Source organism: Urocitellus parryii, chromosome 3 (assembly GCF_045843805.1).
Source record: "Urocitellus parryii isolate mUroPar1 chromosome 3, mUroPar1.hap1, whole genome shotgun sequence".
NCBI classification, from domain to species: Eukaryota; Metazoa; Chordata; class Mammalia; order Rodentia; family Sciuridae; genus Urocitellus; species Urocitellus parryii.
The window spans coordinates 40,593,296-40,665,384 of NC_135533.1; positions in this window are offsets into that span (position 1 = coordinate 40,593,296).

Genomic DNA, 72,089 nt, shown 5'->3' on the forward strand with positions numbered 1-72,089 from the left:
TTTGATTTCATCTAACCCTTGAGATGCTTTTATGTATAATAAAACCTAAAGAAAATGTAAGTTTAAATAGGTCCATGAATATTTTTTCCATCATTTTTAGAGATAGGAATTTATTTTAAGGGGGGGGGAAATGAAGGGCCTTATGTTAGTCATTACATTTTTCTATTTGTATTGTTTAAAAAATGTATGTGATCACAAAAAAGGCCTTAAATTTAAAAAAATTCAATTTTATTATTCCAATGGCATTTTGAATATGTTTATATATTTGAATATATATATATATGTACACATAGTTATTTGAGTATGTATATTTACATTCTGTGTATACAAACTTATTTTATTATCAGTGGTTCATATGAAAGGCCTTTGCTAAGTGAATCCATTGCAATCATTTCACAGTTTTTTCTACTCTAAGAAGATTATGACCCATAAAATATAAAGAAGAGATCATAGCAGTCAACATCAGTCAAATCACCATATCCTTCCTTGGTCAAAAGGATAGACTAGTAGGCTTGTGTTTCAGGGGAACAAGTCCTACACCAAAAAGAAAAGAAAAAAAAATAAATTAAAAGCAGCGTACTAGAAAGAATCTGGCTATAATAAAGGAAGATGGTTGCCAGAATTCCTTGACATTATGAAAGATAATTTTTATAATCTTTCATGGCTTGTTTTTCCTCCCTGGGGAATAACCTTATTAATTCTTTGAAGCAGACCAGCCCAGTTCTGGTATTCAGAATGCAAAAGCATTTATAGCACTTTATTTTTGACCTCAGTCCTCATTTAAGAGGAGATCTAAGTTTTCTTTATTTAGTGACAGTTATGGCAAAGGCCACTTCTGTGTTTTAGGTGACTTCTTTCTCTGGGGTTATCACTCTGGCTGGGACAGACTCAACTAGGTACTGCTTAGGGGAACAAACAAAGAAGTTGGGTGACAATTGATTTTTGCCATGTGCACTGGCAATGCAGGAAAGTGACCTTTTAATTCACTAATTATGTATTTCCTGTACTGCCTGCACCAAGTATTATGTTAGATCATGGAGAAGTTAAAAAAGTGCCATCTGCCCCAAGGAACACCACCAAGGCTGTGGAGGTAGAAGCAAGCAATTTCATTCACAAGGAAAATTTTAACAAAGATACACATGGCATTTGGTGGGAAAAATAAAAGGAAACCTTCAACTTATTCCATCTTGGTATAATAATGAAGAACAAAAATTAAAGATGAAGAAATAATTTGTGCCATTCAGGTCTCTTTCCAGGAAGGGGTTCTTGGCTCATTTTGTAGAGGTTTTTGAATTGAAATTTGAATGTAACTGCTAAGGACACAACATTCCAAAGCATTCCTGAATTACATCAGTGACTCCTTTGGGCTAAAGCTTTCTTTATTACCACAGACTGGGAAAAATAGTGATAAACAATACCTTTGATATAAACATTTACATCCAGATTTCTAAAAGACTTTTAAAATGTTATTTTAGGAAAACAACCTTGAAAAGGACAAAGAATTGGTAAAGATATTTCGTCAAAAGATATATATATATATATATGGCAAAGAAGCAGATGGAAAAACGTGCCCATTCGATTCAAATGTATGATATGTCAAGATCATTGTACTGTCATGTGTAACTAATAAAAAAAGTGCCCATAAAATGTAAAGAGATATCATAACAATGTCAAATAAGCCCGCAATGGTGTACCATTATATGCCTACTAAAATGTCAAAAAGGAAAAAATCTGGCCACACCAAGTGTTGGTGAGGATGTAGAGGAGCTCAATCTCTCTCTCGTTTCAAGGGAGGGGACCAGGGGGGCACAAAATGTGGAGTGACTTAACCCTTTGGAAAATAACTTGGTATCTTCTTTAAAAGTTAGCCATACATTGGGGCTGGGGATGTGGCTCAAGCGGTAGCGCGCTCGCCTGGCATGCGTGCAGCCCAGGTTTGATCCTCAGCACCACATACAAACAAAGATGTTGTGTCCACTGAAAACTAAAAAAATAAATATTAAAAAAATTCTCTCTTTCTCTCTCTTTAGAAAAAAAAAAGTTAGCCATACATTTAGTGCACAATCTAGCTATTACATGCTTAATCAATTACCCAATGGAAATGAAAGCACTTGTTGTACAAAGATTTATGCACAAATGCTCATTGTAGCTTTATTTAGCAACTCCACAGTGGGAAAAACCCAAATGTTCATCTGTAGTTGAGTGAGTTAGCAAACTGTGCTATGTCCATGCAATGGAATCCTACACATGGAAGAAAGTAATAAACTACTGATATGAGCTACAACATTAGTGAATCTCAAAATCATTATATGTGGTGAAAGAGGCCAGCCCAAAGATCCTACATAATATATGATTCCATGTATATAAAGTTCCAGGACATACAAACTAACATATAGGTTCAGAAAACTGATATCCATGCAAAGCATTGTATTTATGCCATCTAAGAGATGTGTTTGTAAAATATTTTTGCTACATTTTGACACCTGGGACAGGGTAGAGTCTGAAGGGAGAATGGGGAGAGGAGAATTGTAAGGGATATGAGGAAAATTTGGGGGAGATGAATATCTTCATTGTCTTGATTTTGATGATAGTTTTACCTATCTATATTTGTGTCCAAACTTATCAAATTGTGCCCCTTAGAAACATGCAGTGTATTGTACGTCAATTGAAATTCACTGAATCCATTTTTTTTATCTTACAAAATACAGTGTAATATTTTCCTTACATTGATTGATAGTGTATGAAAATCACAAATATATAAAAATAATTTTGCAGGAAAAAATGAATATGTTCTTCTTCTTTGCCCATCTGTTTTTAGTCCAATTTGTCAATAGCATCATATCATTGGTGAAAATTGTCAGATTTAGTGAAATGCATGAGGGCAAATCATAGATTAATATATTTCTTAAGGAGAGCCTCTATGGTCTTTGGCTGCCTGGGAAATCCATTTTTATGGAAGCTTTCACTGCATGCAATACATCAGAGATTAGAAGCCTTAGCTACCTTTTATTTAAAACATGTTTGCTTAAATTACAACAAGTTATTTTACGGCTAGACATATGAATGCCACGTGCTAAGTAAATTGTACATTATGTAGAAAGAATGTTTAAAAATACCCTGAAGTTGTAGAAATATGAGATGCACATAGAGAATGATAATTTAAGCAGTTTCAGTCATCTCACTGATGTTAAACTGAGCTTTCTGTAGTTCTCGCAGCAGAGGAGACATATGTCTTGAATGTATTTTAAATATACGCCAAAGCTAACCCTTTTAAGGGCATCATTGAATTGATAATTTCAAACAGTTTGTCAAACTTAGATATGTTCCAGAGAGGGAAGGGAAATCTTGAATGCATCATTTAGTATATTTTATAATGTCATTTTTTGAGGATTCATGTTTACTTTGACTGCCTGTCCCACTGTACCAAAACTATGAATAAATAAAGAAGAACACTTGGTTTCTGTGTCCTTTCACTAAATAGCATAGAACGAGTGTTAAAGCTAATATAGTTGGATGCAAGTCATATCCTCCGGTCACCACTTTGTTAATTTGATAATTTCTAAATACTGATCTTAATGAAGTTAACGTGCCTGTTATCTATAACCATAATACATTCCTGATTTAAAACAGTTCCACTGTAAATCAAGGAAAAATGATATGGTCACACATATTAACATGTAAGGTGGTGAACAAATTTTGTTGAATTACATGATGCTGTCAGCTCTTTGCAGAAAACTCTAATTTTTTTTTTATAAATGGTCTTGATTTCCCAGCTCTTTACTTGAACAAGAAGATTTAATTTATCTGTTATTTTATGAAGCATTTTTATGTGTAGAAAAAGTGCTACTTGTTTGCACATGCTGGTTATGTGGCATTCTTACATGATTTCATGCTTTGCTGATGGAAAATTAGACCCTTGTGTATTATAAAAGAATAGAAGATAGCTATAGAATCAGGATGCAATTGCCTCAGGACATTCTGTTGACAGCTAGAAATATATACAGACAAAGCAATGTCACTGGATGCTAATGTGAACTATCCCCACTGATGAGTACTGTAAATCCCTCTAAAAGGAAAAGCCAAAACCCTCTTATTGGACTGGGGCTTTTACCTTTAAATTTTGAGTATGGAGGTAATTTCTACATTTTTGTACAATGAAACCATAATGAATATTTTATAATTACATTATGCCCATGAATTCATAAATAGAGTCCCAGGGACTGATATATCCAGATAAAGCTACATATAGAAACGAGACCATTCATTTCTGTTATTTATGTATTAGACTAATAATGTGGTGTCTCTCATGAATACCGAAGATGAATCACACATTTATTGAATTCGTTTGTACCACACAAATCCCAACATAATAATTTCCTTGTCTGTTAGAAATTTTCACTTTTCTGCAGTGTGAAATTGAATGAGAGGTATACTGTAATTTAACTAACAATAATATGTACCAGTAATCATATCCCTAATATGACCTTATAAGAAACTCTAGCAAGGGTTGTCAAACAGTCTTGAAAGATGCAATGTGCCTGTTGGTCTTTTTAACCCTCTAAGTCATCTTTAATAACCATCACAAATCCTCCACAGAGCAGGTCTCAGTGCAGAGGTGAGGCTCTGAGGCCAGCAGGCCAAATTCTGAAAGAATTACCTTGCTTCATTCCAATGTGAAACTCTTTACCTTACATTTCAGAAAACATCTTTTTGCTTATCAATAGATACTAGGGATAAATTGAGGTTGACTGCTTTTGTCCTACTTCGAGTCCTGTGACACTTAATAACTTGTGGCTGAACTATCTAAGTAAGGCGAAATGCACAGTAGTCAAGTGCAGAGGTCTTCTTTGGTGATGTGAGCATTCTTGGTGGGTTTGGCACCTGGAGCTATTTTCCATTACAATGCAGCTGTAAGATGAGTGGAAACATTTTCTTTAACCAAACAACCATGCAGGCAGGCTGTGTGTAGTGTTCCTTGAAAAGAGTCTGGAAAAAAAAAAAAAAAAAAAACAAGGCCCTTCCTTGTTTCTTTTAATTGTCACACTCTGAAATGAACTGTAAGTGAAACCTGGTAAGTAGAAATGTCAGGACTATTTGGTTTTCCTGCAGCAACTGCTTCTTGGTAGTCAGTATCAAAATGCAGTATTCTGCCCAGTTTAAGAATCGACTGAAAAGAATAGAGAACAGTCCTTGAAAATCACGGCAATTATTCACAGCAAAGAAAGACGCTGGCCTAGAAATCCTGATGCCAGTGAATAGTTTTGGAATTTTTGTTTGGGGTGTGGGTAAAACAGGTGAGCCAGGAGTAGCCCTTCATAAGAAAAGTCCTTTGTTGCTGTCCTGGGCTGACCCCCACTTTATAAGCCTGCCATTGACACCCGCAGGAGCACAAACTGAGCAAAACGAACAATGAACCACAAAACCTCCTGGGATAGAAGATCAGAGACCCCAGGGAGCATTATTCCCCATTTTAAATCAAATGATATACTAAAATAGAATAAGGCCTAAATGTACAAAGCAAGCTCAGTGTGACATACCAGTGTATGGAGAAGTAAATAAGGTTTACATGAATTTGCTTCTATTTCAAATAAATAGCCTTTTCCAGGTCAATTCGACAAACACTCTACAGTGCTAAAATGGGGGAACAATTGTACTATCAAGTAAATGACTTAATACACAAGGAAGCTGGAAGAAATCAGGCTCATTAGCAGTCAGGTAGAATGATTCTACCTGTACAAATTTCTCAAGACAGAAGTAATGTATTTGCTAACAAAAATGAAGGCAAAATGAAAGAAGATTATCCCCAAGGTTCAGCAATATTATTGTTTCTAACTGGAGGGGCAGGTAAGCAAGCCCAGCAGAAGACTGAACTCAAGACTTCTTCAAGCTGAGCCTCTTTTCCATGATGACTGTCAATACCATCCAGGTCTCCTCACCTCACAGAAGTATCATCACAATTATTATTCCCAAATGTTATCCTGCTTTTACTTGAGCTCCCCAACCCTCACCCTAATTTGTTGTATTATTCCCACTGAATTTTCTTAAAATAGCATGTTATTATGTCAACCTTGTTAAAAGCATTCCCATTACCTTCAGGCTAAAATAAAATCACCTACTCTAGAGGTTCAAAACCCTCCACAATCAAGCACAATGTTCCCATTAAAAACTCTTTTCTCTCTTATTCTGCTTTGCTCACTGGAGCTCAAACCATTATTATTGCTTTCAAGCTTTTGATTAAGCCATACTGTCTTCAATTTGCCTTCTGTCTTCCTTGCCTTAAACAAACTATACTCCATTTATTCAACAAAATATATTTAGTACCTGCGGAGTGTTAGGCTGTGCTAGGCAATGAGTGTAGAGCAACATGGTCTCTCCCCTCTAAGAGTTGGTCTCTCCTAGTGACTAACTTAGGAGGACAGTAGATGTACAACTACAAATTTAATAAGAGATATGATAAATACTGTGAAGGAAATAAAGGAGTGGTGTTATGGTGAGTGGTTGGGTTGCAGAGATTGGGTAATCAAGGAGGATCTCATTGAGGAAGTGTCATTTGAATTGAAGACCGATTGCAAGAAGAGCCAACCACTCAAGGACCTCAGTTTTTCAAGGAGTAACAAATACAAATGCCCTTGGACAGGAAACAATCTGGCATTTTCATGGAAAGAAGAGATGGCAATGAAACCAAGGAGGAATGAGTTGAAGTATGGAGAACTCTTGATTTTCTCTATCAAGCATCAGAAACTTACCCTGAACTCTAAATATTCTGGCATGTGACTAACTCATATTTTGTTATCTTTTTAACTATCAACTAGATTTTGGGTTTATTAAATGTAAAAAATAAAGTTATATCATGAACAACAGTGCAGTCTCACAGGATCTTCAATTGTGTTATGCACAGAATAGGTTTATAAAAATAGTAAGCAGGTTAACTCTTCCCAAATTGACATACAGGTTTAAATGTAATGCATATCAAAATTCAAGCAAGTTTTTTTTTAGTAGATATAAAATGATTATTATAAAGTTTATGTGGAAGAGCAAAGAAACTAGAATAGCTAAAATAAAAAGACAGCAAGAGGAATTAATTTCAAGATTTATATATCTATGTAATCAAAATGCTATGACATTGGCATAAGAATGGATATGTGTGTCAGTTGAACAAAACAGAGAACCCAGGAGAGCCCCACACAAGTCTGGCCAATACACTTTTTTGACAGTGGTAAAAAAGAAATGAAATGTATGAATGTGGTTACGTTGCAGATTATTTACTTATTTTCACCCTAGTATGTCTAATTGTTCTAGCACCATTCCTTGAAAATAAGTAAATAATCTGCAACGTAACCCTAACATCTTATGTAAAAATTAGAACTTCAAAGTGGATGCATAGAACCACACAACTTTTAGGAGAAAATAGAAAATAGTCTTAGGATCTATGGCTAAGCAAAACTTTAACAGCCCATAAAATGAAAGTTTGATATGTTGGACTTTATCAAAACCTAAAGAAATTTTTTTTAAAAAGATTTTTAATTTGTTTTTATACATAAAAACAAAATACAGAGTAGAATGCATTTTGACATTATACTTACATGGAGTATAACTCCCTATCCTTGTGGTTGTACATGATGTGGTGTTACACTGATTGTGTATTCATATATAAACATAGGAAAATTATGTCTGACTCATTCTACTATCTTTCCTATTCCCTAACTCCCTCCTTTCCCTTCATTCCCTTTGTCTAATCCAATGAACTTCTAGTCTTCCCTCACATTACTGTGTGTTAGGATCTGCATATCAGAGAGAACATTTGACCTTTACTTTTGGGGGATTGGCTTATTTCACGTATCATGATAGTCTTTAGTTCCACCCATTTACTGGCAAATGCAATGATTTCATTCTTCTTTATTCTAAGTAATATTGCCTTATCATGTGTATGTATTTATGTATGTATATAATGTTTTCTTTATCCATTTATCTGTTGAAGGGCACCTAGGTTGTTTCCATAGCTTAGCAATTGTGAGTTGAGCTGCTGTAAACATTGATGTGGCCACATCATTAAATATGCTGATTTTAAGTCCTTTAGTATATAGAGAAGAGTGGGAAAACTGGGTCAAATGGTGGTTCCATTCTAGGTTTTCTGAGGAATCTCCATACTGCTTTCCAGAGTGGTTGCACCAATTTGCAGCCCCACCAGCAATGTATGAGTGTACCTTTTCCCTCACATCCTCACCAACATTTATTGTTACTTGTATTATTTTTATTTTTTTCTGGTACAGGGGATTGAACTAAGGAGCACTTGACCACTGAGCCAAATCCCCAGCCTTATTTTATTTTATTTTTTTTTATAGATTTTTAGAGAGAGTGCCTGAGTTACTTGGCACTTCACTGTTGCTAAGACTGGTTTTGAACTTGTGATCCTCCTATCTCAGCCTCCCAAGCTGCTGGGTTTACAGGCATGGGCCACCATGCCCATTTACTTGTATTCTTTGATAATTGCCATTGTCACTGGGGTGAGATGAAGTTTCGGTGTAGTTTTAATTTGCATTTCTCTAATTGCTAGAGATGCTGAACATTTTTTCATCTATTTGTTAAATACTTGTCATTCTTCCGTGAAGTATCTATTCAGTTCCTTCATCCTTTTATTGATTAGGTTATTTGTGTTTTGTTGTTAAGTTTTTTGAGTTCTTTATATGTCCTAGAGATTAATATTCTACCTGAGGTGCAGGTGGCATAGATTTTCTCCCATCTGAAGTCTTCTTTCTTCACATTCTTGGTTGTTTCCTTTGATGTGAAGAAATTCTTTAAAAGGCATATGATAAAAACCATCAAATGCATGAATGCTACAGTTTCAGGAGTAAGGGTATAAAATAAGGATGAAGTACATTAAACATGTCTTAATTGATGTACTCACAATGTCTGTTTTATCTGTTTATACTGAGGGAGTAATAACAGGCTTGCAATTTGTCCTCAGTGTCAGCTAATTACTATTTGTCTTTGACTTAGAAGATGGAGGAGTGGTAGCTTCTGTGATTCTGTACAGCAAGTGCAGACTACAATAGTTCTCTTGTACACCCTTGTCATTCTGATTTCTTCTAGCATTACTGTGCATAGTAATTCAAAGCCACAATTCAAATGGTGAACTCTTTAGTGAGAAGGCCTATCTTTCTCTGAGCATGGAAATGAATTTTTACTTAACTAGACTGGCCAGATAATATTGAATTTGGTCTTGGGTCTAGAAATTATTTGATATGGCATTGTTAACCATCTATGTAGTGCTTGTAGTATCTTAGTAAATGTGACTACTTCAAAATTGTTGGCCACCATTTTCTCATTCTATGGTCAATTCTTTTCAACTTATACAGGATCTTATGAGATTATCAAAAATTATTGAATAAAAAAGTTTAAAATTTATCATATTCAATAAGTTTTTGCAGGGTAAGTATTAGGCATAAGTATGTTTGCAAGACTATTCAACACTTACATTAAATCTATGGGATACCAAAATGAGAAATACCCTAACAAATAGAAAATGAGACAGGTGCTATAACTAGCAAAACTACGTTAAGTGAAATACTAGTGAGTATTATTTAAGTTAAAAGAACTCCCATTAGTATTCTAGAGAGAGGAGGCTCCAAATAATAGAAAAAAATGACAGGAAAAATATGTGGATAAATAAATATTAATGATATAAAACAAAATAATAATGTTTTAATTGCATGAAGAATTAAAACTCAAAACAAACATCTATAAGCCAGGAGTGGGTCAAGAGAAATTTTCTAACACTTTATTTGTTTGGGAAGAGATGGAAAAACTGATTCATTTTAGCTCTTGATTATTAAAGAATACGTATAACAACCTCCTGGGTAAATAGGGAATGATAAAAGTATATGTAGCTAGCAAACTAATAGAAGGTATAATTAAAACAATTAAAATATATCAAATTGTCAGTTAAAAAGAAAAAAAGAGGAAGAGAGAGAATAAAGAGAAAATTAAAATAATACAAATATAGATTCATATAAAATATGAGTAATAACATTAAATATAATATGGCTAATTGGTTAAATGAAAAGACCAACAGATTAAGTTAAAATTGAAAACAAAACAAATACAAATACAGATGAGTTATAAGAGATGCCCTTAAAATGACACATAAATGTTGAAATTTAAATTATGGAAAACATGTCATGTAAGCAAAATTAGAAGGAAGTTCATGTCTCTTTTATCAGACAGACTTTTAAGACTGTCATGAGATTAATATAGCAACAATGAGAAAAGTTTAATAAACCATGAAAATTAACAATTCTGAATTCATGTACATGAATAACATACTTTAGTTTTTCATATAAACCAATATTTGAGAGGACTAGAAAAAAAAATTGACAAACTCATAGTCATAAAGCAAGATTTTCACATACAAACCCAGTAACAGAATATGTGGATCCAAAGAAAACAAACAAAATCAAAAGGAGTATGGATAAGGAAGATTAAATAACATGATTTAACAATAAAACAAAATAAAAATGACACCTAAATGACGCTTACAGAATATTGTAACAACTGCTGAATATACATTTTTTAATGCCCATGAAACACTTTTTGAAATTAATTATATGCTAGGCCATAAAGCAGAGTTCAACATACTTCAAAGTATTAATATTATAAATAAATTTGGGGACTACAGTGGAACTAAACTAGAAATTGATAATAAGATAAGATAAATATAAACACCAATCATTAAAAAATGTGTCTAAACACCCAAAGGTTCAATGAAGAAATTAAATAGAAATTAGACAAGTTAATGAAAATGAAAATGTTCCCTACAAAAATTTGTAGTTCACATGAAACTATTCTAACAAAAAACTGTAGCCTTAAATACATACAAGAAAAAAATGAAAAGACTAAAAATTAAATATCCAAGAATGTACTTCAAGAAATTAGAAATTAATTTAATTAAATCTAAAAAAACATAATTAATTAATAGGGACAAAAATTCAATAGTTTCAACTAAATCATTGACTATTATTTACATATATAGGCAGAATTTATTTTATTAATGAGGTGAAGAACAAAATTATTGTATTATTATACATTGAAGAAGAATTTGATAAAAATGTAATATTTATTTAATGGATAAAAAATCACCATAAAGCAAAGTAGGAACAGAGAAAGAAATATATATTATTCCAACCTTTCATTGAGATTCATATTATGGCTCCCTCTTTTGATTATCTTGGTAAATGCTCTAAATATATTAAAAAAGTAAAATAATGTTCTGATGTTGGGTATAGTAGCAGATACATGTCAACTAAGTCTATTTTACTGATAGTGTTTAAATCATGTATATACTTACTGATTTTTTAAATCTACTTGCTCTGACAATTACTGAGTGGGACTGTTGAAATCTCTTCTCAGTTGTTTTGCTTCATATATTTCATAACCATGTTACCGGAGACATACAAATAAAGAATTTCTATTTTCTTGATACATAGATCTCATTATCATTGTAAAATATCCCTAGGAATTTTAAAATTATTTTCTGATGTTAATATAAACTACTTCCACTTTATTAGCAGTATCTGATGGCTTTCCCTGTTACCTTCTTCGCTTTTACCTGTTTTATATTTCTAGTGAGTTTCTTGTAAAAATCACACAATAAGATTCTTAATATATATATTTAATCCTATAATCTCTGTCTTTCAGACAAGGCATTTGAGCCATTTGCATTTAATATAATCAGATACCTAGTTTCAATCTCCTTTTTTTCTAATTTGTCCTATTTTTTCCATGTCCCCCTATTTTCTGGATTAAGTGGAAATTTTTAAATCACTGTTAATTTTTCTAAAAAATAACCCTCATTATCTGACCTTAACGTTTGTGATATATTTTCATTGTATTTATAATTCTAGGTCAATAGCTTTATTCTTTGGAATTTTGAAGATGTTCTTCTCTTGTATTATGTGTTGTAGGCTTTTATAAAGAAGTCTACTGCAATTTATCTGTATGTAATGTGTCTCTTTCTGCCTAATTTAAAGTTTTTCTCTCCTGTTTTTATAACACTTTGATTTTAATAATGCTTGATGTTATTTTCTTTGTCCTTATTCTGCTTTAGCATCATAAACTTTCCGGACCTCTGTGTTTAATACTTGAATCAAATCTGAAAAATTTCATCTATTACTCAATCAAACATTTATTCTGCTCCCATGCCCTCACCCCAACATTCCTGGGAGTCACAACACATGTTGGTTAGACTACTTAGTTTTATCTCATGGATCACTAAATCTTTGTACATTTATTTAGCTTATATTCTCTTTCTCTGTTTTTAATTTCTTATTATGTCTTTAGGACCATTTGTCATTATTTCTGCAGTGTCCATTCTGTTCTTAATAGCATCCAATAAAATTTTAATTTAAGATGTTGTATTTTTCATTCCTAGAATATCCATTTGCTTCTTTCTTATATTCTGCATTTCCTTTTCTCATTGTTTTCATGTTTGCCTTAATACTGGGCTACATTTTTCACAGATATTTGGATGTCCTCTTCTAATCCCATCATATAAGTCATCTCTGCATCTGTTTCTAGTGATTGATTTCACTCCTTATTTGGGCAATATTTTCTTCTTTACATGTAGTGTAATTCTTAACTGGGGACTCTACGTTTTGAATTTTATTATGGACAGTGAAGTGACTGACTTCATTATACTGCTTTAAAGTGTAAGGTCTTTGTGCAGAGTGGGCATTTTGCAGACTAATTTAATTGTTTCCAAATTTGTTCTTGAGACTTCTGAGGACAGATGAACAGTGATCCTTTCTCTAATGCCCTGCATCTCTAACACCCTGAAATTTCTCTTTCGTTTGTTGGAATTCAAATGATTCCCTTGCATAATCTTGGGGGATTGTTTGCTTATAGCTTCCCAGTAATTTTTCTTTCCTCAGATTTTATACTTTGCTCGGCCTTGGTAAATTTCACCCAATGCATGTATAAATTTATGGTCAGACAAAGACCCAAGGGGAGCTACTTGCAGGGGATCCATTTTCAGATTCCTGGAAGTCTTTCTCTGCATCTCTCTATCTTTCATGGTATTCTGTTCCATTGCTCTCCATTAGAGTTGCCTTACCCTATCTGAGAGCCAGTCTTTGTCTTCTCTTTTCAGAGAGACAACAAAAGTTTGATTGGTTTTCCCTCCCCTGCCATGGGATTTGAAAATTGCCCACAGCTAGAAAACCGGAATGATCACAGAGCTCATTTCTTTTATGTACTTTCCCAGTAATCTCAGTCCTCCAACACTTCCTTGTCTGAAACGGTTGTTTGATCTATTTTTCCAGTGTTCTAAATTTGAAAATTATTTCTATTATGAGAAGATGGCAGAATTCTGTTACTTTCTCAGGGCTATGAGGGCTGTGAGCAGAAATCCGAACAACATTTTAAAGTTTATTTTTATATGATCAAATTTCCATGCAAATGGATCAAACCAATTTATTTTACCCTTAGAATGATTACTTTCTTTACTAGAATAGTTGTCTGAATTTTCATTCATGGACTTTTATCTTAATAGCACACTTTTTACATAAAAACACGTACATATATGATATATATGTGTCTTCTTGTTACTTGGGTCTCATGAATAAGTGCTGAGTATATGCTAGTGGGAATTGGCATCAAAGCTTATATGGTTGTGTCTGTAAAAATTTTAAGTGTGGTTTTCTATGATCTCAGGAAAAAATGGTAGAATAATATATTCTGTTTTGGAATCCTGAAGCATTTTATTGATGTGGATCAACACAGAATGAGGCAAGCATTATTACAGATTTACAAACTATGATATTTGCTTTGGTAGTCGAAATGTATAGTGCATTTTATGTTCTATGTTTAAGATACATAAAATATATTCAAATCATTAATAATGTTATAAGATATGCAAAAATAAACTTTAATATAAAGCTATAAAAATGAACAAGACACTAGAAAATAGAAAAAGAAATGTAAGAAAAAATATTATCTATCCTTAACACTGGTAATTCTTAATTCTTTAGTTATGCTAATGATAACTACTGCCAAAATTTAGAGCATTGTCTCATGCATTTTTCTTATATAGTTGCAATCAAACTTTAAGAATAGTTTTATATTTTACTTTTTCACTTAAATGTTGTAGTTTCAAATTTTCATAACTGTCTTTTAGAATAACAATATATTTTATGTAAATATATTTTGTTAGGTCATTAACCATTTATGCTATTTACAAAGGTTTCTAATATAAATACTATTATTTTATTTTTTGTAATAAAAATGATAGTATTTATATTTCTAGTATAAATACTATAATTTTATTTATATTTATATACTTATTTATATTTCTAGTACAAATACTCTCATTTTTATTTATATTTATATATTTATGTATATTTCTAATATAAATACTATTATTTTTATTATCTTTGTAAATAAAAACTTCATTGATTCTTAGCTGTGGTTTTATAACATTTCTATAGGAAGAATAATTAGATGTTTGAAAAGCATAAACTTTTAAAAATACATTTGTTACCAATGCCATTTTTTTCTTAATGTGATGCAACAACATATATTTCTAAGATAGTTTATTAGATTACTTGTTTCTTTGCATTTGAATTAGCCTGCACTCTTACCATTTAAAAAAATACTCAAGCTAAAATTGCATTCTTCACCCAAGTTTGGTATATTTCAACTCATATTCATATTATGAATCCCTGAGAATTAGAGATTATTCTGACTCATGATCAATAATCCTGAAACATGTTGGGATCTTCCAGTCTTCAGTGCATTCGATGCAGGTCCCTCGGAACCTGCTTTGTTCAGAGGTCTCTGAATGTGCATTCTGTCTCAAGTCTTTAGTGTGGATGAGGGGACACAATAACTTATTATCACAAATTAGTCCTCTGTGTTTCCAGATTTAGAGTTGTTTCAATTAGACAAGCAAGCAGTTCCTAGTGGGCTGCCTATTCATTTGAGTCTGAGAAATCTAGTGGTCAATTTGCCAGCACCAAAGATTCTTGTAAGTTTAATTACTTACAAGTTTAATTACTATAGAAACTATATTTTATGTTATGGAGATGAATGGAATCATTCAAAGAACTTCACTTTCCTTAAAAGTTATCTACTGACTCAAACATCAAGCGGAGAGTACATGGAGATAGCTCACAGACAAGAATAAAAGGTGTTTTAGTTAGTTTTTTTCACAGCTGTGGCCAAAAGACCTGACAAGAACAACACAGAAGAGGAAAAGTTTGCTTGGGGGCTCAGTGTCAGAAGTCTCAGTCTGTCGATGTCTGGCTCCATTGCTCTAGGGCTGAGAGGAGGCAGGACATCATGGCAGAAGGGTGTATGGAAAAAGGGTATGAAGCTGGAAAGCAGCTCAGGCATGACAATCAGGAAGGAGAGGGAGAGGGAGAGAGAGAGAGAGAGAGAGAGAGAGAGAGAGAGAGAGAGAGAGAGAGAGAGCGCACTTCATTAACCAAGAACAAAATATATACCCTAAAGGCAGCCAGCCCCATTAACCCACATCCTCCAGTCATACCATACCTGCATATAGTTGCCACCTAGTTAATCCCTATCAGGGAGTTAATGCATTGATTAGGTTAAAGTTCTCTTAACCCAATCATTTCATCTCTAAACATCCTTCTAAACTTCCATCACACATGAATTTTGGGAAACACCTAATATTTAAAACATAACATTTGACTCTTGGCCCCCCAAAACTATTACCCACCTCACAATGCAAGATACATTTAAGTTATTTTCAAGGGTCCCAATAGTCTCAATAGTTTCAGGACTGCCCCCAAATCAATGTCTAAAGTCTCCTCTGAGACTCAAGAAAAATTCCCAGCATGAACAGCTACAAAAAAAAAAAAAAATTACAAGTATGCAATATGTAAACATACATTCCAAAAGGAAGAAATAGGGGTATAGAAAGAAGGGGAATGGGACCAAAGCAAGACCAAAATCCAGCTAAGTGAACAAGTCCTACAGCTCCAAGTCCAGAGCACGTAGTATGGTGATGTTCTCTCCAAAGGCCTTGTGAAGCTTCACACTTATGGCCTTGCTGTTTGTAGTCCACATGGCCTTTCTCTGGACTTTTCTCTGCTTGATTCCTGCAGCTTTCTTTGGCACACATCCTAAGCAACTGGAAATTCTTACTGTTGGGGGTCTCCAAAGCAGCTTTGTCTTCCTTCTCATACCTTCATGCACTACCCTCTCAGGGGAAGCCTGCAGGGACTTTGACTCTTCTATACTGTGCCTGGCCTCCCTGGCCTGCCTCTGAAATCTTGGTGGAAGCTTCCATGACCCCTAACTCCAGCATCCTAAATTTCTGCCAAACCAGCACTATATTGTTGATGCCAAGGTCTGCCACCATCTTGAGCAGTTTCTGGTCCCTTACCCCTAGGGACCATGTCAACAATATCCTAGAATTGTCTGGGCAGCTGAATATGTGAAACAACTTCCCAAGTCCCTGTTTGCAAGCATAGCGCTCCATTGCTTGCTGCTCAAAGGAACTTTTAGTTTGATCCCCTTGAGTCTGAGATGGGTGTGGTCTTGCCAATTCCTGAGATGCCATCTATCCATCTTTACTATTAGTTCTAGTTATTTAGTGGTTCTTTAGTGACTGTGATGTCTTTCATATCACATCTCCTTAGCCCCAGTTTTACTTGCAGTTTTCTGTCCAGACCGCATATTTTTCAAATTCTTCTTGTTTGCTTTCTACTTCTGATTATTACAATAAACTTGTCTCAAAGGCTCCAGCAATACCTATGCCAACCCCTGAAGGTTGTGCTACCTTGAAATTCCTCTGCCAGATTAGTCTGTCATCTTTAAACTGAGCCTCACACAGAGTCTCAGGACATGGGTAAAATTTAGACAACTTCTTAACACGAATGCAACACTCATGGCCTTTAGTTCAGTTTCCAATGGAGTTCTCAGTTTCCTCTGAAACTTCATAAATACAGATTTTACTGTCTAAAATTCTATCAGTATTCTGGTCTTTTGAGCTCCCACCTGAATCACCCATTAAGTTCTGCTTACAACAATCTAACATTTTTCCAGCTTGCATCTCTAAATTTTTCAAAAATTTCCTCACAAATTCCAAAAAGCTCCAAAATCTTCTAAGCTTCATGGTTAGGATAGTCAAAGCAGTAACTCTACTTCTCAGAATCAATTTCTGTTTTAGTCACCTTTTTTTTTTTTTTTTCTGCTATGACCAAAAGACCTGTCAAAAACAACAAAAAAGAGGAAGCATTTATTTTGGGGCTGGTGGTTTCAGAGGTCTCAGTCTGTAGGTAGCTGGCTTCATGTTCAGAGCATCATGGCAGAAAGGAGCAAAGCAGCTCAGGACATGACAATCAGAAAGAAGAGGAGGGAGGGGAAGAGAGAGAGAAAGAGGTGAGGAGAGGGAGAGAAAGAGAGCTAGCTAGCTCGGGGGTGGGGGTATTTATGCACTCCACTCACCAAGAACAAAATATTTGCCTCAAAGGCAGCTCCCAATGACCCATATCCCCTAGCCCTACCCTATCTGCCTACAGTTACCAACTAGTTAATCGGTGTCAGGGAACTAAAGCACTGCTTAGTTTAAGGCTCATAGAACCAAATCATTTCATCTCTAACCTTCCTTGCATTGTCTCATATATGAATGTCATGGGTATACCTCTTAATCTAGGCTCTAACAAAAGTTTGACTTCCTCTGATTTCTACTTGAAGAGAATTTCTAACTTTTAATTTTAGAGAAATATCCACTGAAAAGCAAATTATTTCCCACAAAGTGACTTTGAGCTGTTAATGTCCCCCTAAAGAAGGAGAGTAATTCTTTTCCATTCTTATTATGAAGTAGATTACAGAGGGGAAAAGGGTATATTGTCAGGGAGGGGAGAGTATTTGTGTCTGTTTTTGTGATGCATGTCTTCTAATTTTTTCTTTCCTCATGAAATGGTGCAAGATCTTCAATTCAGAGTTATAATAATAGGGAAGTTCATGAAGTTGGAAAGGGGGTCTCTGGAAACAGGGGAAAAAGCAACTTTTGAATTGGTATGGGAAGCCAGGATCCCAGAAACAACAGCAGCAGCAAAACTAATGTGAAATGAAGAACCTACCAAAGGAGAAGGTGGGTAGAGGGTCCATATCCAGGACCACTTAACTAGAGACACAAATGGAGATTTTATCTTGTAGTTATCTGTTATGATATTTTATTATGAACACATGATAATTATGAGCTCTCCTCTCCAACATAAAAATTAGTTTCATTTGATTTTAAGTGCCCTTTATTCATGAATAGCATCTGTTCTGGCTATGTATTTCTACCTCTTCAGATCTAGTATTTGAGGGAGGGACATTGAAGAAGCATTCAATTTTTATTCCATGTGATTAAGGGTCTTTATTTATTTTCTATTAATGAAGGGATATTTTATGCAAGAGGGTATGGGATGCTCAGGGGAGAACAAACAACCTTTTGTGAAATTTGATCCATGCCTTGAAATCAGGCCAAAGGAAGCACTGCACATTGTCTACACCAAGATGCTCAAAATGTATAGGACATTAGAACAGTAAAGAGATCACAGTGATAACTAATGATCTTCATCATTTACACAGAAGCAAAAATGACCAATAAGGATCTCCTTTCTCCAAAAAGGTCAGATAATATTTGTCCCTGTGTTAGTCAACTTTTTCTTACTACAATACCAATACCTGACAAGAACAATTTAGGGGAAGAAAACTTTCTTTTGGCTCAAGGTTTCAGAGGTTCAGTCCATAGTGTTGTACTCTATTGGTCTGGGCCAAAGGTAAGGCAGAACATCATGGAGGAGAGGCACAGTAGAAAAGAACTGTTCCACTAATGGTGATCAGGAAGCAGCTATTATGACTGAAAAAGTGTCATAAGGAAGATGAATGTTTCCACCGCATGCTCCAGTGATCTACCTCCTCCTGCCCACAGTTACTATCTAGTTAGTCTATTCAAACTAGGATGGACTGATTAGGTCACAGCTCAAGTAATCTAATCATTTCACATCTGAGTGTTCTTGCATTAACACAAGAGTTTTAGGGGACATTTCATACCCAAACCGTAACAGATTTTATAAATTTGCAAGATCACAATAAGACCCTTAGGCTGTAATTTGAATGAGAACAATGGGAGTTGGTGTCTGATATAGCACCTTAAATTGAGTCGACACCTTGAATTTGGATGGGGAGCATCCAAAAGTGGAAAAAAGTAAAAATTACAAATACCTTACTACTCAAAGCTTGGCTTATCAACTGGTTAATGTTGTATTTTCATATAATCAAGTCTGTAAACTTTTCTGAGTCTATCATTTTGGGAAAAAAAATGTTACTTTGAAGCAAATTGTTTTCTATTTTTTTTTCCAATAGTTGTTTCCAGGAATTAGATTTTTGTAACCATGGTACACTTTCCTCCTAAGGTGAATCATTTGAACACGTAACTACACAAGGGGTTCTGCCTTAGAGTCATGAGTTCTGATTGGTGTTGGCAGCTGTGTATTTTAAGGGAGCAGATCAATACATATAGACTAACTGGCTTAGCTGAAATTACTGTTAACTGCCAACTTTGTCTTCTTTAAGAGAGAAAAAAAAGAATTTTCTTCCCAACAAAGACTCTTTATAAAAGTAATAAGGTAATGGCATGAAGTGTGCTTACCATGCTATAATCACACCCTGGGGGGAATGAGAGGTGCACCACTGCACCTTTTGCTTTGTAATGACCCAGGGGTGTGATTATCTTATGACAACCACACTCCCTGTCATGCCTTATTGCTTATATATTCCACATGTCATAATGAATCCTGAAGCACTTTCTAGGTCTCATAGCAAAGGCAATGACTTTGAAGTACAGGAAGTTGCCAGATTTTCTAGGTACACATAGATTAACACTGTATACATTCGGGGCAATCATGAATGACTATTTTTAAGTGCCAACCAAGACACAGTTATTGGGGAACTTTTTTTTTTTTTTGGCTAAAAATCTTTCTTTAGCTAACTTTTAACTTTTTAAATCCTCTGTTCTAATTTTGATGACTGTTAAATTATTCTGTTTCTGTACAGTACATTATACTCCTCCAAAACCATCTGGGAAATAACATCGATGACATAATTATCTTGCAGTTATCTGATGTGATGTTTTACTACAAAAATTGGAGAATGGTGAGCTCTCCAACACAAAAATTAGTTTCATTTTATTTTAAATGCCCATTATTTATGAATATTGACCATGTGGCTACAGATTTCTACATCTTCAGGTGTAATATTTGAGGGAGGGATGTTGAGAAAACATTCAAATTTATTCCATTTGAATTAGGGTTTTAGTTTTTTTCTCAGATGTTAGAGTTGCTACATTAGCTCTAGTTATAGTGTTGATTTTATGTTATTTGGATGTAGCAATTTAGCTTTGAGATTCTTCATTGCAACTGTTAATATATTCAAATTAAAATGAGTAGGGTTAATAGTAGACCTATAGGGAAGGAGAGAGATCAAGAGTAAGAGATTTCTAAATCTAGCATGAGGTTTTAATATAATAAGACAACAAGGTAATAAACTAAGCAATTATTTTTGATGCAACTTGCATGATTATCATACCACAGAATGAATCTGCACCTCAGGGAGAGGTTTCTAAGTAATTTTGCAACCTTCAAACTGTACAGAGCAGACAACACTTAAGTCCTGCTGGCTTTTACAGAGAAAGATCTGCAGTGCTCTCTTTATCCTGTCATTGTAACCCAGGTGATGAAGATGGTGGCCTTTCACGCTGATGAGTTGATTCAACGTCAGTGTCAACCTCAGGATCAACCATGTTAACCTTAGGTCACTTCAAGGAAAACTGTGTGCCAAAAGTGACGATTATTTAGCTGCCTACTGCATAAGTGGAGATTCTTCTGATTACCATAAAGGTCAAATATGCACATTCTGACTGGTGGTAATGAGTAGTTTTAAAGATGTTTTAGCCTTTTCTTAATCTTACAGTGTCACTAAGGCTTCTATTGTTATGCACCAAGGAATGTGCTTCTAATTGTACCATTTGCCCTTATTGTAGCTTGTACATAGAGCCAGTAGTGTGATGTTACTTATGTAACCACCCACCACATGTCCTAATAATTATTAGCTTTCAATAAAATGTAAAATAAGGTAACTAGAGTCTGGAAAAACCCAAGGTTTTTAAAAGTTGAAAGCAATATTTAAGAGGCTTGTGTATTAAGTTCTGATAATAGTGGAGAACAAAATAGGGTATAAAAATAGTTTTTAAGGTATGATTTTTTTTTAAAATTAAGAGGTACTTTAGGAGACTCCAAATACTAGACACGTGTGTATGTGTGAATGCAAAAGTATTTGTACATATATATTCCCATATATGTATAATATACTTATATTTGTGTTTATGTTGTTTACATTTTTTATTATTTAAAATTCACCTTAGAAAGAAGCCTTCATCAATCGATTCATTCAAAGATTAATATTAGTAATAAATTTTCTTATGAACAAAGAAATCACCAGAAATTGCACATAGAAGTTTATCTAGAAGAGACTTGATAGCAGCATTTAACATTCATAAGAAATATGCAGTGTGGTGCCACATTTAAAAGATTCAAGAAATTGATTCTTTAGGTATTTTAAAAGAACCCAATTTTAAAATTGACAAGTTCAAAGAGTTAAAAATGTCATTATACACACAAAAAGTGAAATAAATATGCAAAATACTACTTAAAATATAAATCCCAACCAAAATCTTGGTGCTTCTCAATAAATTAAATAAGAGTGAAACAATTCCAATTTTTTCTTTGTATTTCAATGACTGCTTGGATTTTAATAAGGACACTGACTAACCTTCTTGATATTCTCTATTTTAATAGCTGTCAAACCTTTCAAAATTCACTGTAGGTGAGTAAATACAATAGAAAAACTAAAAGTAGCTGGAGAAAATACAAATTGGAATGCAAGATAAGTTAGATTGAAAACATAAAAATGTAGGTTAGTGCTTGAAGTTTTCATGTTTTTAGTTATATCAAAATTTTAAAGATGATAAAAATGTGTCAATATAAGTATATAAGGAAAATGGATTCCATATAAGCATGAGGTATAAAAGTAGATTTACTTTGGACTTTTAGTCTTATTTCCCTAAATTATGAAAAGTTGTTATGCTGACACTAGTGTTAGAGTGACTCCAAAGCAAGGTAGTAAAATTTAAACTTTGGTACAATTTGGAAAAGTTTAAGCCTTTTAATACTATTTGACCTTGTTGAAATCCTTTAAAAATGAACAGAAATTATTTTATTATGAAAATAGGTTGTACATACTTTCATAAATTAATGATTATAAATTGAATTTATCAAGCACTTAAAATATAGTAAATGTTAATCCTCTCATAATTCTTGCTGTATCTAATGCATGAATCTATGATTTCCTTTGGATATATATCTAAGTGTGTGTGTGTGTGTGTGTGTGTGTGTGCGTGTGTGTGTGTGTGTGTGAGAGAGAGAGAGAGAGAGAGAGAGAGAGAGAGAGAATCTACATGATATCAAAAGTCTAGGTTAAAAGTGAGCATATTTGTTCTATACATTATTACTAAAACCATCTAGGACCAAGTTTACATTTGTGCCCAAGATATGTTGATAAATCTTATTTGCACTTACAGGAATTCCAGTCACCCTTGAAATCTAAATTTCCTGATTTCCCGAAGGAAATAGCAAATGGTAAAAGTCAGGGGTTTTATTTTAAAAAATTATATTGTTTTATAATTTTTCAAAATTTTTTTTAAAATTTGGGGATGGAGAAAAACCAAAAAATTATAAAATATAATGAAATTTTAATTATGAATTAGATTTTTTTCCACTTTTAGTAATTAGTTTAGAAATTATGAGACAGTACATGTGGGCTTACTAAATTTAGGAATGTAGCTGTCTTCAAATTGCCTGTTATTCCTCTCAAATGAGCAGATAAGGTGTCTCATAGTTGGTATCAGAACTATTTCTAGGGTATTTATTGAAGAATGTTGATTCCTGTATTTTTTAATGTTTGAACCTTATAATTGTCAACTTGAAATCCTTTTCCTAAGCTTTACTCTATAATTCATTGATGTCATTGTGTGTGTGTCCAAGTGATTTTAAAAAACCAAAGAATATAAATTAATAAGACCCATAGACAAATGTAATAGAGGTTTTTAAATATAAAATGGAGTAAGTTTTAACTAGCTTTCATACATTAGGAAATATGTACTTTTTTTTACACTTTCCCCTTTGTTTTCCAAAGGCTGTGTTTTTGTCTGTACAAGGTTAAATTTCACATATAGAGTATGTCTTTATCTCAGTAGCATACTGGAGTTTCTTGTCCTAAACCATAGGAATGATTGTTAAATGTTCAGAAATTTTGAAAGTCAATTTCTTAAATATGTCATTGTTAAAAATTAACATGAAATCATGATTAAATAAACTAAAACCAAGAGTAACAGATACTCAAAAGTGATCACATCCTAATTACCTTACTATATGTTACTATTATGTGTACTTTTGAGGTGATTGACCTCTCTTGTATCTGTATGGTGGAAATATTTTATCATAATGTACTACTGCATCTTTCTGTTCTGTTTTCAGTGAACTTATTTTATAGTCTGAAATCAGTCATGGTAGAGTCCTCAGCTGTTGAAAATTGCTAATCTTGTTTAATTTTTTGTGACTTGTCCAGATTTTAGAAGATGCTGTAGAAAAATTTAATAATGCATATTAAATTTAAGAGATTTCAAATCTGTGACTGCTGCATTGTGAATAGCCCCAAAATTTAAAGAGATGTTATTCTAGTATTCAAAAACCATTATTCAATAGTTGTTTGCGTTATTGATGAATGGATGGAGTTCTGAATTGATGGATAAATACATATTCACCTTTGCCTCATTTACTAATGTAAATGAAACCATCAACCAGCATTCAAGTTGGAGCTAAACGCATTCAACTGCAACCATGGGTTGACGGAACATAATAGTTTGGAAAATCAAAAACATTCTCTGAACATCAATTGGTTGCACTGATTTTACACACACACACAAAAGAATATTATTATTTGTCAATTATGTTCTATACATCCTTTTATCAGTAAAATGACAAACAAGTATCTACACATACTTTTATTTTCCTGAAAGACATATGTAAGAGAGATACAGAGAAATACTAACTTAGCAATAAAGTTGCTAAGTTAGTATTCTGTTTTAGAGGATCACCAATTATTAGAAAGTTCTCATATGTAATAGAAATCAACATGTATGTTAAAAAATTTAGTTGATTGAAATACTTGATCTTTGGGACTTCCATTAAATAAGTCATGTTTAAATTGTAGCCGTTATAATCTTTTTCTCTGAGGTTCCTACAACTTTCTCCTCTGGGACAAAAAAGATTTAATTCCTTCAGAATAGTTCTAATTCCTCTTTCTCTAGAAAAAAAAATAATCCTAATTTGTTTTTCATATAGACCTGTTTTAATTTTTGAGCTGTTCTTATTGTAAAAAACTCTTTTGCATGTATTTCATTTATTGACAATATGGTTATGTTTTAAAGTAAAAAAATTAAATATAAAGTTTTGATGAGTGAGGATTTAGTTTTTTCTAGGTCACTGTATTTCTATTCATCCCATATTTTATTGATTAAATTGATAAGAATTTGGCCCAGTTATACCTTATTTAGTTAATAGCTTCAGACTTTTGAATATACCAACTGTCATCAAGGCATAAGATATCTATCTAGATTTTAATATTTAATGATTTATCTACACATTTTGAAGTTGATATTTTAAACTTTGTGAAAGAAACCACGTATTAATCCTCTTACTTCCAATAGATCTTCTGTATTGTTATGCTTCAGGAGTAGTATTTGCAAAGTACTTTGAAATTATTACAACTTCTTTCGCTCTATCACCTATACCCTTTTGCAGTTTCTGAGGAAACTACATGCAATAAAAAAATGACAATCATTGCTATGCTTTATTGAAAGGCAGTTGTATACAGCCTAGGCTATTGAACTACACAGGGCCATCTCCTCCTCTACAGACCTGCAGATTAAACTTGGTCTCTGCACTCTCAGGTTTGCCTGCCTGCATGGAGAAAGGAGAGTGATGACAGTATTTAGTCTGGTCTGACTTACCTGTCCAGGTGACTACTTGGAGGAAAAAAGGAGCTACCTGGCTCATCTGTGCCTACTCTTTTCTTCCATGTAAGGCAGCATCTGTGAGGTGGGCACAGTTGAAGTGTTAACTTAATGAGTTCAAATGGAGCAAATGAAGAAGACATCATGTTTGAATAGCACAACCCCCATTGCAGTCTTAAGTATAATATAATTATATATAAATCTGAATTATTATACACATACAGCATTTCAGGGTTGTAAAAATTCAAACAATATTAAGAAGTGTACAGAAGGAAATGAAGATTGCTTGAATTCCTACTCAAATCAGATCCTGCCATTAATGGTTTGGTAATGACAATTCTCAAACATTTCTTTCATATATACACAGTCATTACCCAAAATGGAAATACTTCATGCATTTGCTTTTATTATTGAGTCTCTTTTAAAAGAAGAAGGTATGGCTTGTTTTTTTTTTTTTCATTTTATCTTACCTTTCTCTCAATTTCTTCACTCTCTCATCTTTCCTTTCAGTCCTGTGCATTCTTCATCTTTTTCCCCATATAAATATTTGTATATGTATGGTCCTTCTATCTTCGAAGGAAATTGAACAATATCATGTCTTTTCAGTGCCTGAGTTCTGAGCAAATTGTGAAAACAAAAAAAGCAGCAGAAGGAGGGGGTGTAATATAATTTTAAACAAGATTACGTTGGAGGATATGAAAGCCACAGGTTCTGCTTCCTAAGTGTCAGGGTCATGCTAATTTAACCACCCCCAGTAACTGCCTGGGCTTAGCTGGGGCAAGTCCCCACTTTAGGTAACTGTGGGGGAGGCAATGGCTTGTTCTGTAAGACTTAATGCACAGAAGACTAGCGCTCCATGTGGGCAGGGTCACTACATGTATAAAGGGGCAAGAAGGGTGAGCACTGACTTCCAGGGGCCACAGCTGTTCCTGAAGTTTCAGAGAAGAACAACTTTCCTCAAAGTTCCTCACATCCCAGATAAACAAAAGGGACATGTGAATCAAACATGTCCAGTTTATCCTTTCCAAGATGTTACTCTACCTCCTTGGGAATTATAATTTGAATTCTTTCTACATGAGTGTCATGTTAAAAAACGGTAGACAAGGGTTCCTCTCAACACACGGTTTGGGGGCTCCTTTTTTTCATTTAAATAAAATCACATTATTATATATTTCTGAATCTCAACTTTTCTTGCTCAACAATACATAAAAAAATTCTCTCAGAGAAAAAAATCTATAGACCTAAATTTATTTCTTGTGATTGGTCCAGGTTATTCTAAGTGGAAAGATATACAAAAATTATTCAATTCTTCACTTTTTTTTATGATCATTTAACTATCTATACTTTTTAATCCTTAGTAGTTCATATGTCTATATGTTTTTCAGTATTCCATTTTAATAAAAAGGACCATACAAATATATAGAATGTATATATACATTCTTTCAGGATTATTTATTTTTATATTTAATGCTCTACTTTATCTTGGATAGTGAGAACTATAAACAATAAACTATATTACTCCTATAAGTAGCATTTTATTAAACACCTTTGCACATAGGTATTTAATGTGTGGGCAGCACTTAAGCTATGCTGTGGATAGGTTTCGTGGGGTGAGACTAGTAAATTAAAGGACATGTGCAATTTTGAGAGATATTAATAGGATTTCCCATGGGTTGAAACAGTTCATTTTTTTTCAACAGCAACATATAGCAAATAGATTTACTTTAATACCCCTTAGCAGTAAATATTCCCACTCACCTTTCCATATTTGCCAATGACTGTAGTGTGAGAGCTCCCAGTTATGTGCTGGATTGCTTCATAACTTCAAGAAGGATTCTAATAAAAATTCTCCAGACTAGAGAGGCCTTTGCAGACTGACATATTTGTAGGTGCTAACCTCACCCATTATCTTTATCCCCCCATGTCTTTATCATGTTTTGTAAATACTGTACCACTTTTCTTCACTTTACATATTTTTATATGTATGCTGTCTGCTCTACCCTTACCTAAATTTATAAGCTTTATGACAGCATTGACTTGTTCTTTTTGTTTATTAAATACTTGGCACTCAGAATTAAGTAAGCAATTAATTTGTATTTTCCAGTGAATTGGTGAACATTTTTCATTTTTTTGTGATTGTTTGGCTTTTCTTTCCTTTGAACTGCTTATTAATATTATTTAGCCATATTTGTAGTCATTTTATCAATTGTGAAGTGTTTGACATAACATAGATATTAATATCTTGTTTAAATATTAATACAGTTCTCATTTTTTAAAATTTTACTTATAGGCATAACATAGGTATTAACAGCTTGTTTAAAAGTTAAAAATTGTTTCTGTAATTTTTTTTACTTTATTTGTAAAATATTTTGCTTTCCCTTTTATAACTTTAATTTTTCTACAGCGGATGTCTTATATATTCTGAGTATCCTATCATGATTAAAATATTCACCGAAATATGTATTTTTGAAATTTTTTATTTATGTTTACATTTAGGATTTTACCTTATATAGAATGAGGATAAGTCCAACTTAGTTTTCTTCAAATGGATATCTACTACCCCAGCAACAGTTTTTCTTCTTTTATTTCAAGTGTAAATTTGAGTTTATCAAATCAATCAGCAGTACTGCAACTATAAAAGTAAATATGTATTTACAACTTAAAGCTTGGTTCACTTTATTTTTTAAATTGATACATAAAAACATAAAGTTGTACATGTTAGTGGGGTACTTTATAACACTCAATGCATGTATATATTTTGTATTATTCAAATAAAATTTAATGTTTGTAGTTCCTCAAACTTGTATTCTTTCTCTGTTGTTAAAACATTTACAATCCTTTCTTCTAGTTTTCAGAATGTACTATACATGTAGCTATAATCACCAGACTACACCAGCAACATATTTGTGTTAATCATTGTTTCCCACCCAATAGAAGCATCATCTTTGCCATCCATTAAATTACTTCCACTCTTGACTTTGCTTCTTAGCTCTCTATATTTTAATAGATCTATTTGTCTATTTATAGTTTGATTATAATACCTGTATAGATTGTTTTCATGACTGAAAAGTAACCTGCAATTTAATTTTACTTCAAAGTATTTTTGGGTATTCTCATGAACTTAATATTTTGTAAAACATTTAATGCTATCTTACCCAGTACAAAACAAAGCATACCACTAATAAGTATTTGTTCAAATTGAAATCATTCATTTGAAGGATATTGTATATTTGGTATGATAGTAAATCATTCAATCCCAAAACTTATGTATTAGTTACCCTTTGCTGCATAAAAAAAATCATCCTAAAATGCATTGGTTTAAAATAACAATGAGTCACTGTTATCTACATATTTTTATGATTCAGGAATTTGGGAAGCGTTTGACTGGAAGGTTCTGTCTTGAGGATCTTTCAGGACGTTGCAGTCAGATGAGAAGATAATTACAGGGGCCAAGGTCACATAAATGCTTCTTGCTTCACATGTCTGTTTGATGCCTAGGCTGGGAAGGACTACCAATGTAAAATTGCAAGATGAGATATATATTGTTGCAGCCATCATTGGAAATGACCATTGCCCACAACATGGTATATATTTAATTTATACTGTCATTCTTTTATAGGCTTTAGCATGATTTAATGATTTCATTTTTATGTGTCCTGCATATTTCATGTTAAACTTATTCTGTAATAATTTGTAATTGTTGTTTCCATTGCAAATGGAATATTTTCCTTTTGATGTCTATCCTCTTCTTGTTACTATAAAGAAAATCACTGATCTTTGAATATTTGTCTTAATCCAGCCATTTACCACATTTCCTTTTTAAATTCAAGTAGTTTTTAATAGAATCTTCTGGGTTTTCTTAGATATTCAGTAATATTATTAGCAAAAAAGAGATAATTTTCCCAAATGAAACTGATTAATTTTTCTCTTTTCTTCTAGGCAGTAGAATCTCTGAAGAGATGTTGAATAATAATGGAGAGCAAGCATTCTATTCTTGTTCCTTATTTTAAAATAAATGGTTATGTATTGTTAAGGAGATTGATGATTGCTATTGCTTTTGCTAAATAATCTTTATCGAATTTAATTAACTTTTTTTTTCTATTTATATTGTTCTTGAATTGCCTCAAAACACTGGTATCATCCGTATTCTGTAAGTTAGACAAAACAGAAGCATCTGGTCCTGATGTGCTTGAAATAATCAACTTTAAAATCATCAAAGTGATTTTAAAAAGTTGAATTTTAAGTCAACTTTTAAAATTCAGTCTTTTCTGTGATACTTTTTCTTATTTTCTACTTTTTTCTGTATTTCTTCTGACTACTTATATTTTGCAAAGCAATCATCAATTTCCTCCAGATTTCTTTATTTCTAGAGTAATACTTCTTATTTATTTATTTATTCACTGAGTTCATCATTGATTTTTTTTTTTTGGATATCAATTCCACAGGGATTGTGTAATAAAAACACCTTTTCTAGTTGCCTACAAACTCTCCCATGCTTCTTTAACTAATGGCTTTCTGCATTCTCTCTCATATTAGCCATGACTTACTTCACAATAATTTTGTTATTTCTATCATCTGCTCAATCCTCAGTTCTTAATAATATTGAAATCAGATGTTACTCCTCTCTTAAAGTCATCCAATGGATCTCTATTAACTCTCTGACCTTATGCCCTACTCATTTTTCTTTCTCTTTCTCTGCTTTAGCACAGTAACCTTTCTGTGGATACTCAAACTTGCCGGGCTATTTACTCCTTAACTGAGGAACTTCTACCCAGATAAACTCACAGTTTGGCACTTACCTCCTTCAAGTCTTAGCTAAAATTGATCTCTTCAAGAATCCTTCCATAATTACCTCACTTAAAATTGTAATCTCTCTCAGGTTTCTTGGTTTTATCCCCAAAACATTTGTCATCATCTATTAAATTAGAACTTTTCTTCATTTACTTAGTTTGTTTTTAGTTTTGTTTTCTTATATAATATCATTTACCCAGAATATTAAGGGAGATGTAACTAGATATTTGATGAATAAATACATTATACAGTATGATCATTGATCATTTGCAGTTCCTCCCTATGATCTTTCCAACATGGTGCCTTTGAGTGGCCAGACTTTTTATAAGGCAATTACATCTTCAAAGCTATGTGAAAGAAGAAGGAGAGGAGAGGAGAGGAGAGGAGAGGAGAGGAGAGGAGAGGAGAGGAGAGGAGAGGAGAGGAGAGGAGAGGAGAGGAGAGGAGAGAGAGAAGAGCAGTGTTATCTTTCATGACCCAATCTCAGAAGCCATTCACTACCATCACTAACAATTCTATTGGTCAGGAAATTACAAAGATCTGTGCAGGTTAAAGAAATGAATAGCTTGTACATGAAGAGTAACTATTTCTTAAATTTTTCTTTTATTCTTCAGGAGTTTTACAGTTATATCTGATTTTTGAAGGATGTTTTAGAACATAGATCCTATAATTTTTATCTTTTATATAATTATTTTTCATTTTTTTCTTTTATTAATTTAAATGTCTTGCATTTAAGTTATTTTAATAATTTCTTGAGATAAGGTTGTAATAACATTTATCTTTCATCTTTTAAAAAATCTACTTTTTTTTCCCTTTGGTCTGGATAGCTTTAAAAATGTACCAACCTTGATAGCTAGTGTTTTTTTTTTTTTAATTTAAAACCATTTAGCTTTTATGTCTTCTTTAAGAATATTTTTCTAAGCAGTCAAAATATACCAGTAATGCTTATAATATTTGTTTTTGACCACAATTAATACTGATAAAAAAATGTTGTGAATTTTATTGATTTTGAACAGATAAAAGTTTTTATATTATAACATTAAAGTTTCTTACATAATAATTTTTGAAACAATTTCATATACATATTAATATTTTAATATTAAAATTTTATCTATTAATAATATTATTATGCTTTTTTCTGTCTTCTGAAATTTCATAGATAGTGTATGAAATGACTAATAAATACCCAGTAAAACAGATATTTTTCAAATGCAATCTGTTGGTATCTATTCTCAAAATAAATTAAATTTTTGTTGCATTTAATGCAAAAAAATTATTGCTTTCATATTAGTTCCTGTTCACTTTTAAACACAATTCTATTTTTTTTCCTTTTGATTGAGAAGTCCTGTAGTACCTTCTCATTTCACTACTCTCATTTACCTATTGTTCCTGACTCTTTGAACATGCTACTTTCTCCTCTCCTATTCTCTGTTCCCCAACCCACTAACATGTCATGAGTCAACATTATCACCTTTGAGTAACTTTTCCTACTACATTTTGTCTAGAGAAATCAAAAACATCAAGATAGGTGTAGTTTTTTCCTATAATTAAATTCCAGATAATCCAATCGAAAAGCTCACATACTAACCCAAAGACCCAGATGTTTATTGATGAAACTCCCATTATCACAGTGTAATTCCACACTCACAACACTTATAGCCATATGTTGTGGCACTTGGTGATTTCTCTAACATGGAGATGTAGATAGAAAAGAAAACAGGAAAGAAAGAAAAATCTTCCATAGATTTCATACACCAAAAATCCCTGTGAGTCCTCCTGGTCAGCTGTACAAATTGCATGTGTATAGTGTCAGTTCAATAAATAGAAATCTGTTTCAAGGAGCTAGTATGATTCTCCAAGGCTTTACATAACTAGTACTTTCTGTGGGCTCTTCCTTTGTCTGTATCCTCAGATTGCTCAAAGGAGAGAAGACCTCAGACAGGTACTTTTCCTCAATATCTTGTAGAAACTTCACAGTGATTTCTCCTGTTTCTTTTCTCCCCTAACTTAAATCAATACAGTTCTGATCAGGTGTGCTGGAAAGAGAGTGAGTGTGAAAATAAGCATGAGCCAGTAAAAGAGGGTACACATAGGCCAGAAAGAGCCCTGCCTCTCCAGTAGGATGATTAGGTCTATCAGATTAGCAGCTCACTTCTTGAAAGAACAGGAAGATGGGAGACAGTATGGAGAGAGAGCCTGGAAGAATGCCTCTCTTTTCCTTCTTTTAAATCAGTGTCAATTCCTACAATTAGTTTTATATGAATCTTAAGTTTTCTGAACATTTGTAAACATTTAGGATAAAACCAAAGTTGATTCCTTTTTGAAATATTATAGTTATTATTATCCCTTATCATATTGAGGTGGCCTTTTACTGATTGGTTGAATTCATCACATATGAATGCATTTTAATAGTTTCTGCTAATTTTTTTAATATTTCTAATTATTTTTGAAATTTTCTTGTATCATCAGAGAGTCACCTATTCAATAAAATTAAAGTGCCAATCTCTTTTACATCATAGAGCAGCACATATCAAGTCCAGTGTGTTATTTTGTGTCTTGTGCATAGCAAGTGCTAAATAAATAAATATTAGTAGTAGTAATGATTTTTCTGTGTTATAAACAGAGGTGATGAATTACAAAAAAGTGACTTGTGGTTCACCACTAGTAAGTTCTATTCAATCTTGCAAAATATTAACTAGATTTTTTTGGATATGATAATTCAAATAATTGAGTTTAACTGAATGTGTAAACATGTAGTCCACATGTTTTTCCTTTTGAGAAAGAGGAATATACTAGGAAACATTATGATACATGTCACAAATCAAAATACACAGCCTGTTTGGTTCCAGTGGTTTATTTTTAAACTATGTATAAAACATCTATTTTATAACATATCCTAGAAATTTATGAATAATGGAAGTCATAGTCACTAGTTTGTGTAATGTATGTAATGTTTTAAAGATAACTCTGTGCTTCCTTATTAGCAAGCCACTTTTTTCTTTTATACCCTGTCCATTGTTAAAGCTAATTCCTAAGACTAGAGTCAGGAGAAAAAGGATATTACTAAGGTATAGCCCTCAGTAGAAATTAGAGGGAAGATAATTCTCTCTCTTTCAATAGAAGTGAGGTACAACTATATATTAAATATTGAGGAATGGAGAAAAGAGAAGTAAGTGGTAAGATATGTATGATCTGACCTCCACACAAAATCTTAACTGAAGAAGGCTGTATAGGTTGAGGTAAGAATTTAGAATAAAGAATTTCTTGATTCTCTTTCTGTTGGAATTAAGCAAGAGTGTGCATCAAATAGTAAGAGGTGAAACAACATCATTTGGCAGGAAAACAAATAGAATGTGAGTAAATATTCCCTACCTGCATTGGCTCCCCTGTGATATAGAAAGGATCTAGAAGCTCCTGTTCATTCTAAGAGAAAGTCAAATGTAACTGGGCAATGAAATGGCAGTAAATAGATATGCGTATGTGCTGGGTTTCTGTTCTCGAGACTAAAAGGCTCAGGGGTCACTCTAGTTAAACTGGGCTAACTGGGTTGCACGAAATAACCACACAAGAGACACAAATACCTTTTTCTTTGGGGTAGCTGTGACGGCTCCTCTGACCTTAAGGGTCCGCAGAAAGAGAGAGAGAGAGAGCATGCACTGACTCCTTTTATTGAGGAGAAGCTATTCAAATGAGGCAAGGGGTCAGTTTTCAGGGGCTGAGTCTATCTTCATGATGTCCACTGTCAGCAGGTTGGCTGACACCTGGGTAGGCCACACCTAAGGGCACAGTAAGAGAAGGGAACACACACAAGGCACTTCCATGGAAGATTCTATCCTAAACAGGGCAAGGGGTTATATTACAAAGGAACAGGTGAGCATAGCTTCACCCATGGGGCTGTAGCAAGACACACCCATTTCTGTGACTGAGCACATCAGCACCCAGCTGGGGAGTGTAACTCAGTCATCCATAAGGTTGGCCTCCCACACATATGACCCTCTAGCCAAGCACTATGGATAGGCTTGCCTGGGCAAAGAGTTAGTCTTGTTTGGATAATTTAATTTCAGGTGATAACTGAGGTAGGTTGAATCAGTAACACGGCTACCAGTTCCCAGGAAAATCAAAACAGAAGAGATGACCAGGCCATGGACTCTTCAATTCCCTAGAATTTCCCATAAACCTGTACATCACATCTCATTTATATCAGGTCCTTATGGTAAAAGCTATAGGCTGAGTTCGTGACAAGTTAAATGGTAACTGACAGAATTTAGCAAGTCCCCTCTTAAGACAACAGTCTAGCTGGATGGTATGTTATCTTGCTGAAAAATTCCATTTCAAATATCAGAAGTGAAAGATTAACTATTTTCATCCAAATTCTAATGTTGTTCTGAGTAAATGGATGCTTTAGACCAAAGAAAGCAAGTGTCTTCTTGGAAAGGGAAAAGATTCTCATTAGCAAGATTCAAAATAACATCTCTGTTGTATTTATAGAATGGAATCAAAATACTACAAATATCCATTCTATTTATGATAGGTGCAAAGATGATTAGAGCGAAAATCATTTATCATAAATATGATAAATGATCTCAACTAGCCTCAGAGATGAGGACTCTGAGATCCCAAAAAGAACTTTAGGTAACTTGCCCTGGGTTGCACATCAAGGATAGAATCAAGTTAGACAAAAACACATCCCTGCGTCTCATTCTGGTGAGTCCTCTCCTACCCATTATCTCCACAAACTTGACGACTCCTCACCCTGTACATTTATCCATTCATCTGTAAGTATTGCAAGACACAATGCTTCATTGATTCTTCCTTTTGCAGATTCAATTTCCTGCTTAAATTCTGGCTCTAAAAGGAGCTTGCTCAAAGAATGACTGCTGGGCAAATTATATGATGATCTTAGTAATTTAGTATCATCCTGCCAATATTAGACTTCTTAATTCTGTTTTTTTTTTTTTTTTAATGGTAGATATCCAGAGAATTCTTCATTCTGGTCAAGAAATTTTCATGGTAATAGTTTTGATTTTTAAAGGGACTTAAATGTTTCTTTTAAAAGAAAGACCTAGAAAAATTCTTCAACTATTATTAATTCTCAGAAAATAATTTAATTGAAACTTACTGAAGCTAATTAAAAGGATAATTTCTCATTTTGCTTTGCGGTCCCATGGACTTAATTCAACCAAAGAGGTATATATACTTTTTTTATTTTTTTGGAGGTAACTGCTCAGAGTCAGCATCAGGGGATCAAGATGAGAAATGCTCTCATATTTCTATTCTTCTATCTCATGACAAAAACATCTTGTACCAGTTTACTCTTTCTAAATAATTTCACCTTTTCTCATGTATATTTTAATTATTATATTTTAAAACTATCACATATGTTTTTTAAACCTTTTAAAAATAAATCTTGTTTGAGTATATAATAATTATCCAATACATTTTAGCAAGCATTTATTTACTTTTATTTAATACTGTAGCTCTTACTACATAGCAGACATGCCTCACAAAGGTTGATGTATGTAATATAGTATTATATACCACCCCATTTTATAAATTGAGGGACCAAAATCTTAGGCCTATAGTAAAATTCACATATTTGCTGAGTACATTCATCTTCTTAACCAAGTTTCCTGGAGTCATTCCTTAGGTTGATGCTAGGAATAATGAAGACAGACAAAAGATTGCGTATGTTCTGATGAAATTTGACTTACAATGCACTGTTGATAGAGATGTAAAATAGCAATATTTACTAGTATGGAGATAATATAAAAAACGCTATGGGAAAGCAGAAAAGTGAATTCAGTGCTCCAAGAATGGGTTGTATGTAAGTGGAGAGTTATTTAGGCAGAGAAAGGGAAGAAGAGAGTGAGCAAGCAAATACCAGCCAATGGAAAAGTGCAAGATGTCTTTCTAGAAGCATATTCATGTTTTATGTGTGGGAGTTGGAAATAAGTAATTTAAAAAATAAAGCATAAGGAGTTTAGTAGGGTCAGATTAAAAATGACATGCAAGGTGAGAGTCAAAATTCTGAATATATCCTGGGAACATATGATGCTTTTCAAGGTGATTTTTCACATTTGAGAATGATGTGATTACTTTTGAGTTTCAGCAAGGTGAATCTAGCAGTGACATGGAGAACAGGTTTGCATGAGGAAAGACTGATAGTGAAGCTTCCAGTAAGGGCTACTGCAAAATATGGGCACAAGAAAATTAAGGAACTAATAAGGGTGATGGAAGTGAGAATAAGATGAAGAAAACAATATGAAATATGAGAAGACTAACAGGCTTACAGGACAAAATAATGGATTTATGTGAGGAAATGGTGAATTTAAAGGAAATAGGCCCTGGATGTGGTTGCAAATATTGTAAAAAAAGAGAGAGAGACTAAGGTTTTTAATGTAGATTTGGGAGTCCTTTGGATTTATGGTTATGAAAATTTGGGGAGTAAAAACGTGGGAGTGGAAATAAAGATAATGTCCAAATATCATGAGAAAGTGCATGAATGTAGTAGAATTGGATATAATAAAAAGGCTTTGATAGCCAATGGGAAAAAATTTTAAAGGAGGCACAAGTGGCTAGCCACCTCCAATGCACCAGAGAATGTTAGTGAGATGAGGACCATGACATTTGGCAGTTAAGAGGACAATTAGTGAAAAAACTTTTTTTGTGATTTTAACTCTGCAGGCTAAATGCAGTTGTTCAATAGTGGCTCTCAATGATGTTCATTTCCTAACTTCTGACATCTTTGAATGTTACCCTTTATTATGGCAAAAGAGATTTCATAAATATGATCAAGTTGAAGGTAATGAGATTTGTGTGTCCTGGATTTCCTAGCTAGGTCCAGTCATGTAATCACAAGTGTACTTATACAGAGAAAGAGAATGCAACAGAAGCAGTAATGTTAGGGCTGTACAACATGCTCAGTGGCTGGCTTTGAAGAGAAAGGAAGGGAACATGAATCAGGGAATGCAAAGAAAGCAGCTGTAGAACCTGGAAGTCAAGGAAATGGCTTCTACCTCAGAAACCCCTGGCGAAGAGATGACTTCTGTCTTTCCCCTGTGCTCTTCTTCTCCACTGCAGCAGAAAACTCAGCAAAGTTGAAAAGAAATGGGAAACCCTAATACATACTGGACTGAATTTTTTAGTATCTGGCCCACTATTTCAGGAAGGAGTAGCAGACGAGATGGATAGCAAGGGGAAAGGCAACATTGGTTCCATGTGGCTACTCCTGAATCCATGTACACTATCTGTGCTACAGATGATGGAATTCTGTCTCCCCAAGAGCAGACAACATTCAGACTGAAAGTTTAAAGGAAAGGTGAAGGCAGTCAGTCAATGGAAGATGATTAAGAAAGTGGGAATAAAGATTGTAAGGATTAATGTTTTAATAAAATATGTTTGAAAAAGTAGATAAGTAAATAGAAATATTTAAAACAATACAGATTGAGATAATATTAAGGAAAAGGCAAAACACGAGGCCTTGTACAGCAGGCACAGAAACCCAAATGTCTACCAGAGGGTTAAGAGAAACACTTTGATAGAACCCTTGGTAAACTGCAGACCATATAGCCTCCAAAGACAGCTGTGACCTCTTACTGCCAAGAGGAAGGAGAAGATATTCAACTGTTATCAGATTTTCCAGTTTATAAAAAGAATGTGAATGATAAATGTGTGTTTTTACATGAAGTCTTCTAATTATGAATTGTAAGAAACTGTATGGACTTTCTATCACTGCAATAACAGATTGCTACAAATTTGGTGCAACACAAGTTTATTTTCTGAGAATCCTGGAGGTCAGAAACCTGAGACAGGTGGGCAGGAATGTTCCTTCTGGAGGCCCCAGGGAGAATCTATTTGCCTTCTCTTCCAGATTCTAGAGGCAACTTACATCCTTTGGATCATGGCCCCCTTCTTGTATCTTCCAAGTTAGCATGATAATGTCTGCAAATCTCTGTCACTCTGCTTCTATTATCACATGTTGCTGACTCCTCCAGTGTTTTTCTCAAAGGTACCTTTTGACTGTCACTGGTAATCCATGATAATTTCTCCATCTCAAACTTCTAAACTCAAATCACATCTGAAATTCTCTCCAGCCATTTATGGCAACATTTTCAGACAGCAACAATGCCAAAATTGTCGTGTGTTAGTCAACATAAAAAGGTTAATTAGACAGATCAGTGGGACAAACACATTTTGCACTGTCAGTTTGTAGACTTTGGAACTTCTACTTTAGCTCTTTCATTTTATTCCTCACTTCTTGTGGCATCTTAAATAACAAGAGGTTTCAAACTTGGAATGAGGTTATGCTATGAAATGATAAATGCAGATAGCAGAGTTTGTTTAAATAAAATTATATATGCCAGGGATTATGTGGGCAATACTCTGGAAAGTTTTACTTTTTTTTTTTTTAATTGGTTAGGGGTTTTTCAAATGTATTTGAATTAAGTATGTTTTGAACTGACTGAATATGATTCTCTAAGGCATTGGGTGACAGTATGATTTATGGTTCTGACCTAACAGCTGTCAGTCAAAATAGATGTTTTTAGTTTTCATTTGTAGAAATATTATCATGCACAAAAGTCTAGCACATAGATATAAAATATTCATAAAATTAACATAACAACATATAGAATAGTTAGCCTCAATTGTCCTTTAATATTTTGTCAGATGTTTTTGGTATTCTACAACATAATGTAAGATTTCAGATAACAAAATCACCATCCAGGACAAGGCACATGGACCTAAAAATAATGCCTGCATTGCTTGTGTCTTAAAAGCAAGTTTTGTCTAAAACAAAAGAAAAAGCTTTTGTTCTCTAGTTAATTACCTCATTATGTTGTAGGTACATAATTCTTTCCAAAGAAACCAATCCATTTGAGGGAAATCACAACATACTATGGATTATATATTTCAACCATGCAAAAATATTAAAGCTGTTGACTTCACATAATAAAGAATCTTTGCTAAAAGAATTTGAGCTTAGGCAACCAGAGCTTCAGTGATGTTTTAATTTCTGCCCACATAAAAATCCTCTTTTGTTTGTAAATAAAAAGGGGAATATTTCATTGTGGCATGTCCATCTGTTACCTGAACAATCAGGGAGGTCCTGCAGTTAATTACAGCATTTTCTAATGGGATTTAAAGTTAGAGCTGCTTTGAGCTTTTTTATACACAGATATAAAACATTTGCTCAGCACAACCAACTCATTCTCTTAGCTTTGTGTTTCACTTGCAGTATGGGCTACCTCTGCAACCATAAATACAGATTTCCTATTAAGCAGTATTTCTAGAATGGCCTGTCTTCTATACAACTTGAAATGGTAAAAATTTGGGATGGAAGAAAAGGTTCAAAAGTAAAATGTAACTGTTTGCAAAAAATTCATGGAAATACTTTCTCCCATTTCTTTAATTTAAGCATTATCATTTATAAAATGGTGGGAGGGAAAAATCCCTTGAAGCCATTTTGATAGAGAGTATTCCAATTTTTTTCTTTGTAATGCCTGATGTGTCTGTTCTGGTAGGTGTGAACCAAAGTCATTCTTTTGTATCAGGGAGATGTAGCATTATACCTTTAGGAAGTGAATTATTCCTGAAAACTGGCGATTTTGCTCTTCACAAGAGGTTGCCATTTCTGTTTAAACTTTGCGACCCACAATGCTGTGAGTACTATAAAATCACATTTTTGCTATAAAGAATTCCAGAGGAAAACCATTTTATTTTTATAAACAAAGAGAGAAAACTTTTTTGGGATGTCAGCAACATTGCATCTATATCTCCTAGAGTAAAATCTAGATGTTAAACAAAAACTTCTCTACATTGAACATACCTGAAGTTTTTGAGTAGGGACCAAAAATTCCAATCAAGAAGGAAAATGAGAGAGCAAGCATGTCATAGAAGAACATGCGCAGTTGTTATGTGATTCTTGGGTAAAAACGTGTGGTGCTTAATGGAAGGTTAACTATCCTTGGGACACATGTGAAAATGTGCAAAACTGCTAGGAGATATAATTACATCACTATTTTAAGATTTTGACTTTTTGCTGGCAATATTCATTTCTAACCCAACCCTAAAAAGGAAGCACCCTCTGCTGGATTATACAAGACATAACGGTGGCCCGAAAGAGAAAAAACAAACAAACAAACAAACAAAAAAAAACATGAGAGTGTCTTGCTGTAACCAGAGACAGAAATCATTACTGTGTGTTTACATCAATCATGGTATTCACTGCCTGACCTGGGTCCCAGAAAAACTTTTGGAGGCTCAAAAAATAGCGATTATTTTCTGTATGTTAGTATGAGAATTTAATATTGGTGAATAGGTTGTGAATAATGGCACAAAAAGTCTAAGGAAGTTTATCTTTGCCCATGTTATTTGAGATAACACATCCTAAAATATATTACAGTTCTTAAACATTTTAATCTCAATGATACTCAGTGGTTAAAAATTTTGAAGGTTTAAAATTAATCCTGCAAATTCTTCTACATGTGGTGGTAAAATGCTAAGTATTTTCCTGATTACAAAATTTCAGAAATATTAAGTGAATATCAAGTTATGTCAGAAAATAATTTTGACTTAGTGAACAATTACTGGGCAAATATTCTTCCAACATACTTCATATTATTACTAAGGTTTCCATCTGATACTTTCCCAGTTTACTTATTTATTAACTTGTATTTACTATTGGTAGATAATATTTGTAGCCACATAGCATCTTATTTCTTTGTTGAATGAGTTAATAATTCAAAGACACGTGAGTACAGATGTCCACCTCTAAACATAGACCTAAATTAGAGTCTGCAACTGAGTAGAGTCAGTTCTATATCTTTGCAGCTTCAAAATTCGGTAGAATTTGCATAAATCCATCTCCTTTCTACCGAATATTATCAATTTACTGAAGATTTTTGATTCTAAAATATTCTGAAATTTTACCATTGCTTTTTTAAAAATAAGCTTGATATTTCTTACAGATGTTTGAAGCATATTGAGCCATAGTTTTATAATAAGTTGTTAAAAAAGTTTGCATAAAGATAAAGTAATGCATTTTTGTAATAGACACTATGATTCCTGATACACTTGAGAAAATAGGAGGCACAAAAATATTTAATTAAGTCAACGCTACGTTGATATAAAGTTGGTGGGAAAATAAATTAAAATACAGTTCTCCTTCATTATTTATCTGGGAATTTATTGTAGAAGACTGGAAGTTATTTGAAATCAAGGACCATGTCTTCCATTTTGTTTCACCAGCTCCTAGTAAAGAAGCTACAATAGAGTAAGAACTAAATAAACACTTAATCATTTGAATCAAAATCCAAAATCTAATTTAATTTGCCTATTTGATACATTGGAAAAATTTTTTCTTTTTTCATGACTTCTATTAGCTCATTGAGATTTTTTTTGGGGGGGCGTCACTGCTTTCCCCTTTTGCTTTCTCTCCCCCTCTCATTTTTATATGTCTTTCAGTGCCTGACAATATTTAAATCCCTTTCATGAAGTATCAGCATCTAGCACAGTGCCAAACAAAAAAGAAATGCTCAATAAAAATAGTTGAGAAAATAATGAAATCCATTAGAATTAAAAGTCATTAAGTTTATGTAATTAAGAAGCAATGAGCTTTCAAAGAATGCTGTAGTCTAGCAGAAAGGTAAATTGACAAGTACCCATATGATCTCAAGCAGTGATCTGTTCATGTCACTCTCTAAATTAAAGCTCTCCAATAGTTTTCCACTATTGCAAAGTAAAATCCTTGCATGCATAGCGTATAGATGCTGCTGACTCAGTAGTGGGTTGGATAATACAATTAGTCCTGGCTTGAAGACCAATAGGCTACAATTTCAGTTCTATCTTTGCTCCTTGTCAACCCTTGCTCTGAGTCTCACTTCCTTCATATGGAAAACTGCATTAATATTATATACTCTATAGGGCCATTATGAGGATCCAAAAGAATGCTCATAGAGCTTTTAGAAATTAGGAAACTTAGGAAGCTCTCAATTAATGTAACTATTATTATCCTACATATCCATTCTCATTCTTTCCATTGCCTGGTGGAGACTCCAAGTTCTCCCATCCTAGTTCACAACTCTGAGCCAATGTGCATATTGTTTTCTGTCTCTGTTTATGCAACCATTCTTAATGAATCTGAGAATCTTTTTGCTATCCTTCAATGCTCCATTGATGAATATACTTTGTTATGCCTTTTTATTTTGGCTCTGCCAAGCAGTACTACTATATCCCTTGTGCCTATATTATTCTTCATGATTTCATTATAGCTTTTGCCATGTTGTATTGAAATTATTCTACCTCCTGCTTATTATGTATTAGGTACTAACAATATTGTGCTAAATAAATAAATAAAAGAAGTAGAACTTTGGTCAGTTGATGAAGATTATATATTATTACAGACCTCATATCATTAATACCAAGTGCAGTAAAGAATGAACAAAAAAGTAAGAAAAGCTCTCAATGGGAAACAGGGGGGGAGGAAAGAAAAAGAATAAGCAATACAATGGAGTAGAGTTTATAATAAACTCCACTAGGGTGATCCAGACAGTAAGAACTACATACGACAGCTGGAGTATAAAGAAAGGGCTGCATTAACAAGATATTGTTGAGGTGGAACTGCAAAGACATGTTAAATTTTAGATGTGAGAGGGTGTTAGGATGACAGCATGATTTCTAGGCTTGGTAACTGGAACAATAGAAAAATATTCAATACAGAAAACATTAATAATAAAAGCTAACAAAGCCTGTTCTAAACAGCCTACAAAAACTAAATCCTTTAATCTTTACAACAGCTCTATGAGGAGGAATCTAACATTGCAATTTTAACATATGCAGAAATGAATGTCCCAGAAAGTCATGAGATTTGCTTCCAAGGACACTCAATTAGTAAGTGACAGATTTAGGATTTAAGCTGAGGCAGTCACCTCCGGAGGCCAGTCTCACTACTCTGCTACACTGCTGAATGTTAAAGTATCCTGAGTTGAAGGGGTTTCAGTGTGGAGTAGGATGACACTGGAAGGAAGAATCATTCAGACGCTGACTCTCTCTCTGCATGCACCTGCCCCTCTGTAGTTGACATCAGTTAAGTGCCTCATCTAAGCAACTTGTGAAAGACAAGGGGATGGCTCAAGGCCAGCCAGGATGGTGCTAAAAAATACCAGACTATCTTCTCTATACACTTAAAAAGGGGGAACTGTTATTGCCTGTAAACAAGTTGTGTGGCTCAGATGAATGATAAGGATTTCCTTTTTTAAGGTTACTTCTCACATTCACTATCAAATTGTCAGCTTTGCACAAATCTATAGCTATGTGTCAACATGCTGATCTGCAGCATGGGACCTGTCCTGAACCCTGGATCATCTTGACTTGGCTCTCAATCTCAAATCCCTTAAACTCGAAGGGTTGGACTATACCAGTGACACCCAAATGGTATATAGTTTGCAAAAAATAAATGTGATTTGTATATGGGTGAACCTAGTGTTTCTGTGGCTTTACAGTTTTAGGCATAATATGTAATATGATGCTATGTAACTAACAGACCACTTATGTAACTATCCAAGCTAAGTTTCAGATCTGGAAGTGACCATTCATTGGTAAGTAGAAACATTTTCAGAATTTAGAAATTGTTTGACTTTTGAATTTAGGAATTTAATGCATTACAATGCAAAGGATACAAAAGGGGCAAACAGGAAGTTTTAGCTTTTGAAGGGTAGCCTTAGCTGTGACTCTGCTTAGCTAGATAACTTCTGAACAAATTACCAGCCCACACTGTGCAAGGTTGCATCTGGGAGTTGCACATGACTTGGTCCATTTCACCTTCCTCATTCAGCCCACCCAGGCACTGAGGCCCAGAAAGTTTAAATTACTGACAAAGAGGTTACCTTTGATGGCCCATGAAGTTCTCAGGCAATTTTTTGAATAAATGAGTAATAAATAAATAATTCGTAAGAGTCTTATGGTTTCAAAATTCTATGATCCTCTGAGGCTTTACATTTTAAGAAAGAGAATTTTCCCATCTATATTAAAAATATAAAAATGTGGGTTTTTATGAAAACCCACATTTTCCTATGACTGTGTAGATGTGCTTAATAATTTCTAAAAATTGACAGTCTGCCTTAAGTGATTAGGCAGATAGTCTCTAATTCATCTTGCCTGGGGTAATTCCCACTGACTTCAAGCCTTAAATGAGGTATGGAGGAAAATGAGAAATGAGCCCATAGAGTTATAATATTAAAGAATCACAGAGATTGTAACCATAGAGGATTTTGACTAACTCACATTAATTATCCAATTTGTGAAAGAAATAAAAGAATTATGGGGAGCTAAATTCCTGAAAAATGAATACTTCCAGTCCTCTTTAATGAAGTCATATCTTTCTATTTACAACCCTTAAAACATGCACCATGTCTGGAGGTTTTTTGTTTTTGTTTTGGGTTGTTGCTCTGTGTTCTACAGCATCAGCTCAGCTCTTGCATGAAGTACACATTCCTTGAAGGAGAGTTTTGTCACCAATGGAAACTATATTAAGATGGAAATTGGATTTCTAGGACAGACTAAACAAAACAAAACCAAGAAACAAAAGAAAGCTATTCACATTCTGGAGGGAGAAATACCCACTCCTCCAACACACACACACACACACACACACACACACACAGACATACACAAACACACACATGCACATACACACACACTTACACACAAATAAGCAGCAGGAAGAATGAAGGATGAATGAGGGATGGGAATGAGCTTGCAGTTTGTCCAATGTGTTCTCAGTGCTGCAAAAACGCTTTAGAAACCTAAAGTCTCACAATTTCTGACAAATTTGGCTTATAACCAAATCATGTCATCTAAGGAATGTTTTAAGGGACTTTACTGAGTGTCTATTTACCTTTATGTTGATTTCTTCTGAAAGTGAGTTAGAAATCCAGTGTAAACAAAATCATTATTTCAAGGGTCTCAAATAAATGATGCTGGGATTTCTTCCCATCCTGTCTTCCTAATTTAAAAATGCTATGAACCAATGCAATCATTTTGTTTATTGCTTGTCTTGTAATCCATACTTCTTTTCTAATAATGTTTTCAACTTTTCTGACCCAAAGTTTATAATTACTGCAATGTTAGAGGATTAATTATCTTAATACTGGAGTAACAAAATATTGTAAATCTCTTATAAATTATTTAATTAGCCAAAGTAAAAAAAAAAAAAAAAAGGAGAGAGAGGTTCGTATTTGGAATAATGACACTAATTCACCTCTTTTTTGCATCATATTGTTCAGTTAATTAATAATGGATCATTTCAGGAGTTGCAGAACTCTGAGTTCTTTTTAAAAACATCATGTAAAAGTTTATAATAACTGAAAAATAAATAGTTTTAGTGCATTAAATTTATCATAAGAAAGTTTTTAATAACTGAAAATCATAAATGTATATAGGTATCTGTATATATGTATATAAAACTTTACATTACCAAAGAAAATTACACTCCATGAGATGAGAGAGAGAGAGAGAGAGAGAGAGAGAGAGAGAGAGACAGAGAGAGAACATTTCCAGTGAGTGTATAGGGTAGAAAATCCATGTCATAAGACTTAGGAAAGATCAATCTCTTTCCTTCAGTGTCCCAAGTACATGTGGCGCGGGGCAACTCACATTGACTATGGGTCGATTTCAATATATTTGGGGTATTAAGATGAGCTAAATCAACTTGGTTTACTTAGTAGAATAACTCTGGAGGTTGTCAATTTTTAGTTTTTAGGTTAGAATAGGATCATGAATCAGTATATCATAGATGATCACAGGAGGAAGGGTGACCAAGTCCATGAAGATGCTAAGAACTACAAGAATGGCTCCCAGGGGGAAGTCACAGGGAAGAAAGGAGGCCCAGGATGAAGGGGCTATTAAAAAAACTGTCATATCTTAACCAACCTGCAGTTTCACAGCCTTAAAAATAAAGGTTTTGGACTAGGTAAGAAAGTAACGCATTATTTTCAGACACTTTTGTGAATGAAATCTCGAAAGTCAGTTAAGACGAGGTTAGATGACTGAGGCAAATAGAAAAGGACTGTCAGTGTCAACTGGAGGTAGGATTATATGGACAGAGTTAATATTCCCATTTCTTCACAGAGAAATAATAATGCCACGTAGAGAAGCAAATAACTTGGCCATTGTTCCCTGGTTTTCATAGGTTAGGCCCAGAGTAATCCCATCGTAGCCAATGCTTGGATCTCAAATAGGATATCCAATAATTAAACAGTAGAAGAGTAAAGCAGTTGTCTCAGCCTTATGAGGCCCAGTGCATTGATTGTTATCAATTGCTCTTGAACATATCTCTGTTTTAAGTCTATATGAATTGGAGAGATTTAAGTGAGAGTAGCAGTTTTAAACCTTAACTTTAAAATAAGCTTTCAGTACCTTGATACATTTAATTATCAGAAGGAGGCAGCAAAATATAATAATAATAATAAAAACCACAAATTCATCTTCTGCCAGTTTTTTTTTTTTTGTATTGTTCCATGAGTCTTAGTTCCCTCCAAAATGAGAATAATTACACTTACTTTGCTGGGCTGTTGTCATAAATAAAGTTTCTGGCCAGTTGTGAGTGCTCAATTAAAAAAAGCTATTACCAACTATATCTTATTTCTGTAAAAGTGGTATTGTTGGGGTTACTGCTGAACTTGAACTTGGTAAGAATTATAATTAACAACTTCTAAGATTGATTAGTAGGAGGAGAATCTGGTTAAGTATCCTGTAAATGAGACAAGTTTCTTGAGATGACAATGGTAAAGATTCTGGGAGACACTTTGGATTGTGATATTCCAGGTTTGGTCATCCCATTCCTGAAGGAAGATGTAGCCCTGTGTGGTTCCTCCAAGCTGGGATAAGCCCACCTTGAACTTTGCTAAGTTCACTTATGTTTCAGAGGAGATATTCCTATGACATCACTTTGCAAATTTCCTTTTCTGCCATGTATTTTGACATAAAAATATAGGGGAGACCTTCCAAAGAGTTGTATCTACTTAGAGGCATTTATATCATAGAGAAATTGTGCAGTTTCATTAGCAGTACGCATTAAAAGAGTCATGAAAACTAACCTAAGGATAGCAGGACTTTTCTCTGTGACCAGGAGTGATTACATAGTACTTTTCTTATCTTGTCTCTTTTGGAGTTTTAAAATGTGACACATAAAATATTAAGTTAATATTCACAGTAGAATAGAATAGGTTCATATGCAGAGTCTATACTTACAATGCCCTCAAACCCACCTTTCCTATTTACCTGGAAGATCTGTTCAGTTTTCAACAGTCTAGTTTCTAAGAGCTACTTAGGTCTCCATGAGCGACCTAGAACAGATTCCCATTTCAGATGAAAAATGCAGCATTTCATTTAACACACATGTCCTGAAAATTACAATGAAAGATAATCTGGGGCATTAAAAAGAGAGAGAGAGAGAGAGAATAGTGTATGGCCTCTGCCATCAAAGAAGTTTATATTTAGTAAAAATATAAAATATTATCATTTACGGGGTAAACTATAGTACTAAGCAAAATTTTGTATTATAAAGTATACAAAAAGTTTTGTGCTTAGTAGAAATTAATCATAGCCAGAGCAACAGAGGGGTCAGCTTACATTCCTATAGCAGGAATGAAATATAGCACCCTAACATGTGTATGCAAGGGCTTAGCATGATGGAAACTTCCAGAGTGTGGAGGTAAAAGCACAATATGATTGGAGAGCAGAGAGGAGTGGTCCAGGCAGGACAGGAGTGGTCCAGGCAGAGTGAAAGTGGATAAAGGGGTGACACCCATCAGTGACACCAGAATGAAATATCACATGCAGATGAGGAAGAGATGGGCATGAAGGGGTAAGGATTATCCAGTTGGTTTTTAATATTCTTAGTTTGACATCTTACAGAACCTTGGATTTTCTTTTTCTAAGAGGTAGGTGACAATTTTAGTCTGGAGCTGAGGGAGAAAGACAGGAACTGAAGACAGTGTGACATCACCACAAAAATTGCAGTTACATCCAGCAGCATAAGAGTGGCGCTGGTAGTTATCTGCATTAAGGTTGCAGTGGAAATTATAGAACTGAATGAACCAACCTTTTTTCTTCAGATGAAAAACAGAGGAAGGTGATGACAGATCCTTGGGGTCCTCTTCCTGCACTGCACAAACCCAGGGAGTGTGATCCACTTTTGTCAGAGAACAAGAAAAGTGCATCATCTTAGAATCCACAGGGTGGGGATGGGGGCAGGTGATAAAAAGTTCCAAGGAAAGCTTGCTACTGCATCAGTGCTGAATTGTGCACAGAGGCTGGGGATGATGAAAACAGCAAAGCAAAATATCTGTGGTTATGTGGTCACTGAAGGCCATTAGTACCATTTTAGAGAGATATCAGTAAAGCTGATAGATGCAAATAAAATTGTTACCAGATTAATAGATGAATACTGTGTTGGGGGAAAAAAAAATAGAAAGAAAGTAGAGGTAGCCAATGCAGAGGTTCTGGAGGGGGAAGGCTGCTGATCTTCAGAGGCATTAGTTCATAATGTCTCTTCCAAGACTTTCTGCAAAATTTATTTTCAATAAATGTAGTCCCTGAAATGGTAGTTTGGTTTCTCCTACAATAGAAAGGGAAAGATCTCAACTGTCTTTGGAGGACAACCATCAAGAAGGCTATAATTGCCATTCCTGTCTCACTGGCCCAGGTAGTATAGGACAGGAGCGAAGTTTGCCACTGGAAATAAACAAGAGTGAGAGCAGAAACAGCAAAGACCCCCAAAACCTCCTTGTGCTTGGTTTCCCCTGTGTATCTAAATCTGCTACAGAAAGCAAGTGAACTTGTGAGTTTGAGAGACCTTACCAATTCTAAGCCATGAAAACTTAAAGGAAAATCCTTAAAGATAAGTTCCTGGATCCTTGATCCTCTTCCCTTAAGAACAGCATGGCTTTTGACTAACTTATTATCCTATTTACAAGACTGGCAAATACTGTTGATTTCCAAGACATTCTTCTTACCAAGAAGTTCTTACGATTCCCTTCAGCTTGACTAAATTTTAGATAAATTTCTTCCTCACTGTAGACCCCAATCACCCTGAAGAATTTACTTTAGAAAACTTATAATTAAAAATTCTTTTCTGTTCCTTTGGGATGTAAATCGTCTCCCAGATTCATGTCAGTTTTACAACTCAGGAATACCTTTTTCAAGGACCTAGGAGCCATCCCTTTGAAATGTAATCATCAGAAAAGATAGATCCTTGCCTCTCACTCTGGTAACTGATAAGTATTATTAGCAAAGGCACAGACCAACCACATTGATAAGCCTCCCCTCTCATCCCCAGTACTTTGCTGAGCACATCACCTCAGGTACTTAAAGATCTTGTGGGGTTAAGCTCAATGTTTCCCTCCTATTGTGTTCTTGATCCCTATTGCAATAGTCTTGACTAAAATCATTCTTTCCTGATTAATTCTGTTTAGTGCATTTTTTTCTTTGATACTTTTAAGAGGCATATTTTGTATCATTGGAGCTTTGATTCTTAATATTTTCTCTCTTCTTCTGTACATGCACATTCTCCTCCTAGGTTAGCTCCATCTGAAGACACAAGGATGATATGCTTTACTGCAAGGTAGGTAGAGTAGTCCGGTACCTTTGGAAACATGGCTTAATAGAACGGAAACTGAGAGATACCAACCCAGGAAGCAAGGCGGTATTGTAGGCCTTCCTTGAAGTGCAATATATATAGAATATAGAATATATGATAATTTAAAATGTAACTTCTGAAGTAAAGAAATGTTTATTACTAATTCCTGCTATTAAGGGATTTCCTCGTGAATGTTTCTGTATTTGACATAATTCTGAAAAGTGGAAGTTGGTGCTGGATGATAGACTCTGAGCTCTAGGACATCAACTTGGTTCAGATTCAGCTGCCGCCCACATGTGCTAAGGGATAAGGTCTTGTTTTAAAGAGTTATGAAATATTTATTGAGGAAGAGAACATAGCCCAGTGCAAAAGCTTCTTTTCCAAACAAAATGGTCATTTTATTTTTATCCCTGAAGTGCCTAAAGGCACCAGTCAACATCATGGGCTAATGAATGAAAATGAAACTGTGCCTAAGTCATATGAGGACAGAAATATAAAGTAAAATAAGATAAATAAGCAAAAATGAAATGGTATAGAGTGAAATGTTATTGTTTAAAAATAGCCAAGAGGATTTTTCTGGCAAATTTATTTTCAATAAATGTAGTTGCTAGGCTATTCGCTAACTTTTGAATACCTCCAATATTTTTCTAGATATTAATAGGTCCTAGAAGGGGCAAAGACTTTTAGTATAAATGCTGACATTGTTACAATATGGTTTTCTTTATGTCATATTATTCTGACAAGGGCTCTTGTATTTTGGGAAGTGCACAAACATACATTACCAGGCAAGCACTTATCCCACACCTGAATATGTTAAATATGTTTGGATATTGAGTTGGAAAACACCATGTCCATTTGCCACTTGAATGTCTCAGTGCAGTGTTGTCATTTTATAAAATCCCTGCTTTCCCAGTGGAACATGCCTGTGGGCAAAATTTTTTGTTGAGTGTCATGGTATATCTCATAATAAAATAACCCTATGTTTTTTTTTTTTTTTTTTACTGAAGAGGATAGTATTAATATAATCCAAGATGAGAGAATAGAATAAGAAATAAGAATGAAGCCAATCCAGCAATTTCCTCCAGCATCCAGTCATTAAGGCATCAAGGGAATCTTCTGAATGTGTTCTCTATATATACTGCTGAAACATTATATAGCTGAAAAGTTTATAAAGCAAATTCACACTGGAAGGGGAAGGTGTAACTTGAACATTCAAAAACATTCTACAGATGTTGTGTTTGGGTTTAGGGGGAAAAAAAGAGAAATATACTCCTGACAATCTTCTCTCACTATGTAACTGAGTCCACATTTATTCCTATTAAATGTGCTCATGAGGCTTTGTGACCATTCACTCAAAAAGGTCATTTGGCATTTTAGCTCCTGCAATGGAACAGTCTAGGTGAGTGATAATGACCAGAGAAGTCAAAGGGATAAATGCATAAGCCACTATGTCCACAACTTTGAAATCTTGAACCCTACCTCCTGTTGGGACATAAATTCAGAAAACCATTTGTAGAGGTATCAGTAAAGGCTTAGGTATAAAATAGGAATGATGCTTTGCAGAATCCCCCAACTGCCTGAGCTTTCATGATAATGAAGAAATGTCAGTGGAAGTTGATGGGGCGTGTGGGCATGTGTATGGATGTGGGGTGGAGGGGTGTAGGAGGGAAAAGCTGGCAGACTGAATTTTTACATCTGAAATGTCATTTGGAAATCACTTGTGTACTCCAAGCCCACGTCCCAAACAGTTCTCCTGCTATTAAAAAATGGTTGGCAAACAGGCCAGTCTACTGTAAAAAATCGATTTGACAACAGCAATTTTAAGACCTTGAAGGCCTAAAGTTGGCAGCCTTTTCCTCTGCTCTGATGTGGTGTGAACAGGAGGATATTTGTCTGTTATTTATGTAAGAGCCTGATGAAGGGATGGAGCTTGTGCTTCCCTCCTATTTGTCTTCTGCATTAACCTCATCTTGGGGTCAGGTGTGTGAAAACGCTATAGGTACTGATTGCCGTGTGTTATTAGCGTTATAGCTTAATGTGTCATCCATCAACCACAAGGGCAAAGGGGAGCACAATCACCCATCCTCTCAGGAATCATTTATCTGGGATTAACTCTGAAAATATTTGTTTAGAATTATGGCATCCAACGTAAAGATTAAAAGTTCTGAAAAGAGCAAACATCATCTACACAGAGCCCCCTTAGCACCTTAATCCAAGTTTGTTGGGAGTTGGGAGATTGGGATCGCAGGGTACTGAGGAATGCCCCTTTAGTGAGCTTATCCAGCTTGTGTATACCACTCCTACCTCTACCCCTTGCTGGGCCACTTCTGGTTTTGGACACTGGTTTCACAATCTTGAGTATGATTTTGGCAAACACAAAAAGGCAGCATTAAAAGGAGAAAATGATTGCAGTGGAAAGCTTCTCTTAAATGGGAAAGCAGTGTTTATTATAAAGTTGAAATAGACAATAGACATTCCTGGTTTCCCTTCTTCACTGAGGATTGTCTGTCTCACCCCAGCTCCCTGAAGAGCTGTCCACAGAGGGTGATCTCGTGTGGCTCCAGAGGATCACTTCTGAGGAGACTTTGGATAGTTCACTGGGGAGCTGAACAGCTTTTTGACTTCCCTCCATACAATTCTAGTCAGAACGTTTGATCCTAAGGCAATAGAGAGCTTAGAAACCCGATGTCTGCATTTCATTTTATATTTTCTGAAAATGATAGTTATTAAGAAGACAAATCTTTAGATACAGGCTATGCGGATGCTATGGCAGATACTCCTTTTTCAAAAAGATGACATTTAAGGTTACAAATTATTTATCATATTCATATTAGCAGCTGTGTTGAGAACTCCAAACAATAAACAAGGCACATACCCAAGGTAATTGCAAGCCTCAACTTGCATGTATGAGTGCTGTCAAGCCACAGGATGCTTTTTGAATTTTAATAATTAATAAATTAAAAGCCTTGATAAACATTACTATTTTTTTTTTTTACACAGTAGAAGCCGAGAAAGAATAGTATTGGCTGTTTATCTTACTGAAAGAGAATAAAATTATTTTACAAGGTCTATTTGAAGCATTTATCATTCCAAATGCATTTTAATAGTTGTTGATAAATACTTCTGTCTTGAGAAGGCTTCAGTTGTAATAGAAAATGAAATAAAAGGCTCATGTGGGAAGAACTTTGCAGCATGCTGAAACTTGATTGTTCACACTTCAAAGCAATCCTAAGAAAAACTGTAAATAAGGACTAGGCATAAAACTATGCAGGCACCTGGGAATACTCAGCCCACTGCACAACAGAACAGAGTCTGAATTCTGGCAAACAGCCAACTTCTGTGGGTAAATCTGGAAAAGCTTAATGTACGCTGAAGAACTGATATACTCAGAAACTATGTGGGTGTACTTAGCTTCATGCCACTTAGAGAATACATCGGGACTTCCCTGAATACAAAATAGATTTGGTCATCGTGTGTCACACCAGAGTCTAACACTGCTGGAGCATACATCATAAAACCCGGAGTTTATAAGAAAGACACACCTTTCTCAAGAGATACTTCAACCTCCCTGCCTCTCCTTTTTAATGCTTGTTTGGGTTTATGAGAATCTCCAAAGCAATTCTCAAACACTTTCATATGATGAAGATATACCAGGGAAGGTAACTGGGTGAGCTTTACTGAGTTTTAGTTTTATAACAGCATAGCAAAGGCTTGCAGTGAGTCATCTGCTCAAGTTGCCATAGCTATATACAACACAACACAACACAACACAACACAACATTGCCTTTGTCTTTGGAAAGTGGATACCTTTCCACAATATCTAACAGTACCAATGGCAAGATTTTTGCATTGCTCATCTTAAAAGTATTCTCTGTTGTTGAAGTTTATGTTGTATATTCTCCAGACTAAAGCTCTTTGGAAAAGAAACCACTGTTATAAAGATAGGCAACAGATCACTTGTATATTTTAAAACAGGAAATGCGTAGACATGGTAGGGATTATTTTTTTTTTCATGATAGCCTGGTAATAAAAATTGTTAATACAAAAACCTTTCATCTTCAAAGGGATCTGAGAAAAGTAATTATTCTATGCAACAGCAAATGTTAGATTTCTATTAAGTTAGCTCAATTTTCCAGTTTCTCTTTTCCTTTCCTTGCATACATTTCCCTATTGCTGGCTTCACCAGAAAAATAACAGCTTCAAATTTATCCCTAAGCTAAAACCCATCAAATGATTGACAAAATCTTAGCTAACTTGAAAAGTGACTTATATAAAAACGGGTTTGCTATTTGGGGGCATATTCTGCTCTCAGTAAATGAATGTACCCTTTTCTCCATTGATAGGAGCAAGAAGTGAATATTCTTCAAAGGTAACGCTTTCTTATAAAGCTAAATATCTTTTGTGCTGCTATGAGTCATATCTGAGCACGTCTTTTATTCCTTTGTGATTTTATCAAAGTTCAGATATTTTTAAATTCTAGATCTTGAAATTTTCCAAATAAGGTTCACATAATATATCCTTTTGTGTTTTTTTTAAGATATTAAGGACTAATCCAGAGTCTGACATACCGTTTTCTTGTGTTTTATATCTAATCATTCAACTTCATAACATAGCAATGATTTTGACATGGCAAATGAACATGTTTCATTGTGCTTAAGGCCAAAAAAGATATACACTGAACATAAGAGTCCTTTTCTGACTATGTCTGCTGCTTCCATTTGTTGCAAGATTCTTATTAGAATCTGTGTTAGTAAATTAATATTGGGTACATATATCACAGGGCTGATATTTATTTTGTGCCACCAGTGTGGCTATGTTTGTTGTTAAGTGGCAAAGAAACTTATGTATAGGTTGGTAGGTAGCTGCAGCTACAGGCTCTTTCAAGTGTCTCTCTTCTTTCTTACTGTTCTGGTCCCACCTGAGGACCACCACTTATTCCCTATCCCTAGCAACTGTAATTGCATCTACAGCAGTGGATTCTAGGGCTCTCAACCTGAGCTAAGTCTCGAATCCACTCTGGTTGTTGGTTATCCATGCTACAAATATATTTGAAAACTCATCCCAGCTAATGTGCATGGAAAACAATTGAGTCAGATTGTCCAGGTTGAATCCGGAATTATGCTGTTTAGTAATGGTTGATGTTGGGTGACATCAACTGTTCTATTTACCAGAGTTCTAGAACAGAGCTCTGACTGCAGGGATCCAACAATATCAGCTCTCACCATTTGCCCCACCCCCAAAGTGAACAGAAAACGTAATGGTGAAAAGCACTAAAGGAACCTTAATCAGTATTGTTACACCATGAAGACAAGGGGACCTATGCCACTACCACAGTCTTCCAGTAACTGACAATGATTTTGAGGTTTTATAAAAAGAAAAATGAGGACAAGGATTGGAGTTTCACACAACTGGAGGTTTCCTCAGATGCCAAAGCAGGTGATCTTGATCCATTTTAGTCTGTCCAACATTTTCTTAGGATTGTCCAGGCAGGATCATCCTGAAAGTTGCTGTCACTACTAGCTGAAGCTTCCTGGAGGTAATTTCGACTATGTTTATTGGATCAGACCTTTTCCTGGTATCCAGGGTGACTTGGAGCAAAGGAGACGAATGTGAAATGGAGGAAGAGATGCTAAGTTTTTAATCCTGCTTTTAGGCACCATCAGACATTTTCAGGAAAAAGTGAAGGGTCTAATTCCTTGCTATATTCTAAGTCTCAATTGCCCCCTCTGCAAAATGGAAATAGAAACTAAACTTAAATCACAGAATGTTTTGTACACATTAAACAAAGTAAGATAGGTGAAGTGCTTAAAATAGTGTTTTTCAGTATATGTTCCTTATTACTGTCATCTTTACTTCTTGGATTAGGAATAAAACTCAGAATGCCTGATTAGAAATCCATAATTGTTCTACTTGTTAATACCTCTCTGGCTCAATATAGTTCTTGTAATATTATAAGAAACTAGACTATAACAATCATTTGAGTGAGAAATAAAATCTCTTAGATGAAAGTTCATTGATTCAAGAAATGCTATGGCTTGAATGTGCCCCTTCAAAATTCAGGTGTCTTCTGCAATGTGATGGTATGAGAGTCCCATGAGGGCTCCTCCAACCTTGTTAATGAAACTATGGTTCCTAAAAAAAGAGCCTTTATGCAACCTTCATCTAGATTGTTTTTCTACTCTTCTGCCATATGAAAGCACAGTGTTAACTTTTCTTGTCCTTTTGCCTTCCTCCCATTGGATGGTTAAGGATCTCATTTGTGAAAGTATAAGGTGATTCAAAAAATATTTTTTTTGTCCCTTTACCAACCAAACTTAGCCTTCCCTTCTGATCACAACATTCTTGTAAAGCAGATTCATTTAGAAGTGGTCATTCCTAACTCCCTTGTGGACTTCATCTTGCCTTCTTCTCAATTGCAATGCACTGCACAGTAGCCAGTGATAATCTATTCATGAAACCCTCCTGTTTAACACCCCTAAATAACTTATTATGATAATCAGGATCATGATGAAGGAAAAGGCAAATACTTACAGAATATTTATTAACTCAAGTTCTATTCTAAAGGCCTTACATGTATTAAGTAATTTGACCCATACAACAATTCTAAAGGGGTGGGGGGGCGAGTAATATTATTATCCCCAATTTACAGATGTGAAAATTGGAGTTACGAAGGAATTACAGAACTCTAAAAAGATCACACAGCTATCAAAATGGAATTCCCAATTTGAGTTGTGATTTCCATTTTAAACTACATGTAGAATAAAAGTGAATTTCTTATTGTTAAATAGAAGCTACTGAAAATAATAAAATTTCTCAACTTCAACATTGGAAGCTAGAAAGTCATGGAGCAATATCTTCAAATTTTAATATAAGAAACATTTTCAATTTGTAATTCTATATTCAGGAAAAATTATCAATTAAATATGGTAGTTGAATAGAGACATTTTAGAAATTCGAGTCTCAGAACAAAACACACACTACTCATTGTTGTTTTCTCTGGAAGCTGCTAGGGCATACTTTCAACAAAAAGTAGGTAATTCAAAATAAAGATGTATGTAGGTTCCCAAAATAGAGCATCCAACACAGGAGAGCAATGAATGTAGGTCCCTACATGACAGTGAGATGAATTACATGGGTAACAGTTGTGCAACAGTGCAAGAGGACGATCTACATAGGACCAGAGATTAGAGGGCATGAAAATGGAAGTTATAAATTATTTGAAAAATTTGACCATGTGGAAGACTGTAGTGAAAGATATTTTAAAGTGATGTCAGAACTTTAAAAAGTTTCAAGAACTACTAAGTCAACTTAATGGATTTGAAAAGCAATTATTTACTCCAAGAAAACAAAACAAAAAATGTACCACAAAAAATGGAAATGTAATCAAAGTACCCCACTTAGTTCATTAGTGAAGAACATGTTTATAGTTAAAACTGTGAAATACCTGAATATGGATTTTTTTTAAAAAAATCACAGTGACAATGAAATTGGGAAAATTACAGTGAAAAATCTTCATTCATCATGATTGAAAGACAGTGGACACTGTCTACAATTTGTTAATCAGAACATGGCTTAATGCATGTATTATTTAGAAGCAAACAGGTAGACACCACAAGGAACAAATGGAAATGTTGGAAGTGATTAACCTTGGCAAACCAGACTGCAAAAGGGAGAGAGATGGTTCTGTTTAGTATAAGTCTAATAGGTGTCCTGGACTTATTAAGCAATGTACATTGTTACTTTGAAAAAAAAAATACTCCCAGAATTTAACAGGTTGCAATAATGCATATTCAAACTATCTTTTTCATATAAACCCACCACTATTCATAACATATAAATTAATAGCTACTATTAATAAGAGTTTACTCTGTATTAATCATTAAGAGAAAAATTTATACACATTCCATCTCATTTAAAATGATAGCCCAACTCTAGGGAATTGATACTCTTTGGTCCCATTTTATGAACAAGAAAGCTGAGGTCCATAAAGGCAGAATGACTAGTTCAAAATCAAAAATAGGATTTGTAAAGCCCAAATTAGAGATTGAAACTGTCTAACTTCAAAATGCCTGTTTCTCTCCCTCTCTTAGTTGTCCTAATTAAATTATAGGCCATAATTACATGTAAATATTTTATTTAAGAATAAAACACTTGGGGCAAATACATAAAAAATTTTTAAGAGAGAAACCCCTCCACCCATGTATATTTTTAGTCTGACTTACATTGGTCTATTGCATTTTTTCAACATTACTTTTTATAAGACATTTAATTTTTTTGCCTCTTTTCCCTTAGAACTGAAGCTCCATGAAAGCAGGATTAAATCTTTCTTGTTACTGTATCTCTAATGCCTAGAATATAGTGTATGACTTAATTATTGAAGACATTACATATTTAAAGACATTTTCTATAAAACTTCTTATTTTAAAATAATTTTGCTATATAATTGTTGTGAAGATGGTTCAGAGTTTCCATAAACCCACACCCAGTTTCTTCTATTGAGAACTTTCCTCATTTGTATGAAATCTTTGTCAAAACTAAACAGATCATCTCAATATGCTATTTTTAACTAAAGTCTGATACAAAATACCACATTACATCATATCCATCATCATATGGTTTCTTTTGGTTGTGACAGTTTTTCAGAATTTCCATTTGTGATGGCTTTGATAGTTTTGAAAACAACTGATTAGCTCCTTTGTAGAATGCCCTTCAATTTGAGTTTGTCTGATATTTTTCTTGGGATCAGATTGATATTATGTGGTTTTTGTAGGATGATTATAGAGGTAAAGTCTCTCTCTCTCTTGCTCTCTATCTCTTTTTGTGGGTAAGTGGTGGGATTGAACTAATATGGCATTCTCATCATATCAGATCAAGGGCAAATGCTGTCAAAATGACTTATAAGGTGATGATGATGTGAATCTTGACCACATGTCTGAAGCAGCGTTTGTCTGGTTTTCTCGTCCTCTTTTTTCCCTTCTCTGGAAGAAGTCATCATGTGCAGATCACACCTAAGGAATGGGGAGTTATGTTCCACCACTTTAAGTATATAGTGTCTACATAAATTATTTAGAATACTTCTACACATATATTTCCACTTTCTTTTATTTGCTCTATTATTTACTTATATAAATATGGACTTGAATGCTTATTTTATATTTTGGATGAGAATCCAATACTACATTATTTCATTGCTCAGATATTTTACATCTCTGGCTATAAGGAGCTGTATTATTGGCTCCAGTATCTCTTTAACATTTTCCAGCATTTCTTCTTTTCATACTCCTTCTCTGCTCCCTCTCTTCTTTCCTTTATTTTGAAGAATTTCTGACTTTTTGGCATGAAGTACTCCAGGCTTACATTGTCAATTTCTTACCTCAGTCTTACAATGAAACTTTTTTTTTCAATAACCACTGTAATTGATAGTATGAGGTGTCCCTCAAAACCTCCTGTGTTTAATGCAGGAATGCTGAGAGGCAAAGCCCTCTGGAGAGCATATCTTGCTACCATGTGTCCTAGATGCTGTATGTGGAGTCATGGGACCTGTGTGCCTGGCTGTGTTTTGTTCATTTTGGTCCCATTTCTTCTTGATATGCTCACATTCCTCTACTTCAGAATGGGAATATTTACTCTGTGACATTATATATTGGATATATGCAACTTGATTTTAACTTTTTAAAAGATTTTTTCTTTTCTTTGTTTTTTATTGCTTTATTTTATGTATTTATTATATGGTGCTGAGAATTGAACTCAGTGCCTCACACATGCTAGGCAGGTACTCTACCACTGAACCACAATCCCAGACCTTGATTTTAATTTTTATAGGGGCTCACAGCCAAGAATTTGCCATGAGTCTCAGATGAGGCTATGGTCTTGGACTTTTGGGCAATGCTGGGACTTTAAGACTATGGGAACTCTCAAAGATAGACTAAATTCATTTTGCATTGTAAGATGGACACAAATTTTTGGAGGCCAGTGGTGGAATATTATGAATAAGAGGTGTCCTCCCTAAGCTTCTGTGTTAATTCTGAAACATTCAGAGCTGAAATAAGTGGATTATGAAAGCCCATCCTAGTTTGAATAGAGTAGTTGGGTGGTAAATGTAGGAAGGCGGGACATGGCTGGTGGAGGTGGGTCTCTGGGCAAGTTCCTTGGAAGCGTTCATCTACCCTGTGGCCCCTTCCCCTTTGCTCCCTGGCCACCATGAGTAAGGCAGTGCTCCTTCATTGTGCCCTTCCATCATGGTGTTCTGCCTCACCCTGGAACAACCATGGACTAAACTTCTAAAACTGTGAGCCAAAATAAACTTTTGCTCTTCTAAGTTGTTCTCATCAGGTATTTTGGTCACAACTACAAAATGTGACTATCACAATCCCTGGTTCTTTTTTTTTTTTTTTTTTTTTAAAGAGAATAATATCAGAAACCAAGTTTTGGATGCTAGGTATGCTAGTTGCTACCTATGTGGTTCTTTTGAGTCAGCTCAGCTAGAAGAGCATGGAAATATATACATGTTTATGTCTATGCATATATGCATGGGTATTTTATATGTAACCATCTGTATATATATATATTTTTTTTTATTGGTCGTTCATAACATTACATAGTTCTTAATACATCATATTACACGGTTTGATTCAAGTGGATTATAAACTCCCGCTTTTACCCCGTATACAAATTGCTGTATCACATCAGTTACCCTTCCATTGATTGACATATTGCCTTTCTAGTGTCTGATGTATTCTGCTGTCTGTCCTATTGTCTACTATCCCCCCTCCCCTCCCCGCCCCTCCCCTCCCCTTTTCTCTCTCTGCCCCTTCTACTGTAAATCATGTCTTCCATTTGTATTCTCTTGACTTACCCCTCCTTACCTCTTATATGACATTTTGTATAACCCTGAGGATCGCCTTCCATTTCCATGCAATTTCCCTTCTCACTCCCTTTCCCTCCCACCTCTCATCCCTGTTTACTGTAAATATTCTTCTCAAGCTCTTCGTCCCTACCCTGTCCTTGTTTACACCCCTTATATCAAAGGAGTCATTTGGTATTTGTTTTTTAAAGATTGACTAGCTTCACTTAGCATAATCTGCTCTAATGCCATCCATTTCCCTCCAAATTCTATAATTTTGTCATTTTTTAATGCAGAGTAATACTCCATAGTGTATAAATGCCACATTTTTTTTATCCATTCATCTATTGAAGGGCATCTAGGCTGGTTCCACAGTCTTGCTATCGTGAATTGAGCTGCTATGAACATCGATGTAGCAGTGTCCCTGTAGCATGCTCTTGTTAGGGCTTTAGGGAATAGACCGAGAAGGGGAATAGCTGGGTCAAATGGTGGTTCCATTCCCAGCTTTCCGAGAAATCTCCATACTGCTTTCCAAATTGGCTGCACCAATTTGCAGTCCCACCAGCAATGAACAAGAGTTCCCTTTTCCCCGCATCCTCTCCAGCACTTATTGTTGTTTGACTTCCTAATGGCTGCCAGTCTTACTGGAGTGAGATGGTATCTTAGGGTAGTTTTGATTTGCATTTCTCTGACTGCTAGCGATGGTGAGCATTTTTTCATGTACTTGTTGATTGATTGTATGTCCTCCTCTGAGAAGTGTCTGTTCAGGTCCTTGGCCCATTTATTGATTGGGTTATTTGTTATCTTATTGTCTAATTTTTTGAGTTCTTTGTATATTCTGGTTATTAGGGCTCTATCTGAAGTGTGTGGAGTAAAGATTTGTTCCCAGGATGTAGGCTCCCTATTTATCTCTCTTATTGTTTCTTTTGCTGAGAAAAAACTTTTTAGTTTGAGTAAGTCCCATTTGTTGATTCTATTTGTTAATTCTAGCGCTATGGGTGTCCTATTGAGGAATTTGGAGCCCGATCCCACAGCGTGTAGATCATAACCAACTTTTTCTTCTATCAGATGCCGTGTCTCTGATTTAATATCAAGCTCCTTGATCCATTTTGAGTTAACTTTTGTGCACGGCGAGAGATAGGGATTCAGATTCATTTTGGTGCAAATGGATTTCCAGTTTTCCCAGCACCATTTGTTGAAGATGCTATCCTTCCTCCATTGCATGCTTTTAGCCCCTTTATCAAAAATAAGATGGTTGTAGTTTTGTGGATTGGTTACTGTGTCCTCTATTCTGTACCATTGGTCCACCCGCCTGTTTTGGTACCAGTACCATGCTGTTTTTGTTACTATTGCTCTGTAGTATAGTTTGAAGTCTGGTATCGCTATACCGCCTGATTCACACTTCCTGCTTAGTATTGTTTTTGCTATTCTGGGTCTTTTATTATTCCATATGAATTTCATGATTCTTTTATCTATTTCTACAAGATATGCTGTTGGGATTTTGATTGGCATTGCATTGAACTTATAGAGAACTTTTGGTAATATCGCCATTTTGATGATGTTAGTTCTGCCTATCCATGAGCAGGGTATGTTTTTCCATCTTCTAAGGTCTTCTTCTATGTCTTTCTTTAGGGTTCTGTAATTTTCATTGTATAAATCTTTCACCTCTTTTGTTAGGTTGATTCCCAAGTATTTTATTTTTTGGGGGGATATTGTGAATGGAGTAGTTGTCCTCATTTCCGTTTCAGAGGATTTGTCGCTCATATACAGGAACGCCTTTGATTTATGCGTGTTGATCTTATATCCTGCCACTTTGCTGAATTCATTTATTAGCTCTAATAGCTTCTTTGTAGACCCTTTTGGGTCTGCTAGGTATAGAATCATATCATCTGCAAATAGTTATAATTTAAGTTCTTCTTTTCCTATTTTTATGCCTTTAATTTCTTTTGACTGTCTAATTGCTCTGGCCAGTGTTTCGAGGACTATGTTGAACAGAAGTGGTGAGAGAGGGCATCCCTGTCTTGTACCAGATCTTAGAGGGAATGCCTTCAATTTTTCTCCATTCAGAATGATGCTGGCCTGTGGCTTATCATAGATTGCTTTTACAATGTTGAGGTATGATCCTGTTATCCCTAATTTTTCTAGCGTTTTGAACATAAAGGGATGCTGTACTTTGTCGAATGCTTTTTCTGCATCTATTGAGATGATCATATGGTTCTTATTTTTAAGTCTATTGATGTGGTGAATAACATTTATTGATTTCCGTATATTAAACCAGCCTTGCATCCCAGGGATGAATCCTACTTGATCATGATGTATAATTTTTTTGATATGTATTTGAATCCCATTCGCCAGAATTTTATTGAGGATTTTTGTGTCAAGGTTCATTAGAGATATTGGTCTGTAGTTTTCCTTCTTTGATGTGTCTTTGTCTGGTTTCGGAATCAGGGTGATGTTGGCCTCGTAGAATGAATTTGGAAGTTCTCCCTCTTTTTCTATTTCCTGAAATAGCTTGAAAAGTATTGGTGTTAGTTCCTCTTTAAAGGTTTTGTAAAACTCTGCTGTATACCCATCCGGTCCTGGGCTTTTCTTAGTTGGTAGTCTTTTGATGGTTTCTTCTATTTCCTCTATTGTTATTGGTCTGTATAGGTTGTCTATATCCTCCTGGCTCAATCTGGGCAGATCATAGGACTCAAGGAATTTATCTATGCCTTCACTATCTTCTATTTTATTGGAGTATAAGGATTCAAAGTAATTTCTGATTATCTTCTGTATTTCTGAAGTGTCTGTTGTGATATTGCCTTTTTCATCCCGTATGCTAGTAATTTGGGTTCTCTCTCTTCTTCTCTTCGTTAGCATGGCTAAGGGTCTGTCAATTTTATTTATTTTTTCAAAGAACCAGCTTTTAGTTTTGTCAATTCTTTCAATTGTTTCTTTTGTTTCAATTTCATTAATTTCAGCTCTGATTTTAATTATTTCTTGCCTTCTACTTCTTTTGCTGTTGTTTTGCTCTTCTTTTTCTAGGATTTTGAGATGAAGTATGAGATCATTTATTTGTTGGTTTTTTCTTTTTTTGAGGAATGAACTCCAAGCAATGAATTTTCCTCTTAGAACTGCTTTCAATGTGTCCCATAGATTCCGATATGTTGTGTCTGTGTTTTCATTTAACTCTAGGAATTTTTTAATTTCCTCCTTGATGTCTTCTAAAACCCATTGATCACTCAGCAACCTATTGTTCATTCTCCAGGTGATGCTTGCTTTTTCCTTTCTTCTTTTATCATTGATTTTCAGTTTCATTCCATTATGATCAGATAAGATGCATGGTATTATCTCTACCCCTTTGTATTGTCTAAGAGTTGCCCTGTGACATAGTATATGGTCTATTTTTGAGAAGGTTCCATGTGCTGCTGAGAAAAAAGTGTAGCTACTTGATGTTGGGTGGTATAGTCTATATATGTCAATTTTGTTTGGAAGATCTGTCCAGTGGTGAGAGAGGTGTGTTGAAGTCTCCCATGATTATTGTATGTTGGTCTATTAGACTCTTGAACTTGAGAAGAGTTTGCTTGATGAATACAGCTGCACCATTATTTGGGGCATATATATTTATGATTGTTATGTCTTGTTGGTGTATGGTTCCCTTGAGCAGTATGAAGTGTCCTTCTATATCCCTTTTGATTAGCTTTGGCTTGAAATCTATTTTATTAGATATGAGTATGGACACTCCTGCTTGTTTCCGCGGTCCATATGAGTGATATGATTTTTCCCAACCTTTCACCTTCAGTCTATGTATATCTTTTCCTATCAAATGCGTCTCCTGTAGACAGCATATTGTTGGGTCTTGTTTTTTGATCCATTCTACTAGCCTGTGTCTCTTAATTGGTGAGTTTAAGCCATTAACATTTAGGGTTATTATTGAGATATGGTTAGTTCTTCTATCCATATTTGTTTATTGATGTTACTAAACCTGATTTGTTATCCTCTTTGACTACTTTCCCCCCTTTACTGTCCTACCACCCATTGTTGGTTTTCAATGTTGTTTTCCATTTCCTCTTCCTGTAATGTTTTGCCAAGGATTTTTTGAAGAGATGGTTTTCTAGCTGCGAATTCTTTTAACTTTTGTTTATCGTGGAAGGTTTTAATTTCATCTTCTAACCTGAAGCTTAATTTCGCCGGATACACGATTCTTGGTTGGAGCCCATTGTCTTTCAGTGTTTGAAATATGTTATTCCAGGATCTTCTAGCTTTCAGAGTCTGTGTTGACAGATCAGCTGTTATCCTGATTGGTTTACCCCTAAATGTAATCTGCTTTCTTTCTCTTGCAGCTTTTAAAATTCTCTCCTTATTCTGTATGTTGGACAACTTCATTATAATGTGTCTAGGTGTGGATCTCTTATGATTTTGCACATTCGGCGTCCTGTAGGCTTCTAGGATTTGGGATTCTGTCTCAATCTTCAATTCTGGGAAGTTTTCTCGTATTATTTCACTGAATAGACTGTTTATTCCTTTGGAATGGAGCTCTGTGCCTTCCTGTATCCCAATGACTCTTAAATTTGGTCTTTTGATATTGTCCCATAATTCTTGGATGTTCTGCTCATGGTTTCTTAGCAGACTTGCTGAGCTGTCTATGTTCTTTTCCAGTTGAAATACTTTGTCTTCATTGTCTGATGTTCTCTCTTCTAAGTGATCTACTCTGCTGGTAGTATTCTCAATTGAGTTTTTAAGTTGGTTTATTGTTTCCTGCATTTCTAGAATTTCAATTTGTTTGTTTTTTATTACCTCTATCTCCCTGTGAAATTGATCTTTTACTTCCTGGATCTGTTTGTCAATGTGATCTTTCATTGTCTGATTTTGCTGTCTCATGTCTTCCTTGAGACTCCAGATCATCTGAAGCATATATATCCTGAACTCTTTATCTGATATTCCATCTGTTGCAGCTATTACCTCTTCTAAAGTTGAGTTGACCTGCATTGCTTGTGGTCCTTTCTTTCCTTGTCTTTTCATACTGCTCGCGTTTCTTTCTGCTTGGTGCAACTGTTGTGTTTTGAAATTTACCCCCTATTTATTTATGTTGCTCTTGTATACTTGAAAAGTCTCCCTTGCAGGTGCGGGCGGCGGCTGTGCCCCTACTCCAATTGGGGTGACGTGTCTACCACGCTGGCGGCTCTCTGGGCCTGTTCTGGGAGTGGAAGGCGGCTCTGCTCTGTCCCTATTCCAATTGGTGTGTCGTGACTACAATGCTGGCAGATCGCTGGGCCTGTTCCGGGCGTGGGCGGTGGGCTTGGCTGGCGGGATTCCACCTAATGGCAGTCCCTAACCTCCCTGCTTGCTAATTAATGGCTTCTCTGAGGCGCCACGCCTTCTGTAGCTGCGGGGCAGGCCGCGTGAATCAGTTGGCCTGGATCTCCGGGGTCCTGCTGCTGGCTGTTTTGATGTTGCAAGCTGTTGGAGAGTGGTGGTGTATTCTTCAGCTTTCCCGGATGGTGGCCACTGACTGCCTGGATGGAGTGTCCGCTGTTTTGATGTTGCACTCTGAAGGAGAGTGGCGGTGTATCCTTCAGCTTTCCCGGATGGTGGCCGCTGACTGCCTCGGCGGAGTGTCCGCTGTGGGGGATGGGACTGTACCGCTTCCTTCCCCTTCTGAGAACCCGTGCTCGGCCCAAGGGTCCGTGTGGGCTTGGCTGGTGGGATTCCACCTAATGGCCTTCCCTAACCTCCCTGCTTGCCAATTAATGGCTTCACTGAGGCGCCACGCCTTCTGTAGCCGCAGGGCAGGCCACGCGAATCAGTTGGCCTGGATCTCCGGGCCCTGCTGCAGGCTGCTGGGATCCCTGGCACTCTATCACTTTGATTTTTTCTGCTTGCCCCTCCCCCAGCGCTGGCTAGCCAGGTTTCCTTTTAGCTGCTACTGGGAGGAGGGGTTGGAGGTCAGGTGTCTCTGGTTTCCCCCTAGCCTGTATGGAGGCTCAGCTTGATACTCCCTCTCCCGGCAAGCCTAGGAGAGATTTTATGCGAATTCCCGCTGTCTGGGGGGTGAGCTGAATGACACCGACCTGTTTTGATGTCGTACTCTGAAGGAGAGTGGCGGTGTATCCTTCAGCTTTCCCGGATGGTGGCCGCTGACTGCCTCGGCGGAGTGTCCGCTGTGGGGGATGGGATTGTACCGCTTCCTTCCCCTTCTGAGAACCCGTGCTCGGCCCAAGGGTCCGTGTGGGCTTGGCTGGTGGGATTCCACCTAATGGCCTTCCCTAACCTCCCTGCTTGCCAATTAATGGCTTCACTGAGGTGCCACGCCTTCTGTAGCTGCAGGGCAGGCCACGCGAATCAGTTGGCCTGGATCTCCGGGCCCTGCTGCAGGCTGCTGGGATCCCTGGCACTCTATCACTTTGATTTTTTCTGCTTCAGTATATATATTTAATTAAAATGAATTCATACTGATGTATGCAAGTCCAATCCATTATTGCATGAATCATTTTAACATTTTTCTTTTGCTTTTCTGTACCTTTCCACTCCAACAAGGAGAAATGTATTATACCATTCACTAATCATTTGTTAGTTATTTCCTTCCAGTGTACATATTAGTGACTTCAGAATTACTAAGCCAATTCCTCAGGTGTAACAAGTATTATCAGTTAGACTAGTTCATAGGTACAATTCCTTTTACCTTTAGCCTTACAGACTCCCCTCGTTTCCAGTGTTTTTGTTTTGTTTTGTTTTTCTTTTTTAATGCCAGCCAGCACCTTATTTCTCCCACTCCTCTCAGTGAGATTGTTTTATACATTTGCAATACGTTTACATTCTCAGGTCATACTCTGAAGTACATTTTGAGATCTCTCTAATCTCCTAAATGACATTTTTAAGCTTGACTATATTATTGTTTATCCTCTGCTGTAAAATTCTATGGTATTAACAAATGTTTACATCTTTATGTATGCCATTACAGTATCATGCCAAACCATTTCAACCCTCTAAAAATAAACTTAATTGGTACTTCATCTACTCAACTCTCCCTCCTATACATGAACTATCAGTATACATTGCTCTAATTACCCTATATTTTCATTTTTTTCCAAATGTCATAGAATTAGAATCATATAATATGTGACTTAATTGAATGGCTTCTTTTATATAGTGATGTGCATTTAGGATTCATCCATATCTTTTCAAGGCACAATAGCTCATTTCTTTTTATCATTGAATAGTATTGCATTGCATGTATGTATCAAAGTATATCTGTTTACCTATTGAATATTTTATTTGCTTCTGATTTGGGGAAATTATGAATTCAGTTGTTCTAAACATTTGCATACATGGTTCTGTGTGTACAAAATTTTAAAATTTAGTTGGTATCACTGAGGAACACAGTTATTAGATCATTCAGTAAGACTGATTAACCTGGTAAGAAACTGTTAAACTGTCTTCAAACTGGCTGTAGCATTCTGAATTCCTACTGACAATAAACATGCTCCACACCCTCACCCTCAGTTTATTTATTTATTTATTTTTAGTATTTGGATTTTAGCCATGCTAATAGGTATGTTGTAGAATCTCATTATTGTTTTAATTTGCCATTTCCTAAAGAAAAATAATGTTTAAAATATATTTATATGATTACTTGCCATTTGTAAGTATTCTTTTTATTTCTTTTGAACATTTTCATATTGGCTTTTCTTATTGTTAAGTGGGTGTTTTTTTTGCTGTATTTCAGATACAAATCCTTCATTATATATATTATGCAAATAATTTCTCCCATTTTTCAAGTTGTATTTTCATATTCCTAAAACTATATTTCAGAGTGGAGATTTTAATAAAATGCATCTTGTTATTTTTTTTTCTTCCATAAATTGTGCTGTTGGTATTGTAGTTATGTAAAACTCATCATCACACTCAAAGGTAGGTATATTTTCTGTAAAATTGCTATATTCTGAATTTTTATTTTTAGGTCTGTGATCCACTTTGAGTTTATTTTTGTGAAAGGTGTAAAGTCTGTGTCCATGTTTCTATTTTTGTGTATAGACATACAATTGTTCCAACACCATATATTAAAAAGACTGTTCTTTCTCCATTGAAATGCTTTTTCTTCTTTGTCAAAGGTCAGTTGTGTAATCCTATTTTTGGATGCTCTGTTTTGTTCAGTTGAATTTTTTTGTCGATTCTTTTGCCAATGCCATACTGTCTTGATTGCTTAGATTCATAGTAAATCTTGAAAGCAGGGCATGTGTGTCCTCTACCTAATTATTCTTCCACAGTATTGTTAGTTATTCCAGGTCTTTTGTCTTTCCATGTAAGCATCAAATCACTTTGTTAATATTCATGAAATATTCTGCTGATATTTTCATTAAGATTTTTTTAAAACTGTGGATGAAACTTGGAGAAAATAATGTCTTAATTTTTTTGCATATTGATACATAAATGCATGATATCTTTCAGATGTTCTTTGATTTTTATCAGCTTTTTGTATTTTATGCATATATCATATATATGCTATTATATAAATGTAAGTATCATATTTGAGGTACTATTAAAATTGTAATTTTTATATTTCAAATTCAATTGTTCTTTCTTGTACCTTCATGTATGGATTTTGTTTTCTGAGGTCCAATTATACTCAGTTACTAGTTCAAATAATTTTTCAACGTTGTTATTGTTCTTCTTCTTATTATTTTTGGTAAGACAGATCTGTTATCTGTGAATTGATAGTTTTATTTCTTCCTTTCTAATCTATCAATTTTGTTTTCTTTTCTTATCTTATTGCACTAGTTAGAACTTCCACTACAGTGTTGAATAGAATGGGTTAGCAAGTACATGCTTATTCCTGATCTTAGGGAGAATATGTCTGGTATCTTACCATTAAATATGGTGTTTGGTTTATATTATTGGGATATGTTGTATCAGATTGTGGAAGTTCCCCCATACTCATTAGTTGAGGGTTTTAATCCTGAATGATGTATATTCTCAAATCATTTTTCTGGGTCAACTGATATGATTAAGTAGTGGACTACAAGATTGATTTTCCAATTTTAAACCAGTATTGCATAACTGATATAAATCCCATTGGGTTATGGTGAATAATTATTTTGATTGCATTTTTTTGAAACATCATTCCTCAATTAATTCAAAAAGTTTGGCTATTGAATGAAAGAAGGGATCTTGTGCCAGAGAGTCTCTGCTGAGCTCAGAACAGTGCTACTTCTGAAGTTTTGGTGTCTGCCAAGCTGGTATGGTGCAATAAGATGCCAAGAGGTCTTTGCAGCTTCCTCTGGAAATTTGAAACTCATGTGACTGGAATCCTAGATCATAGGCTGTTTTAGAGAATTTCAATGGTAGTTTTCATTTAAGTTGTATGTGGGAGTACAGACCCCAAATTACTTTCAGGGTGAAAGGAAAGAATATTCAAGAAAAACATCTAGATTTCGGGAGTCTTACCTGCAAGAACAAAGTAAAACCTAGAGGAGAGATACCAAACATGATATAGATAAAATAAATTTATTTTAGTCAGCTTTTCCACTGCTGTGACTAAAAGATCTGACCAGAACAATTGTAGAGGAGGAAGAGTTTATAGGAGTCTCATTGTTTCATGATCTCAGTCCATGGACAGCCAGCTCCATCATGGTGGATGAGTATGGCAGAGGGAAGCAGCTAAAATGATGATCAGAAAGCATAGAGAGAGTGATTCCACTTGCCAGATGCAAATATATACCTCAAAGCCACACTCCCAATATTCTGCCTCCTCCAGCCACACCTCACCTGACTTTAGTTACCAATCAATTAATTCCATCATATTATTAATTATTAATTCACTGATTGGGATAAGTCTCCCCGTCCAATCATTCCCCTTCTGAGCCTTCTTGAATTGTCTCACACATGAGTTTTTGTGGGACATCTCACATCCAAATCACAACCAAATTGTAGTGATAATTATAGTGGAGAAAATATGGTAATCACCTATTTTTTGTAGGTAGGGGAAATAATCAAGAAATAAAGTATGACAAACTAGCTCCCTGTGTCAGGCAGTGGCCCAGCTTTTTGGCTGGGTGTATTTAGACATCCTCTCTCAGAACTACCTCCTCTGTGGACAGAAAAGCCTAGTGGTCAGGGGAGAATTTGAACTGACATCAGCTGAGAGCCATAGCCAAGTAGGAATGACGCATGGCAATTTCCTTGTCAGCCTACCCCATGTTGCTTAGAGGGAGGACACTCCATTGTGGAAATGGGTTTGCCTTGGACTCAGGTCATTTGCAGTGACATTGCATGAATGTTTGAGAAAGGTGACCCTGCTCAAGGACCAGAGTGGATCCGGGTTTAGGGAGGATCCTGCTGGATTAGGGTGGGTCCAGGTTTAAGGTGGACCCTGCTGGGAATAGGGCATATCCTGCTGCCTCAGGCGCCTGCCTGCTCCTTGAGTTCCCCTTGAGTTCTCTTGGGATTTAGAGACTATTTTGGAATGCAGAGCCCAGTGGAGGTGTGGATTTTCCTCAGAACGTGGGTGTAGAGTGCCGGTGAGAGTTCGGGAATAGGGAATAAAGAATTGCTGTTTGAATCTACAAGACTGTGAGTGGCTCATGATTTTGTGCCCAGCCAGACTGCTGCAGACATCCACTATCCTTCTTATACACAGTAGTCTGTAGGCAAATGGAAGATTCACTAACCAATCTCCCTGACAGGAAAATTTTACCCGTAGGCTATAAAAAGCTTATGATTTATAAGGCTGCACCAGTTATTCTTGTGATTTTTATATATCTATTCCAAATAGAATATAACTGTGGATAGACTTAATCACTACAGAGTCACATTGTGTGAGTAAACACACCACCTAGGCTATGCTGATGAGTGTGTAGAGGAGCACACCTAGAGAACCATCACTTTCACTACTTACTGGTGGTTAATACATAAAACATTGTATTAGAGGTAGGTCACTTCATGAAAAGTTAAATACAGAAAACAGAGATGATGCATTCAATTTTAAAGCTCATGTTAAAAACACCAGACTTCAACATAATGAAATTGAAAACTTCACACAAAATATGAAAATAACATTGCTCATATAAAGCCACTTGTATTTTCATATTATGCCTTCAGTTTTAGATATAACATCAAATCTCAGTAAACTTATGCCCAGAGCACTATTTTATAGTTACTGGCCGCAGAACCAACGTGATACTTAAAATGTACTGAGTACACCATATTATTAATTATTTTTTCATACAGTGAGAGAGGGAAATGGAGATTGTGAATGTTCAAGAGTTGAAATACTCCAAATTCACAATTATTGACTGACTTTGGTTATTGATATAAAATAACACTCATTGGTCTCTGGTTTCTTATTGTAACTGGATGCTAACGAAGCTTCTTATTCCCTTTTATATTTTATTGATAATGTACACAATCAAAGCATCTGTTCAAAATGTAGAAGAAATATGATCATGGTGACCACCATTTAAACATCCATGTTGTAGTTAATTTAGTATAGTACAAGAAATACAGTTGTAGGTTTCTAAAGGTAGAATGTTTTAAAATACTCTCCCTCCCTTTACTTAATGTACAGATTTTGCACATGCACAAGTTCCCTGACAGTTTTTTCTTCCTTAATGAGACCCAATAATAGGGATGAAGCATTATTAGATATCTCTCTGAGCTGGTCAGACTGCATATTAAATATAAAAAAATGAGTATGCCATTGT